The sequence below is a fragment of the Pelophylax lessonae genome, assembly GCF_965119305.1.
Source record: "Pelophylax lessonae genome assembly, chromosome: 5".
Taxonomy (NCBI): Eukaryota; Metazoa; Chordata; class Amphibia; order Anura; family Ranidae; genus Pelophylax; species Pelophylax lessonae.
The window spans coordinates 454,742,425-454,814,513 of NC_138772.1; the positions used below are offsets into that span (position 1 = coordinate 454,742,425).

General features: G+C 41.9%; 1 protein-coding gene across 2 annotated transcripts; it reads right to left on the reverse strand.

The window, feature by feature from the left end:
- Positions 1 to 26,134: 26,134 nt before the first annotated feature.
- On the reverse strand, positions 26,135 to 51,174 carry PEX2 (peroxisomal biogenesis factor 2). 2 transcript variants are annotated; one of them, XM_082259543.1, is made up of 2 exons: positions 51,155 to 51,174; positions 26,135 to 27,292 (listed from the first exon to the last, which is right to left on the reverse strand). In XM_082259543.1, exon 2 carries the CDS (start codon positions 27,285 to 27,287, stop codon positions 26,367 to 26,369), a length of 921 nt encoding a protein of 306 aa, XP_082115669.1. In that variant the 5' UTR covers positions 27,288 to 27,292; positions 51,155 to 51,174; the 3' UTR covers positions 26,135 to 26,366. The 2 variants fall into 2 exon arrangements, with proteins under 2 accessions (XP_082115669.1, XP_082115668.1); XM_082259542.1 differs by having other exon boundaries at positions 26,135 to 27,295.
- Positions 51,175 to 72,089: the final 20,915 nt, after the last annotated feature.

A 72,089-nucleotide genomic window follows, 5' to 3' on the forward strand; every position in this document is an offset into this window, starting at 1 on the left:
GGGTGTTCGCCAAATGGACGAACAGCTGATGTTCGGGGCAAACCTTTGTTTGACTCAAACCATTCGTCCATCACTAGACCTTAAGCCAGCCATACATGGCTCTGAATTGCAGTTCAGCAGGGACTGGCCAAATTTCGACCCATGTATGGGCACCCTGTAAAACCAGGGGGGGAGAAATTGGTGCAATCGGAATGTCAGAACTGCTAAAGTAGTCTTAAAAGTGGGAGGTGGGAAATGTCAGTTCCAAAATGAAAAGTCCGGTGGAGTTGCTAATTCACTTTGATGGCTGCTGGCGGTGAAGGGTGAAGTAACCCTATAATGGATCCAAGAAGAGAGAAGAGGCCTGAAGAAGGAGCGCATGTTCCGCGACGCATCGCCGTTTGTCTCTGCACCTTGTCTCCAGGAAGTGACGTCATGGCCCTTCTACCTGCGGACCCATGCCACCAAGCCACCGCCTAGTGATCAGCACATCCCCTGCCATTCCACAGGAGATCGCAGCTCATCCTCCACATCACCAGCTCCGCTAGGAAACCCAGAAGGACCCCCTGGATGACTAACACCCAAATTCTCCATTACCTTGTGATGCCTGTTTTTTATCATTCCTTTGTGAGTAATATTCTTTTATTTGCTATTAAAGAACTGTCTATTGCTACACTTAGATTGTCGCTCGGTTTCTCTTCTCTCTTCTTGGACCCTGTAAAACCAGCCTGTTTTGTTTAATCAGTCCGAGAGCTCCTACAGCTGTCATCTCTAGCTAGAGGGAGGAAGCTGCCTGAAGAAAACAGCATGTTTGGTTACACAGCTAATGCTAACATGGGAATAATCTATGAGTGCAATTTTAAATAATTTAATGAACCCCTATTGTTTTAACAATACACTATAGGCTGCTTTACTCTGTTCTTTTCCTGCTTTTGTCTAACTGGTGTAAACCTAACTTCATTAGCGGGGAATAAAGCTGCGCTTTGAGCACCCCAACAAAAAAAGGCCCTACCAACATGGAATAAAAATCAAGAAACCCCAAAATACCACTCCGGGAACAAAAGCCACCTTGTGTGCAGCAGAAAAAAAAAAAACAGTTTAACCAAAAAAAGCCCTATATTCATACAATAAACACCAATATATCCTCAAAATTAATGAAAACCCTAAAACAGACCTAAAAGATAGATAGCTTTGTTGCTAACAAAAAAAGAAGAACTTTACCCATAAATAAAGGCCCTAACAACATATAAAAAAAGCAATATACCCACAAAGTAACCCCCCCCTAAATATTGCCACCCCTGAAACAAAAAGGGAAGTCCTGCAGCAAAAAAGGTTACTATGGATGGGACAGCCTGTTTACAGTGACCACTGACCTCCAATTAAAAAAAAAAAAAGAAAAAAAATATAAAAAAGCTCCCAGTAAGAGAAGTAAAAAAAAAAAAAGTAAAAGGGCGGATTGCCCATAGAGTTCACATTTAGAATTAGTAGTTTCCTAAGGGATCCTAATCTCTCCCTACACATAACAAAGCCTCCATTATTTGTCTTTTTATTTTTTATCAAGAAAAAACTTTATTGAAATATTCAAACAAAAACATAACATAGAAACAGAGTCCAGAGCACACTCAGCACAATCCGCAATGTTCAAATGCATAAAGGAATAACATACAGCGATAGCATAGCCGCCACACAGTGAATACACTCTAACCAACAGGAGAAGTAGGTATATGTCCATCCCAGCCGCCCTCACCGCCCCCCACCCAAACATTTAGGTAGAGGCTGAACAGGAGATAGCATCCAGCATGGCCATGCCCCCTAGTACTCACACCACCCCCGCCAAGATATTATTAAGAACCAGGTCCACCGGGGCCAAGCCCGGCACGGCCAACCACGGAGCCCACAACGTGTCAAATTTACTAGGGTTGCCCCTATGTTGATAGATATATTTTTCTAATCGAAGTGTGTCCCCCATTGTAGCAATCCACTCTTTGACCAAAGGAGCCCTTGGAGATATCCAGTGCCGCAAAATCAGCTTTCTCGCCTGAAACAGCGCCCGGCCAATGGCCTGCAGAGCCGGGGCCTGGACACCGCTTAGGATGCCCAGCAAGCAAATTATTTGTCTTTCTAAGAGATGACAAACGTTCAGGGGCCCTTGCAGTGCATTATCATTACTATGTAAAATGACGTCCACAAACTGCAAGTTGACTGGGTTCACCTCAAGCCCAGTGTTGCTCCGCAATCAAATCTTATCTGTATTCATAACATGGATTTAACATGTGGTAAGACACAACCCTTTAGAGAATCGCAACTTTAGCATTATTACAGATTTGTTAGTGACACTATCCTTTACACCCAGACTCAAAGATACTATACTGGATTGAGACCTGGAAACCTGTACCTATCACATGGTACTGATTAATATCAAGTTTTTGTGAAATGGATGACCTCCTGAGATTTATCTTCTACTTCTATTGGGGCAGATCTACTACCTGGATGGCAATTTTTAAATTTTCTGCCATACTTACTTCACCACAAAAGGTCCATGCAGTTGAACTAGATTTGGGCTAGCCCAGAACATTTGATTGTGGCTGCTTCTTTCCAAGATACTACATAGAAAGATGCATTCTCCAGTTGTGATGTTTTAAAGACGAAGTGAACTGTGCCAAAGTTCTAGCACATTATGAAATACTTAACTTAGAATGAAGCCCTGCACCGCCACGCTGTCCGCTCTGACAGATGCTTCCATCTTCACCCAGTCTTCCAGGTTCTCCTCCTCCAGCAGTCTGATTGGCCGCGCCGCGATGACGCATGCGCACGGGAGTAACGGACGCCGGCACAGAGCTCTGAAAGGATGGCACGGGTATACTGTCCTTACAGAGCGCATGCGCAGGTGATATCACCGACTGAACAAAGTGCAAATATTCATAGTACCTATAATAAGGCTTACCTGTAGGTACAAGCCTGCAGAGTGGGTTTACATCCACTTTAAGGTCCTGTGGTCTCCCGCAACCTCACCAGATGGGTTATCTTATTCTGCACCAATTTTCTACTAATAAGCATTTACATTAACTTTACTATACTTTACTATACTAAAAGGGCATCTTGCCTTAACTCAGTTTTCAAATCTTTGGTTTTTCTCTCTGCAAAATCTCTCATGTACTTTTACTTTTAGGGGATAAAAAACCCACTGATCAGCAACAAAATACAGCTAAGCCTAGATATTAAGTTGATATCAAGGAGCTTTGTGTGTTCCAAAAAATATTTTTTTACATGCCAAAATAACGTGACCACCAATCTGAACAGATGGGATGCATTTTTATTTACTATTCTAATGTTTGATCGGACATCAACTAAACATTTTGGCTATTATTGATTGAGAAGCTGCCATTTGATACTGAAACAGCTTTTTTTTAAAAATATATGAGCTTTCACCCATCAACCCACCATAAGGAATGTGAATTTCTACCTTTTTTTTTTTTACCTAAGTTTTGGTAGAATGTCTATTGAAATGTTTTAGGTTTAAACACACATTTGGCTGTGAAGTTTATGCATGGATGTTCCTTTAAATATGGTTGTAATATAGAATCTCAAATGCTAGAAATCTAAATTACCATGCACCAAAGCAGAGTATGTAGATTATAAAGATACAGCAGATAAGAGTTGGAATAATTGGTTATTTGCAGTATGATGTATCAGAATCCTATGTTCCCATTTGTAACTAATATAGTGTTAATGAAAAATGGACTCATTTCTACTCTGAAAGGAATGTTATTATGACAGCTATACAGTGTTAAATATAAGTATCTGGGCTCTGATTGCAACCTGTTAAAAGCATCATTGCAGCCAAAAGGCTGCAGCTTTCTGATATCTCAAAGGATGGCAAATGGTTTCCGGATGACTGGATTTTGGGCTCATTTTGCAGATAAGAAATGTTAAGTCCTGTGACTGAGCTACAGATTTTAACCTCTATAATCCAGAAGAGATTTCCCTGGAAAGTATTCTATACAGACACCTAACCCTGTAATGGCATGTATGAATGAATAAAATATTACAATACTGAGGACTTTCTTAATAGTCATGCTGGAGTAGACATCATGCCCAATATCACCATTCAAAAAAAAACTGCCTATATTTGAATTATTTCTTGTAAGAGGCTATTCTAATTGGTTTCTCTCTGAGTAAGTAATACAGCTTTAATGGATCTTGAAACGGGAATTGCTTGCCATATTAACACATACAGACATGTGACGTCACTGAGATACAGTGCAGAGCATATATGTAGTTGTGCAGTTCTTGACATCCATCTTGGTGTGTCAGAGTCACAATGAAAGTACACAGTGCCATGCAAAAGTATTCACCCCCTTGGCATTTTTTGTGTTTTGTTGCCTCACAACCTGGAATTAACATGGATTGTTTGAGAATTTGCATCATTTATTTTACAGAACATGCCCACAACTTTGAAGAATTTTTTTTTATATTGTGAAGCAAACAACAAATAGGACAAAATAACAGAAAAAGTCAATGTGCATAACTATTCACCCCCCTGAAGTCAATACCTTTTGTGGCAATCACAGCTCCAAGTCGCTTTGGATAAGTCTCTATGAGCTTTCCACATCTTACCACTGGGATTTTTGCCCATTCCTCCTTGCAAAACTGCTCCAGCTCCTTCAAGTTGGATGGTTTGCGCTTGTGAACAGCAATCTTTAACTCCGACGACAGATTTTCTTTTGGATTTGGATTGAGGTCTGGGCTTCGACTAGGCCATTCCAACACATTTACATGTTTCCCCTTAAAACACTCAAGTGTTGCTTTAGCAGTGTGTTTGGGGTCATTGTCCTGCTGGATGGTGAACCTCCGTCCTAGCCTCAAATCACGCACAGAGTGGTACAGGTTTTGCTCAAGAATATCCCTGTATTTAGCCCCATCCAGCTTTCCCTCAACTCTGACCAGTTTCCCAGTCCTGGCTGCTGAAAAACATCCCCACAGCATGATGCTGCCATCACCATGTTTCACTGTGGGGATGGCGTTCTTTGGTTGATGTGATGTGTTGCGTTTGTGCCAGACATAGCTTTTTCTTTGATGGCCAAAAAGTTCAATTCTAGTCTCATCAGAACAGAGCACCTTCCTCCATACATTTTGGGAGTCTCCCACATGCCTTTTTGCAATCTCAAAACGTGCCTTTTTTTTTTTTTGCTGAAAGTAATGGCTTTCTTCTGGCCACTCTGCCATAAAGCCCAACTCTATGGAGCATACGGCTTATTGTCGTCCTATGTACAGATACTCCAGTCTCTGCTGTGGAACTCTGCAGCTTATCCAGGGTTACCTTAAGTCTCTGTGCTGCCTCTCTGATTAATGCCCTCCTTGCCTGGTCCTTAAGTATTGGTGGGTGGCCGTCTCTTGGCAGGTTTGCTTAGTTCCATGTTCTTTCCATTTGGTTATGATAGATTTGATGGTGCTCCTGGGGATCATCAAAGATTTGGATATTTTTTTGTTTATAACTTAACCCTGACTTGTTCTTCTCAACAACATTGTCCCTTACTTGTTTGGAGAGTTCCTTGGTCTTCATGGCAGTGTTTGGTTAGTGGTGCCTCTTGCTTAGGTGTTGCAGCCTCTGGGGCCTTTCAAAAAAGGTGTGTATATGTAATGACAGATCATGTGACACTTAGATTGCACATAGGTGGACATCATTTCACTAATTATGTGACTTTTGAAGGTAATTGGTTGCACCAGAGCTTTTTATGGGCTTCATAACAAAGGGGGTGAATACATGCGCACATGCCAATTTTCTGTTTTCTATTTCTAAAAATTAGTTTTATGTATATATTTTTCTCATTTCACTTCACCAACTTAGACTATTGTGTTCTGATCCATCACATAAAATTCAGATTAACAAAACATTGAACTTAAGGCTATAATGTAACAAAATAGGTAAAAAGTCAAGTGGGGTGAATACTTTTTCAAGGCACTGTACATAAAAGCCTGCTGGCAAGTAAACATTCCATATAGCATGGGCTGTGTCAAACACTAAGCCCAATTTATTTAAGAAGTTAGGCATCTTCACTCAAATAGTGTGTAATAGTGAGTTACAAATCTCAACTTCTTTAGAACATCAGCTCAGTTGCATGCGACCAACTACTTAGAGTCTGGCCTTAAATGAGGTGAAACTGAAGGGGGCTAAAATTGTTCTTTAAAGAAGAATTCCAATATGCAGCCATCTATATTATAATACGTTTCTTCTGTATGATGTGCAGCTTTCTTCCTTTATTTTACTGCGTATTTGTGGCTCCTTATAAAAAAATTGGTCTTTTCTTTTCATTTTGTGCTGGCCTGTGGGAGTAGTAAGGTGGAGCCAGCACATCACTACAGTAAAAGTAAGTCAAAATCATATAACCAGAATTATTTTTCTGCTCCTTCCCTGCTGTAAAAAGCAACTGTACCTTTGACAGAAGTCGTCTTACAATAAAAGCAGCCCAAATGGAGTGCAGCCTAGCTAGTTTGAAACTCAAATTTGCTCCTGCCACTGGGCATCACAAAGCCTTGCTTCTGAAAGCAAAAATGTATAGAGTTAAGGCTGCAGTTAATACAGGGGTGCTGTAAAGTGGCTCTTGCAGCTTACATATGTATTTGCAAATGTGTGCAAACTAAACCCCTATTTTTAATACACACTGTTAGACAGGAAAATTTGGTTGGTGTCAGGCTGGTTGGTAAATCGAGCTTGGAATTTTCTTTGGTTTTGTTTGATATGCATCACCCTTCCATGTGCTCCCTGCTGTTAAGGCCAGTTATAGGTGGGGGCAGTGGCCACTTGTTTGTACTGTTGGAATACTGGTGAGGGGACGCACTGGATACCTTTCCTACCATTGTGCTAGATGCTGTGTGTCAATTTTCCCCCCGTACCTTTAAGGGGGGATAGACTCCCTCCAGGTTCACCTGCATTCTATCTATCCATTAATATGCATCTACTATGGATTAAACATGTATAGAGTTAGGACACCTGTTTTTAAACTCAAACTGTTAGGATAATTCAGTTGGTTGCAGGCTGGTTGGTAAGGGAATTTTCTTTGGTTTTGACTTGCTTCTGAAAGCATCATTGAGGAGTGCCCTTTAACCTGTGCATGCATGCAAAAGCCCCATTTGTTTCTCTGGAGAATCCTATTCATAGCAGCCTCCAGTGGCTCATCAGAGTACAGTACTCCCTATAATAAATTATGGGGCTGCACAGTGAAAATTTCTGGATCAGACAAAAGTGAATATTGAACCAGCTGGGCTACATCCATTAAAGGGCAACTTGTACCAAAGGTAAAGTTCTTTACAGTAGAGAAAGAGAAGAAAAAAATATTTTGATGATCTGAATTTGATTTTCATTGGGGAAAATTATTATTTGACCCCCTGCAGATTTTGTAAGTTTGCCCACTTAAAAAGAAATGAAGGGTCTATCATTTTCATAGGGTTTTTTTAAATGATACAGAATATCAACTGAAAATCCAGAAAAAACACATGATATAAATGGTATAAACTGAGTTGCAGTTCAGTGAGTAAAATAAGTATTTGATCCCCAAGAAAAACATGACTTAGTACTTGGTGGAGAAACCCTTGTTGGCAAGCACAGAGGCAAGGTGTTTCTAGTAGTTGGTTACCAGGTTTGTACACATCTCGGGAGGGATTCTACTCTTCATTATAGATCTTCTCTAAATCCCAAAGTTTCCTGGCTGTCGTTTGGCAACTTGAAGTTTCAGCTCCCTCCACAAATTTTCTATAGGATTAAGGTCTGGAGACTGGCTAGGCCACTCCATGACTTTAATGTGCTTCTTCTGAACCACTCCTTTGGTTCCTTGGCAATATGTTTTGGGTCATTTTCTTACTGGAAGACCCATTCACAACTCATCTTCAGTGTTCCGGCTGATGGAGGAAGGTTCTCATGTAAGATTTTACAATACATGGCCCGGTCCATTGGCCCCTCAATGCGACAAAGTCAGACTGTACCTTTAGCAGAAAGCATGTTTCCACCTCTGTGCTTGACTGTAGGTATGGTGTTCTTAGGGTCATGGTCAGCATTTTTCTTCCTCCAAACGCGAGTCGAGTTATTGCCAAAGAGCTAAATTTTGGTCTCGTCTGACCACAGCACTTTCTCCCAATCCTTCTCTCAATAAATTAGATGTCCATTGGCAAACTTCAAATGGGCCTGTCCATGTGCCTTCTTGAGGAGGGGGATTTCAATCCGTGGCAGCGTATTGTGTTACCAATGGTTTGTTTGGCGACCGTGGTCCCAACTGCCTTGAGATCATTCACAGGCTCCTACTGTGTAGTTCTAGGCTGAGCCCTCACTTTTTCTTCTTTTTTAAATATCTTAAAGGAGGCTTTTTTTTCAGTATCAAGAGCATGTATAACGAGAGACCACTCAGAGTAATTAACTTCCATACAGAATACCATGAATCCCTCACTTTTTCTATGATCATCCTTAACCCATGAGGCAAAATATTGCATGGAGCTCCAGACCAAGGGCAATTGATGATTTTTTTTGTATTTCTTCCATTTGCGAATAATTGCTCAAACAGTTGTCCCCTTCTCACCAAGCTTTTTGCTGCTGATGGTCTTGTAGCCCATTCCAGCCTTGAACAGGTCTACAATCTTGTCCCTGACATCATTTGACAGCTCTTTGGTCTTTCCCATGATGGTGAGGTTTGAATGGAAGAAAGAGATTCTGTGGATAGTTGTCTTTTATACACATAACAAGTTGTCATTAGGTGCACCTTCTTAAATTGTCAGGACTTATCTGTGTACTGCATGAGTACATAATGTAGCCAGTGTGTGGGAGCCACAATTATTGTTGGTTGGTAGGTGATCAAATACTTATTTTACTCACTGAGCTGCAACTCAATTTATGACATTTATATCATGTTTTTTTTTTTTTTCTGAATTTTTGGTATTCTGTCTCTATCATTCAATATACACATGATAAAAATTATAGGTCCTTTATTTCTTTGTAAGTGGGCAAACTTACAAAATCTGCAGGGGATACAATAATTATTTTCCCCACTGTATACTATAGCCATTGCAGATTTGGAAACTGTCAAATTTGTTAAAGATAAAGAGATTTATAGATCTCAACAAGATTGTCACTACAAAATATAGAAAATATTTTGAAACATACTAAATTGGCACCATTGTATTAGTCATTCCTTATACAACTAGGGAAAGCATGCATTGTTTTAAACAAAAATGTGGAAAAAATGTCACAAAAGCATGAAGAGCAGAGCTGATGTAAAAACACATCAAATTATATAGTTAGTTATTTTTTTTTGTTCAGTTTAAAGTATGAAATGTGCCTCTCTACCGCCCTGGCTGCTGCTTTGGAGGTTTGGTGAGGTTTGTTTTGGCTCCAAACACCCAACTTTTCACATTGCTGTTCTCATACATTTATCCCTAAGTGTATCCACAATAAATTAGTGTAATTAGTATGATTACTGAAAATAAGACACAGAAACTTTCCACAAAGTCAGACGGCTGGAGCCGAATAGAACTCAAATGAATCTCCAACTGCTGACAGCTGAATAAAACAACTTCTGCAAGCCCAAGTTAATGGAGGACAAGGACATTATTAAAGTGAAACTGTCATGTTCTACATATCACTTAATAAACTTGGTAGAGCCTAATGGATCACTAATGCTGCATATTAAAAACACTTACTTATAATACAGTATAGGTATATTTACAAAAATAAATAAATAATAAAATTAACTTTACTTTTCAAAGCTTATGACAATGATGCTGCCATGCAAAAAAATAAAAGGGAAAAAGCATGCCTGATGTCACTAGCAAATAATAATTTTCATGTCTGAGGCATTAGTTCTCATTGTGGGAGAACCAATGGCTGGCCATACAATAAGCAGTTTTATTTCCTTCAACCATATTCAACCAACCCCTGTTGATGGGGGAATCTGCACACTGCACTATTGTATTCTGATGGCGGGAGGTTTCCCCACTATACGATTACTGCTGTCAAACTAAAGTTGGCGGCAGTGATTGCACAAAATAAAAATCCGACAGGCTGGCTGTACTGAAATCAATCGATGGATCGACTTCAGTACAACCAGCCTGCCAATAGATGGATTCAAATTTGTCCAGTCCCTGCTGAACCTACTGAATTTCAGTCCATCTATGGTTGGCTTTAAAACAGTCAATGTAAGGTAGTAAGATCACCAAAGCAAACTTCTCCCCAGGTGGCCTATTTGCTCTACAGGATATTTTAGTATGATAGAAGTAGAAGCAGAAGGAATTACAATTTTTTTTTTTTTTTTGCTTTATTGGGTGCTAAGGAAGGTAAGGGCCTTCCAGACTAGATATCATTTTAAAGGATTGTTTAGGTAGGCCATCACACTATATCATTTGGTAACTGCAAAAAGATTGTACAGGAATTGTACAATAAGAGTGTAATGTGAAAGGCTTGCTTGAGAGTGGCTGTGAACAAAGTTTTTTTAAACCTAACAAATGGTAAAACATGTTTTTTTCCCCAATTATACCACTGGCATGTCACAATTTTCTCCTTGATGTTACACAGGTCGTGAAAGTTTGGTCCCATTGCATGAAAATTCAAGGTGCGCTATCTCTACAGAGGTCTCCTGTAGGACCAAGGGATGTCTCTGGTACTATTGGTTCTTTCATGTTCCCTGAGCAAGGTGATGATTTGCTCTTATCCAATGACTGCCTCTTATCCATTAGTGTCCCAGCCTTACATTTGCATTATAAAGTCTTATTACAAAACATATTTATCCCTATGGTTGCATTGTGCTTTTTTTTTACATTGTGCCGCTGCTTTGGAGAATATCCTGTGCTTGGCATAGATTTTTTAGCTTCTTGCACTGGGATATTTAACATACTTTCTTTTTGATGCACTTGGGCTGATTTACTAAAGACAAAGAGGCTGTTCACTTTGCAAGGAAAGTTGCACTTTGTAAAGGACCTTTCCCCAGAGCTTTGAAAATGTGATGGAATTCCATTTTGCAAAAAATACCCAATCACATTCAAGAAAATAAAAAAAATAAATAAAAAATTGCATTGTTTGTATGTGACTGGTTGAAGAAAGTCAGCAGAGTTAAATCTCAATCACTAAATTCATGGAAGAATTCCCCTCCAAAGTACAACTTCCCTTGTAAAGTGAACAGTCTATGTGCCTTTAGTAAATCAACCCTTTTGACAGAGGGGACTGAGCAGTCTATTGCTAAAGAGTCACTGACCCATAACTGCTCTCACCTGACATCTCATATACAAGACTCTCATTTCACCTACCTTTTGTTTCTATCTCTTATACCTGTAGATTGTAAGATTATTCAGAATCGGCCCTCTCTCCTATAGTTTTATGTTGTACATGTTGAAATACTAGATGTACAAGTCTTTGGAACATATTAGATATTGTATTACCAGTACTGCCATTAATTATTATATCTATTACGTCACAGAATGCCATGTGTGGTCATGGCCTTCATAAAAGGTCAAAGATTCCCCACCTTACCTTTCTAAAAAAGAACAAAAACTTCAAACTACTTTGTCTTCTGAGCTGAAAGGAAAGATCATAGCTTTGGTAAATGATCTGTTTCATAAGAAATGGACTTTAAATTGAAAGCCAGATGGTATAAACATATTGCCCAGATCACATCACTTTAATCCTATTAAACTGTTAGACAGGTTAATCGATATTTGGCTCATTTGCCCACATTTAGGGACATTGTCCCCCTAATATAGTTGTACTAGTCAGAGATCATAGATCTTATTTGTCTGATCTGTAAATACTTTTTCCATTGGCCCTGTGGGTGTGTCTTCCACAAAACATCCTTCTCCATCTGCACATACAATCAATTCAATACTACCTCATCTTAACACTGCTAAAGGCCTCATCCCTAAATATTGGAAGATAGCTAAATCACCTCTGATTGCTGACTGGTTAACCAAAATTTATATTTGTTTGATGGCAGAACTAACACAAACAGAGATAAATATGATATAGGGTTGTGCAGCCTCACAATAAGAACAATAATAATTCAGCAGTGTTTCAGGGGAGATAGTGCCCTGATGAAGTCATATTACATGATGCAACGCGTAGGGCCCTCGTGACCGGAAGTGATGCGAGTCACCAAGCAATGCTCAGTATACAATCACTATATGTGCGGTTTGATAGTTTTAAATCTAAGAGACTTTCCAATTAAAATAAAGGGTTGTCATTTACAATTTTACACTATTGGAGGAATGTTTTGCTTTATTCTCACATGTTGTTGATCGGATAAATCAGAGGTTTAAAGGGACCACAAGCATCTTAAAAGGGACCAGTACCACATTATCCCGGATATTTATCTATTGGAAGAGGAGATTACTGGAATACCTTAGGAGCCCATTGAGCTCATTATTCAAGGGCTTTCAATAGATCTATATGGAGGGCAGAATTCTGGGAGCACGGAATTGAGGCACAAAAAAGTGCACTGTATCTATTATTTAAGAATACACGTGGATACCATCCAATAAGAAGAGGGTGGTTGACAGTTTTCATGCTTGAAGTTTAGACTTTTTTTCAGCTTGGTTTTATGAACTCACTGAATTTACTATTAATATTAGTACTCTTCTTTGTGGCAGTTATGGCATTTCTATTGCACTACTGAATTATTATAATTCTTTTGCATTTACTTTCAGATTGTTTATTTTGTTTGAATTGCATTTTGTGAGGTTGCGCAACCCCATATCACATTTATTTTCATTACATTGTGGGAACACAACAGGGGCTGGGGCAACATATACACCCAATATTTAGATTTTTTTTTTTTGACCATATCACAACATTCACATTTCATTTAATAATTTTTTTCACAATACTCATTCCATTCACAAGCACAGAGGTTCACTTCATAGATTTTACAAACAGAGATACAAATGAATTATGAAGTCTGGCTAGCGTTCATACAATCTCCCCTCTACACTCAATACAGTTATTTTTGTTCTACTGTGTGAACTGAAGTACACCAACCTAGGAGAATCAGCAGGGCCACAATGGCTCTCCCAAGACCTGGGGACACCACTCTGCCTTTCCTCCACTGCTTAATAGCACAAAGGTGTTCAAGGTGGTGTTCTATTTAATATTATTATATTGCAGTAAAGTAATTTCAGGACCACCAAAAATACATTGCAACTTCATCCTTTCCCCCATTCTACCTTACCTTTGGCCCTGACTTGTCGAGGTCTTGATCTATAAACTGTTGCATAGGTTTAAAACTATAGCGCTTGTGTATTGTACTACTGTTTGCAGACAGTACCTTCACACGTTACCCTTTTCCATTAGAACACCTCAATAAAAAGGAAATAAATAAGATTAAAAAAAGGTAGCTATGGTGAGATTAATGTCAAGTGTCAGTGATTACCAAAACATAAAAACAAGAGAACATAAGAAAGAGACCCAAGTTTGGCTGTTTTGAATGCTGTCATTTTTTTTAATCTGGCGCTAGTACCCAGAAGTGATGTCATGACATCACTTCTGGGTTTTTTCAAGGAGACCCAATCAGAGCCGAATGTGGCTTTGATCGGGTCTTCCATTACATGCACCCCCCCCCCCCCCCTTTATTGGTCAGCTGCCTCTCCACAACTCTTCCCTCACAAATGCACTTAGAAATGGCCTTGTGACAGATAGTGGAGGTTGTCACCAGCACATGCAGAGGCCAGCAGAGGACTTACATAGCATTACATGCTGATCCCTATACAGCTAGGTAGGTGATATCAGTGTCCATCACCTCCCATCTCCCCGTACACACTCCTCTCCCATCCCCGCTCACCTTCCTCTCCGTCCCGCTGTAGCATGATGATAGGTATCCCCTCCCACTCCATACCGAGTCTCCTGGTGGGACGGGAGACCCGGGCAAGCCGCAGGAAGGGGGACGCCCCCTTACACTCCTTGTAATGACAGCCGAGAGGCTTCTCAGCCGACCGTCGGCTATGGACACTGGTACCGGGGTGATGCCTCTAGCTGCAGGCATCACTTCGGTACAAGCACTTTCCGAAATATCAGTAATATGGGCCACCTTGTTGGCAGATTCCGATATATATATATAAAAATATACATAAAGTGCATATCGGCCCTCGATATATATCGGCTTTGCCAATAATCGATTGATCTCTACTCTGCAGTACACTCCAATACAATAGCAGTCAGGCTGTGTGAGCACACAGTGATTCACTATCAATAGGGGATTTATTTTGCCAGCAGCTGTGTGTGTAAAAGATGAGATTGGTAAACCAGGGAGAGCAATCCCCCATCAATGACTACTACTAGTGCTGTCCCGCAATACTAACTAAGGAGCTGCCCTCCCATCCCAGCTCACACAAAATGTCACATGGGGCAGCTAGAACAGAGGAAAGTGAAGGCACTGAAAAGACATTGTGGAACATTGCGCAGAGAGTGCGTGCGCAGAGAGTGCATGGCAACACAGCAGCCACAAAATTGGCTGCTATTGCGTTAACACCAAGAAGAGGGAGGATATTTAAACTGCAGGATCAAAAAGGTATTTATCTAGATAATGTATATAAGATAGGGAAAGATAAGGTGCACAGTAAAGATAAAGGACACCATTATAAACATGAATCCTAAGAGAAAAGTTTTGGGTTTAAAGAGGAACTGCAGTCTGCTCACATACTTTATAATAAAAACATATTTGCCATTCTAAAGCTTCCCTCCAACCACTTTACATACTATTTATACAGTGCCTTGCAAAAGTATTCACCCCCTTGACTTTTTACCTATTTTGTTACATTACAGCCTTAAGTTCAATGTTTTGTTAATCTGAATTGTATGTGATGGATCAGGACACAATAGTCGAAGTTGGTGAGGTGAAATGAGAAAAATATATACATAAAACTATTTCTTAGAAATAGAAAACTGGCATGTGCGTATGTATTCACCCCCTTTGTTATGAAGCCCATAAAAAGCTCTGGTGCAACCAATTACCTTCAGAAGTCACATAATTAGTAAAATGATGTCTACCTTTGTGCAATCTAAGTGTCACATAATCTGTCATTACATATACACACCTTTTGTGAAAGGCCCCAGAGGCTGCAACACTTAAGCAAGAGGCACCACTAACCAAACACTGCCATGAAGACCAAGGAATTCTCCAAACAAGTAAGGGATAATGTTGTTGAGAAGTAAAAGTCAAGATTAGGTTATAAAAAAAATATCCACATTTTTGATGTTCCCCAGGAGCACCATCAAATCTATCATAACCAAATGGAAAGAACATGGCAACACAGCAAACCTGCCAAGAGACGACCGCCCACCAATACTTACGGACCGGGCAAGGAGGGCATTAATCAGAGAGGCAGCACAGAGACTAAAAGGTAACCCTGGAGGGGCTGCAGTGTTCTACAGCAGAGACTGGAGTATCTGTACATAGGACGACAATAAGTCGTACGCTTCATAGAGTTGGGCTTTATGGCAGAGTGGCCAGAAGAAAGCCATTACTTTCAGCAAAAAAACAAAATGGCACGTTTTGAGATTGCGAAAAGGCATGTGGGAGACTTCCAAAATGTATGGAGGAAGGTGCTCTGGTCTGATGAGACTTAAATTTAACTTTTCGGCCATCAAAAGAAAAAGCTATGTCTGGCGCAAACCCAACACATCACATGACCCAAAGAACACCACAGTGAAACATGGTGGTGGCAGCATCATGCTGTGGGGATGTTTTTCAGCAGCCGGGACTGGGAAACTGGTCAGAGCTGAGGGGAAGATGGATGGTGCTAAATACAGGGATATTCTTGAGCAAAAACTGTACTACCCGGTGCGTGATTTGAGGCTAGGACGGAGGTTCACCTTCCAGCAGGACAATGACCCCAAACATGTATTTATAGGTATGGTTCCTGCGCTAACACAGAGAGGCAACTAATCACCCTAATGCTGCATATACTAAAACTGATACTAAGTAAACAGTTGCAGCAAAATATGTGTAGGGGGTTGTAATGCGCTTTTGGCCGCGACGCAACACGTAGGATTACCCGGAAGTGATGTATCGGAACAGGACGGAGATCCCGGAACAGAATCCGACAGACGACTGAGCGCGATTTTAAATGTGAGTTGGCTATATTTTTTGTAATAAAATCCTTGAACTACTACACTATGTTGGCCCCCATTATTTGCATGAGCCCCAAGGAGTAAAGAGAAACAATAAGGAATCGAGAGTGGAAGGAACATAGGTAACCCCCATAAGAAAGAGAAAGACACCCAGGAGAAGGTACCTAACACTGAACAGGAGGGACGGAAACCACCCCAAAGGGAGACGAACAGCGCTGAGATAAAAGGAACCAGAGGCACTGAGGGCCAAGTGATACAGGCGTATTACTTACCTCATTAAGGTGAGCATTTAGGACACCTAGAAGTGTATGCACTGAAGAAATCCAAGACACGGGAAATAAAGGTGGAGGAAGATAGAAAGCACTATGGATCACTTTGAATTTATGTTATTTCAGTTTTTTTTGGACACTTGCATATTATTTAGCACCAAAAGGAGTGATTTGTTTAGTTTTAAATAATATATATAGAAGCACTGGCTATGGTATATTTATATACTGGCGCACCTGGTCACTTTATATATTAAGCACTTTATATGTTAAATTGGATGAAAGGCACTCCATATTTATTGATTTTATTAGCACTGATTGATTTTTTTATATATTTTATGCACAAAAGCACTGTAGGTCCAACAAACCCTCGTCACCATTACTAGAAGCACATGAGCACTTTAAAGTATTTTTAATCATTTGAATGATACACGTTTACAGTATTTATATATGAATTTTTATTGGAAGAAAAGTGTATATACGTATTTAGAAGAGTTGGTTTAAAAACACCCTAAAGCGCATTACAACCCACTACACACATAATGACCCCAAACATACTGCTAAAGCAACACTTGAGTGGTTTAAGGGGAAACATGTAATGGCCTAGTCAAAGCCCAGACCTCAATCCAATAGAAAATATGTGGTCAGACTTGCTGTTCACAAGCGCAAACCATCCAACTTGAAGGAGCTGAAGCAGTTTTGCAAGAAGGAATGGGCAAAAATCCCAGTGGTAAGATGTGGCAAGCTCATAGAGACTTATCCAAAGCGACTTGGAGCTGTGATTGCCGCAAAAGGTGGCTCTACAAGGTATTGACCTTAGGGGGGTGAATAGTTATGCATATTGACTTTTCTTTTATCCCGTTTGGTTGTTTGCTTCACCAAAAAAAAAAAAAAAAAACATCTTCAAAGTTGTGGCCATGTTCTGTAAATTAAATGATGCAAATCCTCAAACAATCCATGTTAATTCCAGGTTGTGAGGCCAAAAAAACATGAAAAATGCCAAGGGCACAATACTTTTGCAAGGCACTGTATATACTGTGATTTTGTACTTGCCAAATATGCTGCAGAAATCTCCCTCCACGAAGTCTGACTGCAGCCATTTTAACTGGGGGCAATTGAAGCTGCTGCCTGTTCACTTCCTGGGTTTACACACACACACACACATACATACATACATACATACATACATACATAAACACAGTGCCTTGCAAAAGTATTCAGCCCCCTTGAACTTTGCGACCTTTTGCCACATTTCAGGCTTCAAACAAAGATATAAAACGGTAATTTTTTGTGAAGAATCAACAAGTGGGACACAATCATGAAGTGGAACGAAATTTATTGGATATTTCAAACTTTTTTAACAAATAAAAAACTGAAAAATTGGGCGTGCAAAATTATTCAGCCCCCTTAATTTAATACTTTGTAGTGCCACCTTTTGCTACGATTACAGCTGCAATTCGCTTGGGGTATGTCTCTATCGGTTTTGCACATCGAGAGACTGAAATTTGTGCCCATTCCTCCTTGCAAAACAGCTCGAGCTCAGTAAGGTTGAATGGAGAGCGTTTGTGAACAGCAGTTTTCAGTTCTTTCCACAGATTCTCGATTGGATTCAGGTCTGGACTTTGACTTGGCCATTCTAACACCTGGATATGTTTATTTGTGAACAATTCCATTGCAGATTTTGCTTTATGTTTTGGATCATTGTCTTGTTGGAAGACAAATCTCCGTCCCAGTCTCAGGTCTTTTGCAGACTCCATCAGGTTTTCTTCCAGAATGGTCCTGTATTTGGCTCCATCCATCTTTCCATCAATTTTAACCATCTTCCCTGTCCCTGCTGAAGAAAAGCAGGCCCAAACCATGATGCTTGCCTCCACCATGTTTGACAGTGGGGATGGTGTGTTCAGGGTGATGAGCTGTGTTGCTTTTACGCCAAACATAACGTTTTGCATTGTTGCCAAAAAGTTCGATTTTGGTTTCATCTGACCAGAGCACCTTCTTCCACATGTTTGGTGTGTCTCCCAGGTGGCTTGTGGCAAACTTTAAACGACACTTTTTATGGATATCTTTAAGAAATGGCTTTCTTCTTGCCACTCTTCCATAAAGGCCAGATTTGTGCAGTATAGTTTTCCTATGGACAGAGTCTTCCACCTCAGCTATAGATCTCTGCAGTTCATCCAGAGTGATCATGGGCCTCTTGGCTGCATCTCTGATCAGTCTTCTCCTTGTATGAGCTGAAAGTTTAGAGGGACGGCCAGGTCTTCGTAGATTTGCAGTGGTCTGATACTCCTTCCATTTCAATATTATCGCTTGCACAGTGCTCCTTGGGATGTTTAAAGCTTGGGAAATCTTTTTGTATCCAAATCCGGCTTTAAACTTCTCCACAACAGTATCTCGGACCTGCCTTGTGTGTTCCATGTTCTTCATGATGCCTTGCGTAAGTATTCGGCCCCCTTGAACTTTGCAACCTTTTGCCACATTTCAGGCTTCAAACATAGAGATATAAAACTGTAATTTTTGTGAAGAATCAACAACAAGTGGGACACAATCATGAAGTGGAACGAAATTTATTGGATATTTTCTCTTTAGGCAATATTCTCCTTGGTGGATGTCATATTGATACCTGCTTAGGGCTTAGGAGTTGAAGTTCAAGCTCCTAGCCCCTCCCCCTCTATTTTTGCTATATGCTACATACAGCATCCCATTTGGTGCCTTGATCCATATATATCTTATCATCTATATGAGGTTTCTGCCTATCCATATGATGTAATCAGCAATTAATATACCACCACCTATATGATCCATACATATGGGCTCCCGGCGCCTGCAGAGGAGATATTCTTTCATCCCGCTCGTCCTATTTTGAGGTTTGCACAATTATAGTTGCAAACTGATATAATATGAATGTACTAATATGAATTTTGATTATAATATTTGCATTTCTACTTCCTTATATTTCTCTAGTGCAGTACCTATTTGGTCTTTGTAATGCCCTGATGAAGCAATGAATGTGAAACGCGTTGGCTTATCCAGGGACCAATAGTCTGCAACACATACTGGGATCCGTTGGTGTGGTATTTTGGTACCTATTCATAGTTATCATACATACACGGACCTGTATTTTCAATTTTTATGCTATGTATGTCTTGTTGTCATATCTGTTTTTATTCTTTGTAATAAAATGAATATGTATTACATATATTAGTGTTGTTTTTGTATTCCTGCAACCATCAGTTATGCCAGTATAGTCCCGCTTTCTTGGGACCTCTCTTGGTCCCTACTAACCCCTTTTTATCTAGTTCGATGGGGATGATGGCATACATATCACGGAACCGTTTTTTTTGTCAACTGAAAACTACTGTTCACAAACGCTCTCCATCCAACCTCACTGAGCTTGAGCTGTTTTGCAAGGAGGAATGGGCAAAAATTTCAGTCTCTCGATGTGCAAAACTGATAGAGACATACCCCAAGTGACTTTCAGCTGTAATTGCAGCAAAAGGTGGCGCTACAAAGTATTAACTTAAGGGGACTGAATAATTTTGCATGCCCAATTTTTCTGTTTATTTGTTAAAAAAGTTTGAAATATCCAATAAATTTCGTTCCACTTCATGATTGTGTCCCACTTCTTGTTGATTCTTCACAAAAAAATTCCAGTTTTATATCTTTATGTTTGAAGCCTGAAACGTGGCAAAAGGTCAAAAAGTTCAAGGGGGCCAAATACTTTCGCAAGGCACTGTATATACACATACATACACACACATACACACTCACACCACTGCTTGCCTGTACATTGCTCCTTATGGATCTCTGCAGTCTCCCGTTATCTCCACCCTCAACCAGCTCCCTCCAGCTTTGCAGCTCTCATTGGCTCTCCTATGACTCACCCCTCGCCCCCTTGCTGGCAATCTTTCACGAGAGTGAGAGAGCTGGGTGTGATGTCATTAGCCTAGGCTAACTACCAGAGAAGAAAGAGGAAGTGGGCTGTATAAGGCCTTTACTGGCAGAAAAAAGTATTTTACTATCAAAAGTTAACAAGGGCAGAGGATTTTATAGATGGAAAGATGAAAAAATGACTGAAGGCCCGCTTTAATGAGACTTTAAATTAGAACTATGGGCAAAACTTTTTTTTAGTTTTGGATCAAGTGAAGAGGGATTAGAACACCTATCAGCTTTTTACTGCTGTCTGTACCCCTTTAGGGAGACTCATCCTCTCTATTTGTCCAGTTTACTGTTATCACAGAGAGTGAAAGTGAAATACTCAAATTTTGGTTTGTCACCAGAACAGGAGTTGAGGAGAAATCTTTCAAAGGACTAGGTCTGGAGAAAACTAGGAATTTCCTCACTGTAGAAGTATTCAGGAAGTGAAATATTACCTGTGGGACAGAGATGACACAAAAAGAAAAAAGCAATGGGTGTAAATTTGTACAATTCCCCCATCAACACAGGCAGTGCTGACAGGGGAATTCCTCCAGCCGAGCCATTGTCTGTTCCCGGCAGGGAGGCAAAGCCATCCCTGACGGAAGGAAGCAGTGATTATCGATAATGGCTGGTTTTACCAAAGTTTATCAGCTGAGAATCCCTCTAGTTAAGTAAAGCAGGGACTGGGAAAGCGGGTGTTTGTGTGTGTGTGTGGGGGGGGTTGGGGGGAGTGTAGGGCATTAGTTCATCTTTTCTGTAGAGTAGAGCTGTACTTATACAAGAAAAAAAAAAAAAAAAACTTTAAAGACCAGCTGAGTCTGTACTGCAAAGGGTTAATTGCTTGTTTTGTCTAGGGGAGAGAGGAAAACACTTTCTTACCAGTTGCTCCGCTCACCTCCAATCTGCAGTTGGACTGTCCCTCAACATCATTATGTCCACTGCAGGACTAGAAACCCAGCTTTGACCTAGGCACAGCCCCACTGCCATGGATAATCTTTTTAGTTACCTAGAGTTGGTATTAACCGGTTGCCGATCGCCGCACGACTATATACTGCGGCGGTCAGCCCCGGCCAGGCAGAGTGACGTATGGGTACGTCACTCGCCTGTCACTGACTTGAGAGCCAATTGCGGGTGGGCGCGCGCGCCGCGGCTCGTTCACTGACAAGTCAGTGCGTGTGACCGGCAGACCCGATGTCTGCCGGTCACACTACGATCGCTCCGGTGAAGGGAGAAAGGCGGAGCGGCTTATGTAAACAAGCCGCCCGTCATTCTCCCTGGTGTAAAAATGAAGATCAGACGGTTCTACTATGTAGGACCGTTGATCTTTGTTTTTACACCAATAGCCATGTCCCTATACAGTTAGAATCACGCCCCTAGGACACACTTAACCTCTCCCTCTCCAATACAGTTAACCCCTTCCCTGCCAGTGTCATTTTTGCAGTAACAGTGCATATGTATAGCACCGATTACTGCAGTAATGTCACTGGTAACCCCAAAAGTGTCAAAATGTCAGTCAAGGGTCCGATCTGTCCGCCGCAATGTCACAGTACCGGAAAAAAAATCGCAGATCGCCGTCATTACGCGTTAAAAAAAAACACCAAAAATGACAAAAATCTTTCCCTTTGTTAGTAAACGCGATAACATTTGCGCAAACCAATCAAAATACGCTTTTTGCGATTTTTTTTTACCAAACATATGTAGCATAAAACAAATTGGCTGAAAATGTTAAAAAATTTTGATTTTTACATTTTTTTGGGGGGAATTTCATATAAAAAAAAATGTGAAAAATATTGTTATTTTTGCAAAATTGACGCTCTTTTTTTGTTTATAGCGCATGATCAAAAAAATCGCACAGGTGATCAAATACCACCAAAAGAAAGCTCTGTTTGTGGGAAAAAAAGGACGTCAAATTCGTTTAGGTACAGAGTCGCACAACCGCGCAATTGTCCATTAAAGTCACGCAGTAAAAAATCGCAAAAAAAACCCTGGTCTTTTAGCAGCCAAATCCTCCGGGGCTTAAGTGGTTAAGGGTCCCCCCACCACCCTCTTAGCTACCATTACAAAAATCTTATCTCTGACGCAACACAGTTCCCCTTTACACTACCTGATTTTCCACTGTGCTTGCCAGTGTGACTACAAGTTCAAAAGAGATGAATATGAGAGCCTAACTCGGCAGGGGAACCATCATGCATCCAAAGTCTGATATTTACTATACTAGCTTGGGGGTGGGGGGGGGGGTATACTTTTTATTTTTTTTTTGCATAAAAAGGTACTATAGTATTTAAGTATATGCAAACATTTATTTAATTGCATGTTTTTGTCAGATGCAACATAAATAATTGACAGCATGGCCAGACTCTCTCCCTGTCCTGCTAGGGATATGCTGCACTGGCTGCTATGGCTACAGTTATGCCCATGCAGATAGGCAAAAGGAACTATACTTTGAGTGGGAATGTGGAAAAGAAGAAAAGAAACAATGCCTTTTAAAACCTACATTACATCACTGTGCTTGTACTGAATACGCACTTCACTGCTTTGACACATTTCAGGAAACATTAATTTTTAACCTCTGCTGTCCACAATTTTACAGCCAAAGGCAGAAGTAAATCAATGTTCCTTTGATAGTGAAAGACTTATCTGAAAGGACTTCCCAATTCCACTTTTGTGCCCGCACATATATGTAACAAAACCAGCCCCCATGTTTAAATTGATAGCCGGTGTAAGGCAGAAAGGAAGGCAGCCTGATTACTTTACGGTTCTTTTGCAAAACTGATGAGACAGCAAATGCTATTCAATCCCATTAACAAGCCTAAGCACAGCTTTTCCCCCTCTCCCTCTTTTACTCCCTCACAAAAATATCCTCACATTCCTTACATGAGGATGGTGTGATACGCTTCCACAATTCGGGGAGATTGGAAATTACAGGACATCTGCAATGAAATTGGTTTTCTGTGGAAAACAGATGAATCACTTACTGCCAATGACTGGAAGGAAAAAGTACTTGTTTATGCCCTTCCGTAATGAATTTTTATGAGGTACAGTATGAAAAACCTTACTGCACACTTAAAGCTTCTAAAGATATAAGGTAATAGAATTCTGAATTCTCCGTCGGAATTATTGAAAAATAACGCATTCAGCTGCATAAAGGCACAATGCCAGGCATGTTATTTGCTTTCCTGCAACAAAATTAAAAAATACCTTTACTGAGTTAGACAAAACAACAGGATTTACAAATACACAAAACGCAAACACAAATTCTGTAAAGTACAGAAATTCTTGACAAAATTATCCTAAAAAATAATTTGATATCATTATTAATAATGCAAAAAAGAAATAGTTTAATCATGTGTTTAGTACCAGTATTTTGTCAAAAATAACATTAATAATTATCAGAAATATCCACTGAAACAAAATCAAATAGTTTTATTATAATTAATAAATAAGGAAAAATGCAAGCTAGCTTAAAGTGAGTTTTTAAGCACACCAAAATCTGCATTTAGTATATTCTTTTAACCCTAAAGCGGTTGTATCCTGTGTAATAAAAAAAAAAAAACTGCAGGACAATGGCATATTGTGCTAGTATGCATCGCATACCAGCACATTATTAAATACTTACCTTGGAACAAAGCCCCAAAACGGTCGCCCGGACACCGCTGAGGGAGCTGACAGGTTCCCTCGGCGCCTCTTCCGGGTTTGGCGGCTCCGGGGCTGTGAGTGGCCGGATCCGTGATGACTTCACTCCCGTGCATGGGCGCAGTAGTTCACTTTCCAAGGAGGAGACGGCAAGAAGCTCTGAAGGCCCGGCAGGATATGCCGGACCTTCAGAGCACATGTGCCGCTGGTGTCAGCGGCTGCATGCAGGGTAAATATCACCTAAACCGTGCAAGTTTAGGAGATATTAATTTTACCTACAGGTAATCCTTATTATAGGCTTACCTGTAGGTAAAAATTAAACTAAACTAAATTAACCGCTTTAAATTAAAAGGGTCCTTAACACATCTTGAAATGCACTGGATTGTCTTTTGGGGTTTCTCTGAACGAAATAACCATATTTGGTGTGGTTCAACTTTTCTCCTATAGAGCAGAATCCTACACAAGGCAACCTAGGCAGAACCTGGGGTTTGGTGGCCAAGCAGGGGCCCAGCTACAAACTTCCTACTCCTGCAATAAACCAAAGAGATAGCACAACTGGCCAAAATTGTGCACCTGATATTGATTCACAAGGGAGGATGCACTTGAAGGTTGTTAGTTTCAGAGCCTATTGCAATCCATGTTAATGTCAGTTAAAGAGATTGGGGCCAAAGCTACTACTTTGCCTTCTGCCTTGTTTTTGCCCCTATACTCCCTGGAATACATCTAAAGCACCTCCTGGAGACCTCTGGTGTATTAGAGCTACCTAACAAGAGCCACTGCACTCTAATTGATATATCTCTATTCCCTACAGCAAAATCAAGGCAAAGTCACACTTTCACCTTTTAGAAAAAAAAAAAAAAAAAGCCAGGGTTGCAACAGATCCCCACTCTAACCAAGGTTAACAAAACAATTGTGGCTTTAGATATCCTTTAACCTAACCCTGAAATGTAACCCTTGATCTGACCCTTACATTTACCCTCACACTTAAAGTAGGAGTTTAGGCAAAAACTAACTCTAATACTACTCTATGCCACATTCTAAGACTATTCTATCTAGCCCTGTAAAGCAAAAATTGCTGTACTTACCTTTTCTGCAGCGGATCCAGTCAAGTCTCCAGCAGCGGATGCTGTGTGCAGCAGCGAACAGACAATGGCCGGGAAATGCCAGGGAAGTGACATCACCAATGGAGTTACTATGGGGCTTCTGTTGTCGGCTGCCTCTCCTGCACACTCCTACACACTAAAGCCATCACTGACAGCTCAGTGTGGGACCAGACTGGAGCAGCTGCAGAACAGGCAAGTACAGCGATTTTTGCTAAACAGGGCTAGATAGATTAGTCTTAGAATGTGGCATAGAGTATGAGTGGAGGTCACACAGGTCAACCATGTATCAGAAGACACCACAAGTTGGCATCACGCCACTGCCCTATCCAAAATCTTACCCAGTATGCTCCAGGAGCCCTGGAATTCAGAGTGCTCACAGTATGCAAATCCTGATACAGTTCCAAGTCAGAGTCAGGAATCCCACCTCTACCCACAACCCAACAGGGGCAACTTAAGACACACTGTAAAGAAAGGTGAGGCAAAGTGAAGGAACCCTTGGTTGTCACCAAACTAGTGTTCCCAGTGGAAGATTTCCCCTCAATTCCTGTTCTGGTGATTTGGCATTTTCTTTTATTTTCACTCTTAATGATAATGTTAAAAAAAGACAAAGAGAGATGGTAAATCTTCCTAACAGGGGCACAGACAGCAATAAAAACCTGGCAGGTGTTCTAATCCCTCTTCACTCTATCCAAAAAAAAAAATGTCTTTAGTTATACTCTAAACGGTGAGTGTGGGGCTGAGTTGTGAATTACATACTTTGCATTATCTAAATATTAGAAGTCCTTTTGCACACTGAAGGTTTTTTTTTTTTTTTGACAAGGCAGTGGTAAGTACTGACACTTTGTGATGGCTTCTATTATAACATCATTCCAGTTTGTAAAAAGTCACCTAGTTCATGATAAAAACAGTCTCTATTACATTATATCTAATTTAAAAAAAGGGCTCGAAATGAGTAATCAGGCTAGGGTAAGGATTAATGCTCAAAATGACCAATCAGGCTTTTTCTGAGGGTAAATGGAAAAATGTTATTTTTCTTCTACAGTGAGAAGAAAATACTATCAGTTAAATGTTCAAAAATAAAAAGACAACTCAAATAAAAACGCTGTTAGATTACAAGGAATTTAACAAGAGTCACAATTAAGGAATTCCACAAAAAATGGCATTTCAGATGTAAAGTGGAGACTGGTTGGCTAACTCGACCAATGTCTTCATCTATTTCTTGGAAATAGGATCCTTGGGTCTGTTAGTCTTCGTAATTGCTTTTGAAGAGTACATGAGAACTCAACACTAACGTTTTCACCACTGTAATCCAGAGAACCACTGAAAACTGGGAGACATTACCATTGAGCAGTTCAGGGTGAGTATGTTTTGCAAAGTTTACAAAGTGTGAACTTCAGAAATTTCAACTTTGAACTCGAGGGGCTGCAGACTGTGTACTTGAATGCTACACTTAGGGCATGTGAAATACATATCAGCCATGTAATTACTTTTAATACAGTAATAGCAGAAGACATGGTTGCAGCCAATGGTATGTGGCATAGTTGGCCATTCCCCACACAGGCAGCATTCCTTACAAAGGACCGCTAGAGATGGATCAGTAAATGAGAGCCCTTTGACGGGCTTCAACCAGGAAAACATCTTTGATTTCAGTTTTTGTGTGTTGATCAGAGGCAAAAGGAAGATCAGAAATTCGGCAAATCCATGCCACAAAATTTCTCTATTCGTGTACTCAAACCCAACCTGACGAATGGCTTGAGGCTTGCTGAATACGGACCGAATTCCTAAAAGGCGTTCAGCCAGTGTGGCAAACTTTCCTTGCTGCAAGAAAACCAAGAAATTAAGCAGTCCACAAATCTTCAGGAGGCCAGACACAACATTAATAAAGTACTTTGTTCTCTGAAAAGATGACCCAAAAGGGTGATTACTAAATAAATCATAGGACCTTTCTTCCAGCCATTTTCCTCCAATTGTACAAAGTGCAAACCATAATTTCTGCTGCTTATTAAGTGGCATGTATTTTTTAGTTTGAGAGAAGTCATTTTTGTACTGCATGTTCAAAATTGTCTGACCAACAGTAGCGTTTTTGGAGTATACTGTATATCTCCATAAGAACAGCCATAAAAACGCTTTAATCTCTGGTTCAAAGCGACTCAAAAGTCCGGGTTTGAAGCCTTGAAAACAACTGTTAAATTGAGACCAGATTAATTGCTCCAATGCCTTGTTTAATTCAATAGCATCCAGTTGACTTATTCTTAACACAGGATTTATGTCTTCCATATTGTTTTCCGCCACAGCCATTTCTCCTGCTGGAAAATAAATCTGGTTATTTAACATGCAGAATATTTATCTAACCAATAAAGAGAACTTCTAATTCAAAGCACTGAAGACTTGTAATAACTAACATCTATCTATTCTCATCAGGGATACCTCCTATTAAAAATAATCAGCTTATGTCTGCATTATACAGAGAACATTAAAGGTAGTCTTCATATACACTGAACCTAAAAGTTACTGTAAAGCCATTCACAAAATAGAGTCAAAAGGATACATTTTGTAAATATAAGCCCTATTAAAAACACATTGGTTTCATATGTACTTGCTAGTGAAGTGCAAGTAGGATTTACGAGTTTCGTTAAGTCCAAGGCCTAAGTCTAAATATAAGGGGTATATTAAGCAGCATATCTGACATGCAACAAACATTCACTGCAGGTGAAACTTACTAGTGCGTGTGTTTGAAATGACGGCAATTGATTCACTACTAGTACGTGTTTGTTAAGGATCATAATTACATCTTTATAATTATGACCCCACTGCTGTCAACTAACCCTTTACCTACAACTATTTAATGCATGGTCTTACAGCGCAGTTTGGGCAAAATAGAAATTCTAGGCCCCAGCATCTTTTAAAAAAAAAAAAAGAAAATCAAACAGCAGCTCCAACTGCCATACTTACCTGATCTCTGGCCCCCTTTCTCGCAGACTCACCTACTCATCGATTCAACGCCAGACCCTTTTCTGGTTGGAGTGATGCCCAGCATTATTAAACCCACTTTCTTTGAGTCAATGCTGCAATGTGGGCCTGCAGCATTTAGGATCCATTTACAGCCATGGGAAGAAGAAAGTAAAGAGGACCTGTGATGTCCATGAACCAAAGACAGTGATGAAAGAAAGGCATATATGCAGATTTTTCTTTAAAAAGAAGAATGAGAATCGCCATAACAAAAAAAAAAATCATACTCACCTAGATGACTAAAGCACCGATCCTAGCTGTAGCTACCTCTAAGACCAAGAACTGAGCGATCAAATATCTCTGATTGTTCAGTTTTTGGATCTCAGGATGCAGAGAGCAGGTGACTGTAAGTCAGCGCCTCCCTGCTCTACCCCACCAGTGTTTACTATAGCGCTGGGCTGTGGAGGGGGCAGTAGCTGGCTGGCTCAGACACTCACTGAAAGGCTGAGCCAGCTGTCGGACTGGGATTCTGGACAGATTCTGATCATATGGTGGGATTTTTCCAGAGCCTGGACCGGCACTGTAACAGGTCACAGGTGCGCATAACTAACTTCACTCTGTAACACACAGGAGAAATATAGGAAAAAAAAAAAGCTTAGATCACCCATTTTCTGAGGGTGTTCCCACTCCCTTCATCCTGTTCAAACTTTTTCGAATTGCACTTTTTCTTTCAAAAAGCTGTGCATACTGATCAGTCAGGATTCCCCTTTTGCACTTATCAGACAAACTGCTAAGCAAAAGCAGTTGCGCTGCGTGAAAATGTGACCAACTTGCACTATGAATTATGGCAAAGCCCGGAGGAGGGGATGCATTCCAATCCAGGCAGAAATGTCAGGGTTTGAATATACAGTATAGAACGTGTATAGATTTTGGGGTGCCTGGGATACAGCAAGTAAAGTTATTTGCAGGTACCATGAAATAAATGACAGCTATCCAAAGCTTTGTTGTTGTGGCAGGCTCAATTTAATACATAGATCAAAATAATTTGAGATTTTTACATTTTAAATAAGAAACCCTACTTTAACAGTAATAAAATGAAAAACTTTTCCAATTAAATTCTAAAGATGCTACAATATTTGTACAGAATGTAAGAACACACCCAGACTGCTAGCTGGCAATGAAACCAGGAAAATATTTCAGTACCAGCAAAAGTTGGGAGCATTTCTAAAAAGCTCAGCAGGTGCACAGTTTTTAAATGTCCTACTCGCATATGCTTGACTTCCGAATTTCGACATGATTTTATCATCCCCTGCTCAGAACAGCCACAGATAGCTGACCCCATGCTTGCAGGGCCCAGCAGAAACAAGTAACAAAAGACCATCTTCTGCAGGTGGGCTTAGCTATTGTACTGTGATTATCTGATAAAAGAATAAAACTGTTTGGTGGGGTAACTCAAGGACTATTTATACAATCCTCCACTCTCTGCTACCTATTGACATTCACTCGACGTCACATGAATATCATGTTGTAACAAAGAATGACCCCAGATCCACAGACAAAACCTGAGAACAAAGCGAGGTTCCCTCTCCCGAGGTCACTGCACGAACAAAAAGAAGAGTCAAACTACTGAAGCCAAATTGTACACATGCAGAAAATGGAGAGGCGATCCCAACACAGCCAAATGCCAAATTGTATTCCCCCTAGACCAATTTAAGTGAGCACCCTGCAAGAAAATTCTACGCAATAGAATGTTTGCTGGATTACATTCTCCTTTATGTCATAAAACCTTTGTTCAGAGACGTATATAAAAGAAAAGGAGATAAGATTAACTCTATTACTGTGACTTTATTTTGGTTGGGGGTTTACTGGCATGTCAGAAAAAAGTAGGCCAATGTAAAGAAAACAAATAATTAAAATGTTTTGCAGAAAGAAGAGCTTGAAATACAAAAACGCAGAAATGACACAGAAACTGATAGACACCAAAATTATAAATGAAAACTTTAAAGGCTAAGTTTACTTTTTTTTCTTCTAAATTACACTTCCCCTATGTACCAATATACCATTATGTACCTCTGCTGCAGAAATGAAAAGCTTTGTCTGTCTTCTAGGACAGGTCTAACTTTTTAGGACAGCCTCCAATCACCTGTAGAAAAATCCTTCATTACCTGCTCTGAAATTTGGTATTTGGGGCAGAAAAAAGGTTAAGGCCCCTTTCACACACACAGTCCGTTTTTCATCCATCCGTTGACGGATGAAAAACGGGCATCAATGCATCTCTATGTAAAAACAAATGACAACGGATGATCATCAGTTAACATCCGTTTTCATCCGCTTCCGTCAATGTCCGTTTTTTTGAACGGATGAATGCCCTATTTTTCATCCGTCAAAAAAACGGATCGGACGAAAAAACGGATGTAAACGGACAAACGGATGAAAAACAAATGGAAAATAGATGAAATACAAATGGAAAACAGATGGAAAACTGATTGAAAACTGATACATTTTGACGTGACTGAACGGACCGTATGTGTGAAAGGGGCCTTAAAGGAAGTACTTCACCAGCTGACCTCATTATCACAAATTCTGCACCTGCCCTCCCCCTCCAGCGAATTGATCCCGCCCACCTTTGCAGTTACATGCTTTTCCAATGTAATCATTAACAGTCTAAACTGTTCTCACCAAATACACAGCCATCTATAGTTTTGACCTTTAAGTGTTACTAAACCCAGGCCCCTGCATTCACTATATCTGGTTTTTATTGCACTATAAACAAAAAAATTGAAAATAAAACACAATATTTTTTACTTTCTGCTATAAAACAATTAAAAAAAAAAATTTCTTCATAAATTTAGGTCAATAGGATTCTGCCACATATTTTTGTTAAAAAAAAATCTCAATAAGTGTATATTGATTGGTTTGCTCAAAAGTTATAACTTCTACAAACTATGGGATATTTTCATTTATTTATTTACTAGTTTTGGCGGCGATCGGTGACTTATAGCGGGACTGCGATATTGCGGTGGACATTCTGACACCTTTTGGGGACCAGTGACGGGTGTGGGTATTTGCCAGAGACACTTCTGGTCTCCATCTTCCACTGTTGTCTGCTGGCCCTGCTTTTCACACCCACCCTTTACATCGGCTTCCTGGAAGTTTGCATGTAAGTGACTCTGGAATAAATTTGAGTTACTCTTTACTCCTGCTGATCTGGTGCCCTTTCCTTCTTGTTAACTATCATTTTTAGGCAGAGTGTTTTGCATTGTATTTGTCACATAACTCCTTTATAATACAAATATAAGGCTTGAATCAGGCTATTGTATTAGGGTACTGGTATTTTAACAGGGTCATTATTTTGTTTTCGTCTGACTGATATTGATGAAAAAGGAATAGTCGCTCTGTATGATTTGGATGTTATATGCCTGGCACAAACTTTCACAGGACGTAATGAATGATTCAAGAGGTTGCACAATGGCTGCAAACATACACAGATGCAACTGCCAGAGGTCAGGATTTGTTACTCACTATTTTAGTAAATATAAGCAGGTGTGGAGGTCATCTCAGCTCTATACATGGCTGTATTATTGGAAGTCCGACCTAACCAGCTAGAACAACTAACCTGTGTATGAGTATCTATATAAAGAAGATAGATCAACCCTTGCAACACCTATTTAGGTCTCTGGGCCTTTAAAGTGAACTGAGGGCTGGAACAGGAGGAAGGAAGAGAATTAGTGATGGTATTTTACATTCCTATATGTATATATATATATATATATATATATATATATATATATATATATATATATATATACACACACACACACACACAGGTATTCCTATTATATTGTTTTTGTAATATTCTAATCAATTATAGATTTACAGTGCCTTGCGAAAGTATTCTGCCCCCTTGAACTTTTCAACCTTTTGCCACATTTCAGGCTTCAAACATAAAGATATAAAACTGTAATTTTTTGTTAAGAATCAACAAGTGGGACACAATCATGAAGTGGAACGAAATTTATTGGATATTTCAAACTTTTTTAAACAAATAAAAAACTGAAAAATTGGGCGTGCAAAATTATTCAGCCCCCTTAAGTTAATACTTTGTAGCGCCACCTTTTGCTGCGATTAAAGCTGTAAGTCGCTTGGGGTATGTCTCTATCAGTTTTGCACATCGAGAGACTGAAATGTTTGCCCATTCCTCCTTGCAAAACAGCTCGAGCTCAGTGAGGTTGGATGGAGAGCGTTTGTGAACAGCAGTTTTCAGTTCTTTCCACAGATTCTTGATTGGTTTCAGGTCTGGACTTTGACTTGGCCATTCTAACACCTGGATATGTTTATTTGTGAACCATTCCATTGTAGGTTTTGCTTTAGGTTTTGGATCATTGTCTTGTTGGAAGACAAATCTCCATCCCAGTCTCAGGTCTTTTGCAGACTCCATCAGGTTTTCTTCCAGAATGGTCCTGTATTTGGCTCCATCCATCTTACTATCTATTTTAACCATCTTCCCTGTCCCTGCTGAAGAAAAGCAGGCCCAAACCATGATGCTGCCACCACCATGTTTGACAGTGGGGATGGTGTGTTCAGGGTGATGAGCTGTGTTGCTTTTACGCCAAACATAACGTTTTGCATTGTTGCCAAAATGTTCGATTTTGGTTTTATCTGACCAGAGCACCTTCTTCCACATGTTTGGTGTGTCTCCCAGGTGGCTTGTGGCAAACTTTAAATTACACTTTTTATGGATATCTTTAAGAAATGGCTTTCTTCTTGCCACTATACCATAAAGGCCAGATTTGTGCAGTATACGACTGATTGTTGTCCTATGGACAGAGTCTCCCACCTCAGCTGTAGATCTCTGCAATTCATCCAGAGTGATCTCTGATCAGTCTTCTCCTTGTATGAGCTGAAAGTTTAGAGGGACGGCCAGTTCTTCGTAGATTTGCAGTGGTCTGATACTCCTTCCATTTCAATATTATCGCTTGCACAGTGCTCCTTGGGATGTTTAAAGCTTGGGAAATCTTTTTGTATCCAAATCCGGCTTTAAACTTCTCCACAACAGTATCTCGGACCTGCCTGGTGTGTTCCTTGTTCTTCATGATGCTCTCTGCGCTTTAAACGCACCTCTGAGACTATCACAGTGCAGGTGCATTTATACGGAGACTTGATTACACACAGGTGGATTCTATTTATCATCATTAGTCATTTAGGTCAACATTGGATCATTCAGAGATCCTCACTGAATTTCTGGAGAGAGTTTGCTGCACTGAAAGTAAAGGGGCTGAATAATTTTGCACGCCCAATTTTTCAGTTTTTTATTTGTTAACAAATTTTGAAATATCCAATAAATTTTGTTCCACTTCATGATTGTGTCCCACTTGTTGTTGATTCTTCACAAAAAATTACAGTTTTATATCTTTATGTTTGAAGCCTGAAATGTGGCAAAAGTTAGAAAAGTTCAAGAGGGCCGAATACTTTCGCAAGGCACTGTAAATTGTTAAAGGCAACCTGAGCAGACAGATAAGGACTGTTATGGCTAAGTTGTATTTAAAGAGACACTATCACATTGCCCTTGGAGGACAAGGTGACAGTGTCTCTGCAAAGGCCCCTTTTGCAAGTTCTCCCCGCCACTACTTCCACCTCAGCTGTATAAAATAGCCAGCATTTCTGAATATGTAGGAGCAAATGACAATGCCTGGGTCTAGCAGCTAATTGCTAGGCCCAAAAACTCTTACATGACTGGGGAGCAACCACAAAGCTTCCCTGAGTCACCAATATCAGTAATTCCAGTTCCCCCTGTGAACGACAATGGAGCGATGACAGGTCACTGGTAAATGGAGTGTAAGGGCATCTGGGGGGGGCCCTTTGACCAGGACTTTGTCACTTTGCTATGAATATGCAAGATGTATCTTCAAAACTCAAACAGAGCCTTACACCAGGTGACTAGGAATTGCGACCTGGCACCTGGGCTTTTGTCAGCCCATTCCCAGGCGTGAGCAATGACTATTGCCCAACGCACTGGACATGTAGTTTGTGGGCACCGGGCACCTAGTTGCTGACCGCACAGTCGGCTTGTTCTATGAGGGTGTCTTCTTGGAACACAGCTGATCACAGATTGAGGTAAGAGGCCAATCACTGTGGCCCTTTAACCATGTGATCAGCCGTGTCCAATCACAGCTGATCACATTGTAAACAGCCTTGCCAGTTATCAGTAGTTCTTTCACAGCGCTGCTGGTAACGGGCAATTCCGACAATCAAATTTACACTGATCAGTGCCCTGATCATCAATGCAGCCCATCAGAGCCTCTTCATCGGTGCTGCCTATCAGCGCCCATCATTGCTGCCTCATCAGTGCTGCCTCACCAGTGCAGAAGGAAAATGACACAACAGAAAAATGTTTTTGTTTTTTTTCAAAATGTTAGGACTTTTTTTTCAGGAAAGAATAAAAACCCAGTGGTGATTAAATACCACCAAAAGAAAGTTCTGTCTCAAAAAAATTATATAACTTTCATATGGGTACAGTGCTGCATGACAGCTCAATTGTCATTCAAAGTGCGACAGCACTGAAAGCTGAAAATAGGCCTGGGATGGAAGGGGTGAAAGTGCCCAATAGGCAAGGTAACAGTTTTTTGTTTTTTTTTCTCCTTCACATACTGGCACCTCCATGTTTTCTTTGTGTGTAAACTGGTGTCGTGCATCTGTAAAGATACACATCAGGGCTGCATAAGAGAAGGGGTTTTGTCATTGAAAATAAAGCTTTGTTACTTAAATAAAACTGGCTTCTAACTTTTTAAGCTGGCTCCTATATTCAAAGCAAGTTTGTCAAGCCCTGCCTTACACCTTGTCTTCTGCTGACATACGTTAGGAATTTTTCAACTGATCTAAGCTTGGAATGTCCTTAAAAACCCTATTTTCTTTTACTAGAAATGCATGCCCTCCCACTGCAGTGCTCTGTGCTGGCATTGATGAGTAACATCTGCACTGCTCAACATTTGTCTTCAGACTACTGAAACACATAAGTAGTGTTTCTGCCCAGGTCTATTATCAAGTATACTAAGCGACCTTTGGTGCCTACTGTACTACACAGTTACATTTAGACATGCTGTGTAACTGCTGCAACAGAAAAATGGAGCTAAGCTGGCCATACATTACTCAAAATACATCAGATTCCTGAAAAATCTGCCACAATTCAAGCTGTGGGCGGCCCTGTCAGGAAAAACAGGATTTCAAAATCAAAGGAGCCAGGCAGAAAATTGTTGGTAGAACAGTGTATCCTACATCCTAGTAGTTCTCCCATCCACAATGTTTAGTGTGGATGGGGGCATCACGTGATTTCTCTTATTCAGTACACAGGGCTAAATTAGAGAAATCTAAGCATGTATGGCTATAGCCTATGACTATGAAACATGAGGCTATTCATACAATGCCTGTCTAAAACAATATCTGTTTCTGAGACTTCAGTTGAGCTTTATAGATGCAAGCTCCAGAGCAGTCATCCTAATTCACCACCTAGAAAGTTACAGTATGTTTAGTTGCAATGGCGGTTTTTTTTTTTTGTAACCACTTCAGAAAATTTATCTTACCTTTACTAATATAACAGGGTTAAAAAAAGGAATCTGGAGGTCAATCACTCCTTTAATAACAGACCTGAAACAGAGACATACTGATTATTTAATATGAAAAAAACATTGTGGTGGGTGGGAAAACTGGGTAAAAGAAATGTCCTTTCTAAATATTTGGTGCTAGTAAATTCCGAAAACGTTGTAACATTTATAATTGGCACCCTGAGAAGTAAAGCTTTTGGTATGATTTTTATAACACAGTTACATTGGGCCAGCTTTGTATTAATGTGCATAAAGAAGACAAGGAAAGATGGAAAAATCTCCAAAAGGCATCAAATTACAGTTTAGACATTCTTATAATATTTGTCAACATAAGTTAGATTTTATTTCCATCATTTACACTTTCAAAATAACAAAAAACAAAAAAAATGGCGTTTGCAAAAGTTTGGGCACCCTGCAGAATTTATAGCATGAACTGCCCCTTTGCAAGGCTGAGACCTGCCAGTGTCATGGATTGTTCTCAATCATCGTCTGGGAAGACCAGGTGATGTCAATCTCAAAGGTTTTAAATGCCCAGACTCATCTGATCTTGCCCTAAACAATCAGCACCATGGGATCTTCTAAGCAGTTGTCTAGAAAGCTGAAACTGAAAATAGTTGAAGCTCACAAAGCTGAAGAAGATAGCAAAGCGTTTTCAGATGTCAATATCCTCTGTTCGGAATGTAACTAAGAAATGGCAGTCATCAGGAACAGTGGAAGTTAAAGCAAGATCTGAAGACCAAGAAAAATATCACACAGAACAGCTCGCAGGATTGTGAGAAAAACAATTCAAAACCCACGTTTGACTGCACGATCCCTCCAGAAAGATCTGGCAGACACTGGAGTTGTGGTACACTATTCCACTATAAAGAGATACTTGTACAAATATGGTCTTCATGGAAGAGTCATTAGAAGAAAACCTCTTCTACGTCCTCACCACAAAAATCAGCATTTGAACTTTCCAAATGAACATATAGACAAGCCTGATGCATTTTGGAAACAAGTTCTGTGGACCGATGAGGTTAAAATTGAACTTTTTGGCTGGAATGAGCAAAGGTACGTTTGGAGAAGAAGGGGCACAGAATTTAATGAAAAGAACCTCAGTCCAACTGTTAAGCATGGGGTTGGATCAATCATGCTTTGGGGTTGTATTGCAGCCAGTGGCACAGGGAACATCTCACGAGTAGAAGGAAAAATGGATTCAATAAAATTTCAGCAAATTTTGAATGGTAACTTGATGCCATCTGTGAAAAAGCTGAAGTTAAAGAGAGAGGATGGCTTCTACAAATGGATAATGATCCTAAACACACCTCGAAATCCACGGGCGATTACATCAAGAGGCGTAAACCGAAGGTTTTGCCATGGCCTTCACAATCTCCTGACCTCAACATAATTGAAAATCTATGGATAGACCTTAAAAATGCAGTGCGTGACAGACAGCTCAGAAATCTCAAAGAACTGGAAGACTTTTGTAAGGAAGAATGGGCAAAGATACCTCAAACAAGAGTTGAAAGACTCTTGGCTGGCTACAAAAAGCATTTACAAGCTGTGATACTTGCCAAAGGGGGCAGTACAAGCTATTAACTCTGCAGGGTGCCCAAACTTTTGCAGACGCCATTTTTTGTTTTCTCTTATTTTGAAAGTGTAAATGATGGAAATAAAATCTAACTTTTGTTGACATATTATAAGAATGTCTAATCTGTAATTTGATGCCTTTTGGAGATTTTTCCATCTTTCCTTGGCTTCTTTATGCACATGAATACAAATTTTTACCTGGGGTGCCCAAACTTTCGATCTCCACTGTACATAGCATTGTATACCCCAGCACTACTACAGCGATAGCAGCAGATTTCCAGGTCCAGTGACTCAATTCACAGAATCAATTTTTTTTTTCCGGCAAATACAAGCAGCTCTCTGGTTTGAAGAGATGGGGACTATGCCATCACCACCCTACCTCTCCCCTTTGTTCAGTCACAGAATTCCCTGTACTCATTGAAAAAATAAAAGGCATTCTCAAAATGGCGGGAGTGTTGAGTGGACGATCCCTTCTGGTTACAGAAGAGAAGCAGCTCAGAACGTGACCCAGGGAATTGCTGCTATCAATGTAGTAGCAGTGGATACTACAGTGATTTGCAACCTACTCCAGCATCAGAAAGGTATAAGATATACATACAACCCCAATTAAAAAGAAAAGTTTAGACACTGTAAAATCTACATAATAGAATGCAATGATTTGCAAATTGTATGAACCCATATTTTATTCACAATAGAAAATCATATCAAATGTTTAAACTAACGCAGTGGGAGCTGATCGGTGGGTACGGCAGGCAGGGAGTCTGCCTATGTAAACAAGGCAGATTGCCGTTCTGTTAGTACAGAAGTCATGAATCCTTAAAGCACCTCCCCCACTACACTGAATCAAACATATAACCCTAGCCATACATTTAACCCTTTGATCACCCCTGATGTTAACACCCTCCCAGACAGTGTCATTAGTACAGTGACAGTGCGTATTTTTTAACACTGATCACTGTATTAGAGCCCATTCACATTAGCGCGACTTGTCAGCCTGACAAGTCGCGCTTGGTCGCGGCCCATTGATTAGCAGAGGACCCGTTCTAATAGGAGCGACACAAGTCGCTCCGACTTAGAAAAAGGGTCCTGTACTACTTTGGGGCGACCTGGAAGTGACTTGCATAGACTTCCATTATGTGAAGTCTCTGCAAGTCGCGCCGAAGTCGCGGTGCACAGTGGTGCCAGCGACTTCACAGGTCGCCCCCCAAAGTCGTGTCGCGCTAGTCTGAATGGGCTCTTAAGTGTCACTGGTTCCCAAAAAGTGTCCGATTTTTCCGCTGCAATGTTGCCACCATTACTAGTAAAAATAAATAAATAAAAATACTCTGTAGTTTGCGGATGCAATAATTTTTACGCAAACCAATAAATATAAGCTTATTGGGTTGTTTTTTGGGGGTTTTTTTTTACCAAAAATATGTAGCAGAATACATATTGGCCTAAATTGATGAAGAAATTCGATTTTTTTTTATTGGATATGTTTTATAGCAAAAAAAATAAAAATCTGCACAGGTGATCAAATACCACCAAAAGAAAGCTCTATTTCTGGGGGGGGGGGGGGGGGGGGAAGGACATAAATATTATTTGGGTTCAGTGTCGCACGACTACTCAATTGTCAGTTAAATTAACACAGTGCCTTATTTCAAATAATGGCCTGGTCATGTGGTTAAGAAAAAAAGGTTATTTAGAAATTGATGGCAGCAACATGTCTCAAAAAAGTTGAGACAGGGTCATATTTAATACGGTGTAGCATCCCCCTCTTCTTTTAACAACAGACTGTAAACATCTGGGAATTGAGACCAGTTGCTGGAGTTTTGGATAAGGAATGTTGTCCCATTCTTGCCTGATATAGGATTCTAACTGCTCAACAGTCCTAGATTCCACATTTTTTTGGAATTGGGTTTGTACATACTTACATTGGTCCAATCTGGACCAATGTAACTGTTATAAAAATAATACCTAAACTTCAGCTTTAATCCCAACTCCAAGAAAAAATGAAATATAAATAGTGTATCCCAAATACCTCTAACTAAGCCATCCTGCGATGTAATAATTGAAAGTCACAGTTTCCCCTATGACCAACGTTAATTTCCTGCCCTGGGGATAAGGTATTTGTCCCTGCTTCCTATCTTCTTGATCACTGCTCCCCAAACTGCCCCCATGAGATCTCCTGCCTCTGGAACCTATGAGGGAGGACATGGCCACTGAAAGTATTGTCTCCATCAATAGGTGTCCACATGATGTAGCCAGTGATGAGGACAAGCAGAATTTAACAGAACCGTGGCTTCAGGCAAGTAACATCAGCATCTGGATAGTTTTTTTTTTTTTCATACCAGTGGTTAATTAGCGAAGAGTTGGGTTAGTTTAAGTTTTTATTACTCTTTTATTTTGCAGTCTGCATTGCTATCATTTTAAGAGGTCATTCACACCAGCAGCTGCGTCCTATTGCAACCGCTGCTCTGTTCTCGGAAGTAAACAGTGGCAATGTGAGGATTACAACTCATCACGCTAACCTTTTTTTTTTTTGTTCCTTACAACTTTGTGCCATTTCCTTCATTTTATTCACATTAGAGCATTGAGACGAGGGTGTAGTGCATTGCAGTGAAAATAAAAAGTAGTACATGTCCTCATTTTTACAGCAATGTCAACTGAATACCCAAGACAATTTGCCTTATGTATACAAGGTGTAACGGAACAGGGCACCCCGGACTGGGTACCTCCGTTGACAGATGCTCCTAGAAAGGCTCCAAGCACTCCACCAGACACCGTAACCACTTCAGACCCCACGAACCGCCGCAGCTTGGTTAGGGTCTCGCAATCTCCTACCCACCCTGGACCTAAGACAAGGCTCCAGGTTCCTGTGGGTGAACCTCTCTTTCCCCAGAGAGTGCAGCAGAACAAGCTCTTACACAAGCTCTTACAAGAGCTCAGTGATTCTCTAAGGGAGTATGGAAGACCATAGCAATCCCTTGCAGCAGATTCCCCCAATAAGAGACAGAACTCTAGATTGAAGGTGAACTAACTGAAGAACCACTTTATTGAACAGACTTATATACAGACTTCACCCACAAGGTACCACCCAGGTGGACCTTGTTGAAGACTGTACTCAACATTCACCATCCAATCGGAACAGAGTTTTACACTTTCATACAGTGTACACAAAAATATACAATGTGGGACAATCCCCCCTCCCCCTTAGCATCCAATCCACATATCTTTATACATCCCATAATACATTTCTCTTAAGGCAGACAGAACAATTGGAGGTCATTAGCACTTAACCGGTTGCCGACCGCCGCACGACTATATACTGCGTCGGTCAGCCCCGGCCAGGCAGAGTGACGTAGGGGTACGTCACTCGTCTGTCACTGACTTGTGAGCCAATTGGGGGTGGCGCGCGCCCGCCCCGGCTCGTTCACTGACAAGTCAGTGCGTGTGACCGGCGGACCCGATCGTCCGCCGGTCACTCACGATCGCTCTGGTGAAGGGAGAAAGTCAGGCGGCTTATGTAAACAAGCCGCCTGTCATTCTCCCTGGTGTAAAAATTAAGATCAGACGGTTCTACTATGTAGGACCGTTGATCTTTGTTTTTACACCAATAGCCATGTCCCTTTACAGTTAGAATCACGCCCCTAGGACACACTTAACCCCTCCCTCTCCAATACAGTTAACCCCTTCCCTGCCAGTGTCATTTTTGCAGTAACAGTGCATATGTATAGCACTGATTACTGCAGTAATGTCACTGGTAACCCCAAAAGTGTCAAAAATGTCAGTCAAGGGTCCGATCTGTCAGCCGCAATGTCGCAGTACCGCAAAAAAAAAAAAAAAATTGCAGGTCGCCGCCATTACTCGTTAAAAAAAAAAAAAAACACCAAAAATGACAAAAATCTTTCCCTTTGTTAGTAAACGCGATAACTTTTGCGCAAACCAATCAAAATACGCTTTTTGCGATTTTTTTTAACCAAACATATGTAGCATAAAACAAATTGGCCGAAAATGTTAAAAAAATTTGATTTTTACATTTTTTTGGGGGGAATTTCATATAAAAAAATGTGAAAAATATTGTTATTTTTGCAAAATTGACGCTCTTTTTTTGTTTATAGCGCATGAAAAAAAAAAAAAAAAAAAAAAAAAATCGCACAGGTGATCAAATACCACCAAAAGAAAGCTCTGTTTGTGGGAAAAAAAAGGACGTCAAATTCGTTAAGGTACAGCGTCGCACGACCGCGCAATGGTCCGTTAAAGTCACGCAGTAAAAAAAAAAAAAAATAAATCGCAAAATACCCCCAGGTCTTTTAGCAGCCAAATCCTCCGGGGCTTAAGTGGTTAACAATGAGACAGGGCAATCCACATTCCCTCCCAATACACAACAAAAGGAAAACCTTTCTGACATTGAAAGATATGTAATATACACAGCATTTAGGAATTACAGATTTCATGGCAAATGGGAATAAATCTTTATATTCCTATATGAAGATTTTGCTGGCAAATATGACCGTCCCATCTGAAGCAATTTAAACCATTAATTATCTGTGTTGTACTCATAGTGATAGTTAGTACACAAGGCTACAAGGCTGCCCAGCTGCCCTGGTGTGAATGAACACTTGCTAAGGGTTACCTTATTATTATTATTGTAAGTTGCAGACACCACCCTTAAAGGATACAGTAAGTGTAGTTCCATAAAAATTTGCATTGCTGCCAAATGTAAGGGATGTTTGTTTTTTGTTTTTTAGAAGAAAGCTCATTTGAGTGTCTACAGGTCAAGTGCAATGTTTACATCTTTCGGCATTCTGTATACTGTTACTAGGGGTACTAACTTAGAAGAACCAGTGATCCACGTCTCTTATTCTAAGATCAGTGACAAGTTCCATCCCATCTTGCTGGTCATTTTTTTTTTTTTTAGGGAATTTACTCTTGTCAAATTCCACAAATTATCTTCTCATGTTTGATTAGCCTTCATCTATAGAAACGCAACCATTTTTTCCTTTCAGATTTGCATATCATGTGACTAATATAATTAGGGTTTTGCTACAAGGACAATCAAGTTGATGTCACACATTAAACTCTTTAATTAGTGCCGCACAGTAACAGAGACAGTGTGATTCCTGTGTCAACACAGTTCCTGCTGTCTCCAGTGTTCCCCAACAATGGCACATTATGGTAAAATCTAACAGAAAATGAATGTTATGTTATGTACACCCAGTGCAGATCTGCAGAACATTAAGGCCATGTTCACACATGCGTCCCGTCACTGCGATGACCTACGTTTAACTGCACTGAATGAACGCAGGTCACCACCGCCAGAACACACAGAAAACAATGCAGTGCAGTCCAGTAATACAGACATTCTGTATTTTATCACAGTGTACAGGAAAGCATCGCATATCACTTCAAATAAAGGTGACAGACAAAATAAAAAGACAACTTTGCAATGTGCTAAAACGCACATCACACCACCCCCTACTGCCGAAATGGACAGCTGCCCGCACGAAACCATGCGTTCAGCGTGTGGGCAATGCGAGAGGGCCCTAAAAATGTAGTTGCACATATCCAAATATGTCTTTCTTTTTATATCTAATAAAAGAGGTGGTCAAAGCTGTATGCCAAATACACACATATGGTCTACACAGCTGCTAATGTATACAATAAAGGTCCCATGCACATTAGGTGTTTAGCATCAGTTCATGGAGCTCTACCATTTTACTGCAGGCAAACTCTGTGAGAGGTTGATCACTGCCGCGGCTGTTTGGTGCACCTAGCGGTACTTACACTTAGGGCAGTATGTGCTCAGCGACAAATGCACAGAATGCAGACTTCCTGTGTTTTGGGCATTTCTCTCAGGGTGCATATTGATCTAAACCTTAGTACAGCTTGATGCATTGTCAAGCCCCATCCAGTCAGCCTCTCATATAGTTTGAAAAACTGCCTGCAGTGGGGTGTGTAATGGTTTTGCACAGAGCAGTCCCAAACCAACTTTTCTGGGGTCCCCCGCCGCATTCTATGCTCCTCCCCCTTCTGAGCGGCTTGCTATGGGGGCACTCATGCAGGCTTTCTACCGAGCCAGGCTATGTGTGTCTATTAACACACACAGTATGGCTAGGCCCCACCCACCGCTCAGAATTTTATTGACAGGAACAAGAACCAATGGCTCCTGGTTGCTGTCCCTGAGCTTGTGAGGAGAGAGAGCAGTGCTGCTGCTCTCAGGCACAGTGCTGGATCAAGATCATGCTCAGTTAAGTATTTAGGGAGGGCTGGGGGGAATTTACAAGGTGTTTTTTTATCTTAATGCAGAAAATGCTTTAGGATAAAAACACCTTTAGCACCACCTTAAGCCAGGCCTCAACAAACTCCGGGCGCCAGGTCGCATTTGCGACTAGAATTAGCGACCTGGCGCCTGGGGTGCCCTGCAGGAGGTGTCCTGTCCCTTTTGTGCCCCCACCTTCTTTCCCGAGTGCACGGACTTCCACGACGTTCAAAAATTGAGGCCCCGGCTTTTCGGCCTTCTTCTGTGAGATGAGAGGCTAGGGGAACTGGCGCCCTCTTGTCGTGGCCGGGAGTAATGCATGTTCTCACTCAATGCCTTCCCTCTCATCTGCTCTTTGGAAGGAGATGGGAAGTTTTTGCAGGCTTCATCTCTCTGTCCAGTTACCTTTGCTTAAAGGTAAGTGGACAGGGAGTGTGGTTATTATTATTAATTATTTTTTTAAATAAAAAAAAAAAAAATAATATAATAATTTTTTCTTTTTTTTTTTATTAAAAAAAATAAAAACATTTCTTTTTTTTTTTCAATTCTTATTATTAAAAAAAAAAAAATTATATAATTTTTTTTTTTTTTTCCTCATCGCCGTGCCACAGCCGAAGGCCCCTTTCACACGGGCTGTCTGATCAGGTCCGCCTGTCAGTTTTTCAGACAGACCTGATCGGACCCTTCATTCTCCTCTATGGAGAGGTAATCTGCTGCCATCTGATCCTGTCCGCCAAAAGCAGACGGATGGTGGTTCTATTTTCTATCCATCCCGTGGATCGGATCAGATGGCATCGGCTAGAAAGAGACAGACAGTCTGTTTCCATCCATTTGCACTGTAGAGGAGAGTGGGGTTCTAGTCGTATTTATGTGTAAATTTAGTATCCGTTTTATTAAATAAAGCTTGGTTGTTAGTTTAAAAAAAAAAAAGCTGGCTCCCAACTTTTTTAGCTGGCTCCTAGATTTCAGGCAAATTTGTCAAGCCCTGCCTTAAGCAATACAGTCATGTCACTTCTCTCCCCCAGCATGGCACCACATATACCTGTAGTTTAGATCTGCATTCAATGCTCACTATGCAAACAAGAATGAATTTCCAGCTAATAAATTTCACAGGTTGCAGACTTCACACCAACTGTAGCTTCAGCCTTCTGCTGTTCAAGATCACGATGAGGGCCCTTCTGACAAGAAAATACTGCACTGATGTGATGTTGAACACATGAACTTGTTTTTATTATTTGAGCAACCCTACAGGTGGCACTCAGATAATTTGGGATTCAAGATAAAGCTAAAATCATTGTGATTTCTTAAAGTGGTTCTAAAGTCAAAACTTTTTTTACCTTAATACATTCTCCGCATTACCATAAAAAATGCCCACTACCTTAAACACTTACTAGACTCCTGTCACCACTCCAGCACTGTCTCTGCTGCAGCACCACTCCCCTCACTTCCTGATTTCACAGAAGAAACTGGAGGCAGTGGCCCTCACTTCCTGATTTCACAGAAGAAACTGGAGGCAGTGGGAGCCATAGGCTTCTGCTGCTGTCAGATAAGCTTCTGTGAGGAAGAAGCGGGGGCATGGCTTACCAGCTGTGTTTGTCTATGGATGCACCCAGCTTGCTAAGGCTCCCATGGGGAGAGGAGCACTGGCAGGGGACTGCCAGAAGAGAAGGTAAGGGACCTTTATGTCCAATATTGTTGCAGGGCAGAGCAGGTAAGTATAACATGTTTTTTTTTTTTTTCTACTCAGTACTTAGTATCACTTTAATGCACTTTCCAGGCACCAGCATGGCAGTGTACATGTGCTCAAGTATGCTGCCATGGATCAGCAGCAGAAGAGAACAATTATGGGTAAGTATGATATAATTTTCTGATTTCCTGGGACCAGCATGGCAGCAAACGTGGTAGTAATCTCCCAACTTCCACCCATAGGACCAGTGCAGCGCTGATGCTCACACAACAACCCATTCGCTGTAAAACCCTACCAATCGGCTCAGCATACTGTACCTTACTACATCTGACTTTGGCAGGAAGGCTGGAGCTTCCTGCTTTTATTTCTTTTTGAAACAGAATTTGCTTGAGCTTCCTCCATCTTAGATTGTAAGCTCTAACGAGCAGGGCCCTCTGATTCCTATTGTATTAAATTGTATTGTAATTGTACTGTCTGCACTTAAAGTGTTACTAAACCCAGGACCCAGCATTCACTATATCTGGTCTCCCACAGCACACAGAACATGGAAATGCAATTATTTTAGTAAATACAAACTGCTAAATACCTTTTCTCCTCAGCAGTGTATAACGGTTTTGTGACTTCTATCAGTGTCTGGTTAAAGCTTGTTGGCCCTGACTGGCCCTGTGCTGATCACATGCACCTTCCCAAGAAAAAAAAATAGCAATACACACTAAACTGAGCATGTGCAGAGTAACTCCAAAGGCTCTGCCTTATCAGGAGATGGATTGGTGAGAATGGAAGAAGGGAGGGATCAGAAAAGACAGGATTAACCCCTTAGGTTCCATAGTGAGTATAAAAAGCATGCAAGCATATACAGACTGATATTACTGTTGTGGGTTTAGTAACACTTTAATGTTCTAAAGAGCTCCATAAACTGTTGGAGCTATATAAATCCTGTATAATAGTAACTACCCTTTGGTAGCTACCATAGTTATTGGTCTACCACATCTATATCTTACATATTGGCACCAGGAAAACAGAAAATTGCATCAAACTTACTCGTACTTTTCCTGGAGCTAATTATGGCAGAAAACACTAAGCCTACCCAGTCTGTTCCTAGCATTTTACAGAGAATGGGCTGTTGTGTGGGCATCAACAATTTTTATAATAGAGAGATGGTGCCAACATGGATATTGATCTTGTATTGCTCAAGTGCGCCCTCTCTTTTCTCTCTTTTCTACCTATACACAGCAACAATTTAGAGTTATGCAATACTCCTGTTGGCAGAAGTAGGCGGGGCTACTACCATACTATGTATGCTGCTACAGTATCTTGGTGCCTGGACAATGGAAAATTATTTATTATACTGAATCATAATTGTCCTTTCCTGGTGACAATCTACGGCAACATACTTAAGCATGTGTGCTATCATGGCTTGGCTTCAGGAATGGAAAATTGCATGTAAGTAGGATACAATTCCTCCTAACAGCACTGTGATTGGTTGTACCTATTGAATTAAATAAACTATAAATGCAAACAGCTGGGACCTTCCTTCCAACATTGCACCTTGAGAATTCAAGACTATCCACACCACATGAATTTAACAAAAGCTACTTTCCAATAGTGCCAAAGCTTGCCCACCTCTTCCAATCTCCTTCACAATTCTACTGGAAGTTGAGGCTGCTCATAATAGTAATGGGTCAAAAGGGATGGTAGGAAGGGCTTAGCACCAAGGTCCAATCTTACTGGATAGCGTCATGCCTGTCAGATCCGCCCAGCATTCATCCATGACAGCAGCACTTACAAAGTTGCTGATGGTAACGTCAGTTCTTCAGCCACTCATAACATGCACAGATGTGCTGCAAGTCACCACCAGCTAATTGGGACCAAGCAGAAACCTGCAGCATGTATGTGCACTTTTGGAAGATTCCCACACAAGCAGCCGGTTTCATGTATCTGGGACTCTGTACAGACCGGTGTCATGTGTGCAGAAATACTTCAGGTCTCTGGCTTTTCCTAAATACCTGACAGATCACGTGTGGGATCTCGCACTGGGCATATGTTCCTCAGTAAAACACTGCATTTTGGGATGTGTGCAGTGGATGTTATTCTTGCCTAGGGGCTTTTGTGCTTCAGCACCCAAAAAAAAGGTGCTAAATGTTTCCGAAAATGATGACACAATCTGTTAATAAGTTTGAGGGAGGGGAGAGGAAACTAAAAAAAAATTATTTAATGGCTGAAGGTTCGCTCCAAACAGTTTGCCTATTTTCCCCAATGTCCAGGAACACCATCAATCAACAACTTCCTATGCCAAGGTACAATAACTACTCCCCCCCCCCCCCCCCCCCAACAAAAAAAAAAAATCTTCCTGTAGCTGTAATGTGAACATTGTTCCTTTATTCTTCCAGTAATGTCTGGTTACATACCATCATTTCTCACCATGTCTAGGCACAGCTGTTTAAACTCCATTTTCCATGTTTCAGAGGAAATAGGGCTCTAGCTATGGATGGTACTGGAAATTTCATTGCTTCTATGTCACTGCCCCCTATGTAATGACAATGAGTCATATAAGCTTGGTAGTGGGGGAAGCTGGTGATGACACAGGGGGCTGGGCAGGCAGGCACAACATTTCTAAACTTAATAGCCCCACCCAAGTATAGAGTGCGCTGATGTGCGTACATCAATGTAATAGGTAGAAAAACGACATGGGGTCACAGAGGGGACCTGCCACATGTTGTACATACAGGAGCCGCGGGTGTCTGGTCCCCTGAAATGGAAATGCTGCAGTACAGGGTAGTTGTAGAGAAGTCAAATGGTATACCAACTTCTGTACAACCTCCTTGCCCATACATGGATCCAAATGTGGCTGGTACCTGCTGAACTGTGTATGACTGGTTTAAGAGTGAACTGCATTTAGAAGCGTTAAAAAAAAAAAAAACACCAGAAGCCACTAACAGTGACATTTTTTCTGCTAGTGTGCATGAAGACAAACACTGCAATCTCATTTCACATGGGACAAAATCCCCATAAAATGGTAAACACAGTGAAGTTCCTCTTTAACCATTTGTCTACTGGCCACTTTACCCCCTTCTTGTCCAGGCCAATTTTCAGCTTTCAATGCTGTCACACTTTGAAAAACAATTGCGCAGTCACGCGACACTGTACCCATATGACATTTTTATAATTTTTTTTCACACAAATAGAGCTTTCTTTTGGTAGGTTTTTTATTTTCCAAACAAACAAAAAAAGATGGAAAATTTTGAAAAAAAAACATTTTTCTTAGTTTCTGTTATACAATTTTGCAAACAGGTAATTTTTCTCCTTCACTGATGTGCGGTGGTGAGGCTGCACTGATAGGGCTGCACTGACCATCAGGACACTGATAATCAGTGCATATGTCCCCTTTCCCACTAGCTGGTTACTGGCTCTCTCCTCTCCTCACGCTGTGACAGTGTGAGGAAAGGAACGCTGATAACCCCAGGTGTGATTGGACACAGCTGATCACGTGGTAAAAAAGCCGCTGATTGGCTCTTTACCCTGATCTGTGATTAGCTGTGTCCATAGGACACAATGATCACTGAGTGTGCCACAGTGGGTGTGCGGCAGGTGCAATCATGGGAGGACACATGACACCTTCCAAGAATTGCCCAACTGTGCTGTAGTCGTCATTTTGCTATAGCCCCATCAGCTATTAGTTAAAGATGACTGGTGATGACTGATTGCTTAGAGCTTGTATGGTCAGATTGTAACTAGGGATGAGCTCAGGCTGGTTTGAATCCACCTGAGCAAGCCCCACAATTAAGCTGTCACTGTACTGGGCCAATCATCTGTGGCTGGGGCATTCCCCGCCACATATTTACCAGAGTCATAACTATGTGAGATTGCAGGGTGGGGAATGCCTCAGCCGCTTATGATTGGCCCAGTACAGTGACAGCATCCTGGAAGAATAAGTCAGGAGGGTTAGAACAAGAGTCCAAACACACCTGAGCTCATCCCTATTTGTAACATGTATGGTGAGCCATAGTTTCTAATTGAGAACATGGATGTTGTTGCAGAATAGGGAAGTTTATGTTAGGTATATGCAAAAATCATAGCACATACAAATACTTCCCCAAACAAAATACATCCTGGCCACTTTCTAGTACACACGTATGTTCCGTAGGATCGCTAAATGGGCGGCTGTGGGACTAGAAACCAAAGCAACGCCTGAGCTCCTGCGACTGCAGTGACAGCCAACTCAGGACTAGGCATGGGCTCCGGTGTGTTCAGATCGTAGTCCCAACCCACCTGAGCCAGACAATCGTCACTGCACACTGCCAATCATAGGCACTGAGGCATTTCCTGGCCGGCAGCTGCACATACACATGCCCTGACTACGCTGCTTGTGATTGGTTGTGTGCAGTGAGGGCTTCCTGGTGGAACTGCTCAGGTGGGTTGGGACTATGATCCAAACACGCCTGAACCCATCCCTACTCAGGACCCATATACTGATATAAACAGCCCCTCCCCCACTGCTGTAGCCTCTCCTATATCTTCATTAGGGAGTCATTTACACCCCAATCTCTGCGTTCTCTGTGCATTTCTGCATGAGCCATTGCAGTGCATTTATTTGGAATTTTATTGATTTCATATTATTTTCTTTATTAACCGCTTGCCGACCGCCGCGCGACTATTTACTGCGGCGGTCAGCCCCTCACAGGCAAATCGACGTAGTACTACGTCGCTAGCCTGTGAGGGTCTAGGGAGCGAGCGCGCGCCCCCGGAGGCGCGCTCACGCTCCCGCGTGGCCGCGTACCCCCCCACGCGTGTGACCGGCGGACTCGATGTCTGCCAGTCACTCGGCGATCGTCGGTGCAGAGGGAGAAAGGCAGGCGGCTGATGTAAACAAGCCGCCTGTCCTTCCCCCCTGTGTAGAAACAATGATCATACGGTTCTACTATGTAGGACCGTTGATCACTGTTCCTACACCTCAAGCCCCAGCCAATCACAGTTAGAATCACGCCCCTAGGGACACACATAACCCCTCCCTCTCAAAAAAAGTTAACCCCTTCACTGCCAGTGTAATTTTACAGTAACAGTGCATATGTATAGCACTGATTACTGTAGTAATGTCACTGGTAACCCCAAAAGTGTCAAAAATGTCAGTCAAGGGTCCGATCTGTCCGCCGCAATGTCGCAGTAACGCAAAAAAAAAAAAAAAAAAAAAAAAATCGCAGATCACCGCCATTACGCGTTAAAAAAAAAATTACAAAAATCTTTCCCTTAGTTAGTAAACGCGATAACTTTTGCGCAAACCAATCAAAATAGGCTTTTTGCGATTTTTTTTACCAAACATATGTAGCATAAAACAAATTGGCCGAAAATGTTAAAAAAATTTTGATTTTTACATTTTGTTTTTGGGGGGAATTTCATATAAAAAAAATGTGAAAAATATTGTTATTTTTGCAAAATTGACGCTCTTTTTTTGTTTGTAGCGCATGATCAAAAAAAAAAAAATCGCACAGGTGATCGAATACCACCAAAAGAAAGCTCTGTTTGTGGGAAAAAAGGACGTCAAATTCATTTAGGTACAGCGTCGCACGACCGCGCAATTGTCCGTTAAAGTCACGCAGTGCCGAATCGCAAAATAGGCCCTGGTCAGGAAGGGGGTAAAATCTTCCGGGGCTTAAGTGGTTAAGTTGCATTTACATGCCTCTGTGCACATTCAGACACATCTGCGGTGCATTCCGGAGCACAAATATGCTGCATGCTGTTTTTTTTTCATGCACGAAAGCACTGCAATGGTGTAAACTAAGCTCGCTGGAATACATTCTTCTTGCAGACGCGTTTGTATTGCGTTTTGCTGTTTTTAAAAACTCATCTGACTGCATCGGACGCAAACAAACCCTAAGGAAAGCAAAAATTACCAAAAATGTATTCATTGTATATAAAAAATAAAAAAATGTTTTCCCTTTACTATTGCACAATAAGTAAAAGACAGAATAGATATACAAGATTATTATTATAATGGTGGTTCTCTCCCTCCCATGTGTCAGAGCTCTGCCTTAAACAGCAGGTGCACAGGGAAGGTTGCAGCCCGCCCCCCTCCTTCTACCATACGGGGCACACAGCGGACACAACACATACATATACATACCACAGTAAACAGGAACAGCACTCTACCAACAAGGAAGTCCAGCATACTTCCCCTCAGACAAGCTGCGTTCAAAGTCCAATCACCAGCCTGGACGGAAGTGAGGCGTGGAACACAGCCATACGCAGAGAGTGTAATGTGAGAGAGAGGCTTGGAACGCAACCACATCAAAACGGGAGGTGAAGCAAGATAACATGCATTGCGCATGCGCAATACTAGCCAATAAAAGCTGGTCATGCTTGCTCAGAGCGCAGAAGCGTGCTGACATGTACACACAGATGACGGCTATGTCGGACAGTGGAAGGCGGATGACTACACATCATGCCGTGTTTTATTTTACTTTGAATCTAATGGTTCTGGCAATTAGCAGTTGTATCTAATCATATTCCTCACCTTGGAATAAACATTTTTCTTTCTGATCTTTTGTTATTTCCACAATGGTTAAATTTCCATACTGCCCATTTTTTTGAGATGGGAACGAGGGACGCATAGTAGTGAAAGTGTTTCGACATAGGACACCCCCCTCCGCCACACTTCCTTAACCACCTCTGGATCAGAAGATTTACCCCCCTTCCTGACTAGGCCATTTTTTTGCGATAGATCACCGTGTTACTTTACCTGATAATTGCGCTGTCATGCGACGCTGTACCCAAATAAAAATGATGTCCTTTTTTCACAAATAGAGCTTACTTTTGGTGGTTGGTCTTTTGCTCTGCAGTTTTTTTTTTTTTTTGCGCTATAAACAAAAAAAAGGATAATTCTGAAAAAAAAAATAATCATTTTAGGCCAATATGTATTATACATATTTTTGGTAAAAAAAAAATCCCAATAAGTGTATATTGATTGGTTTGCACAAAAGTTATCACATCTGCAAACCAGGGGATAAATTTATGGCATTTTTATTATTTTTTTTATTTTTTTCTTACTAGTAATAGCGATAATCAGCAATTTTTAGTGGGACTGCAACATTACGGCGGACAGATCAGACACCTAACTGACACTTTTGAGGGGACTAGTGACACTACAGTAATCAGTGCGAAAAATATGAACTAATGACACTGGCAGGGGAGGGGTTAACACCAGGGGCGATCAAAGGGTTAAATGTGTGCCTAGGGGGCGCTTTCTAACTGTGTGGAGGATGGACATACTAGATGAACACAGAGACCTGTGTTCCTAAATAGGAAGAACCCAGGATCCCTGTGTTCATCTCTGACAGGACAGCGGTCTGCCTTCATTACATTGGCAGACCGCTGTTCTGTTCCCATGGGTAGCGATCGCGGGTGCCTGGCGGAGATCGCGTGTCTGCGCCCCCACTATCTGTTACACGAAGCGATGTGCAGGTACGACGTTTCGCTTAACAGAGCCGACCAGCCGCAGTAAAACGATGGCGGCTGGTCGGTAAGTGTGTAAAGGAGTTGTAAAGTCAGAAGGTTTTTTTTTATCCTAATGCAGTCTATGCATTAAGATAAAAAAAAAACCTTCTGGGTTTATCAACCTCCCTAATACACACCTGAGCCCCCTCTCTGTCCAGCGATGTCCATGAGTTCCTCAGCTGTCCGGGACTCTCCCTCCTGATTGGCTGGGACACAGCCGCATGCGCCATTGGCTCCCGCGGCTGTCAATCAAAGTCAGTTAGCCAATCAGGAATGAGAGGGGGTGGGGCCAAATGGCAGCTCCGTGTCTGAATGGACACACAGAGCTGCAGCTCGGCTCGGGTGCCCCCATAGCAAGCTGCTTGCTGTGGGGGCACTCAATAGGAGGGAGGGGCCAGGAGCAGTAAGAAGGGACCTGAGAAGAGGAGGATCCAGGCTGCTCTGTGCAAAATCAACTGCCCAGAGTAGGTAAGTGTGACATGTTTGTTATTTTTTTAAAGACTTACAATCACTTTAACCACTTGCCAACCAGGCCATAGCCGAATGACTGCTACAGCGCCGTTGGCTGGTTCTTGGAGGGTGTACAGGGACGTCCTCCCAGAATCCCGCTTCCCATGTGCCCCCTGAGGTGCGCACACGGAAGTATCTGTGCTAGCCGGGTTCATGGGACCTGGAGCATCACAGATTGTGGTAAAGGCCCAATAACAGCGGCTCTTTACCATGGGATCGTGCCGTTCGATGATGGAGCGATCACTTGTTAACAAACTGGCGCATGTCCGGTTCAGTTCTCTCCTCTCCTCGCACGCTGTACGCACCGATTAGTACAGCGCATGAGGATAGAGACTGCAGCACTGCTCACCCCTGCCTCATCTATGCCTCATTCATGCCTCGATCGTGCCTCAATCATATCTCAATCATGCCCATCCATGGCTCAGTCATGCCAATCTGTGCCTCAATCATGCCCATCTGTGCCTCATTCATGCCCATGTGAGCCACATCCAAGCCTCATCTGTGCCCACCCATGCCACATCAGTGCTCATCCATGCCACATCAGTGCTCATTCATGCCACATCCATGCCACATCAATGCTCATCCGTGCCACATCAATGCCACATCAGTGCTCATTCGTGCCACATCAGTGCTCACTCGTGCCACATCCATGCCACATTGGTGCTCAACCGTACCAGATCTATGTCACATCAGTGCTCATCCATGCCACATCAGTGCTCATCTGTGCCACATCCATGCCACATCACTGCTCATCCGTGCCACATCCATGCCACATCAGTGCTCATCCATGCCACATCCATGCCAGTTCAGTGCTCATCCGTGCCACATCCATGCCATATCAGTGCTCATCTGTGCCACATCAATGCCACATCAGTGCTCATTCGTGCCACATCAGTGCTCATTTGTGCCACATCCATGCCACATCAGTGCTAATCTGTGCCACATCCTTGCCACTGCAGTGCTTATCAGTGTCCTACATTGCTTCACAAAAGTGTAATGGGTTGTCAGGAAATTAGATTTGTAATTGTATGTCCCTTTAGCACCTGACGGGTTGGGCCTCTGTATGTGGCCAGGCTGTGTGAAAGCCTCACACATGTGGTATCGCCATACTCAGGAGAAGTAGCAGAATGTATTTTGGGGGCTCATTTTTGCTATGTACATATTATGTGCTGGAAAATGGTATAAATTGACAAAAAAAAAAATGCGTTTTCATTTTCTTTTCACATTTTTCAAAAACTTGTGGAAAAAATTACATGTTCAAAAGACTTGTAATGTCTCCTAGATTATGTGTTGGGCGTTTACTTTCCAAAATGGGGTCATTTTGTGGGGGTTTCCATTGTCCTGGTGCTCCAGGGCCTTCAAAAGTGTGATAGGTCGTCAGGAAATTATATGAGTAATTTATTCTCCTAGAACGCCTGGAGGTGCTACTTGGATGTTAGGCCTCTGTATGTGGCCAGGCGGGTGTAGTTGCAAGTATGCCTATACAGTGTGTGAGAAATAACTTTTGTGAAAAAAAAATAATCTTAATTTTGCAAAGAATTGTGGGAAAAAATTACAACTTGAAAAAACTCACTTGCCTCTTACTAAACACCTTGGAATGTCTACTTTCCAAAGGGGGTTCATTTGGGGGATATTTGTACTTTCCTGGCTTGTTAGTGTCTCAATAAATAAGATAGGCCATCAGTACATCAGGTGTGATCAATTTTCAATGATTGCCACTATAGCTTGTAGATTCTATAGTCTATAAACTTCACAAATACCAAATAATATATACTTATTTAGGTTTGTTTTACCAAAGATATGTGGCAATACAACTTTTGACCAAAATTTATGAAAAAAATGACTAAATTTGCAAAATTGTAAAACTGAAATGAAGAAAAATGCATTTTTTTAAACCAAATCTTCTGTCTTTTTTAATTTATAGCGCAAAAATTAAAAAACCCAGTGATGAATAAATGCCAACAAAAGAAAGCTCTATTTGTGTGAAAAAAAGGATGAAAATTTCATATGGGTACAGCGTTGCATGACTGAGTAATTGTCATTCAAAATGTGAGAGCACTGAAAGCTGAAAATTGGTCTGGTTAGAAAGGAGGTTTAAGTAGAAGTAAACTTTCATTGATTTTCTCTATAGCCTATAGGCTTACCTATAGGTACTGTAACTAAATGTGCACCGTTTAGAAGATCAGCAATTTTTAGCAGGACTGCGACATTGTGGCAGACAAATCTGACACTTTTGTGGGGACCAGTGACACCAATTTAGTGATCAGTGTTAATAAAAATGCACTGTCACTGTACTAATGACACTGGCAGGGAAGGGGTTATCTGTGCAGATGTCCCCACTGAGAAAAGCTACTTATTGGCTGATAACTAGTACACATTTACACTGTGATCATCTGTGATTAGACAGGTGTTGGAAAAAAAAATGACACTGTATCTTTAATTCAATGTTTTTCATGGCCGGTCATGGCCTATTTACATAAGACAGAAACTGGAAATGATTAAATCCTCGTTGCTTCCAGTTTCTGATGTCACACAATGAAAGGAACAACTTAAGTTCTTCTCACTGTGTCTCAGGAACCGAAAGTGGCCAGTTACATCCTTGCCGGGCTCCCTAATCGCACAGGAGAGCCTGGTAAAGGCAGCAGGGGGGGGGGGGGGTGAGACCCCCTTTTGCCACCTGTAAAAATATTCTAGCAGCTTCTTAGTCATTATTATTACTTTTATGTTGAAGGGAATCGTCGGTGCTAAAAAATGATATCCCGATAATTGGTGCAGCGATGATCGACATATTACCCTTCCAATCAGGCGCCATACCAGTATGTCGCTGAATGGCGGTTAATGTCATTTCTGTTTGTTTTTGTTTTTTTGGTCAAGATGTCATTTAGTGACAGTGTGTGAAGTTTAGTGAAATATTTTTCTTTTTTAATTCAGCACTGGGGACAGTACTTAGAGTGAGTGAAAAATGTCTTATGCTGGTGGCTTGTTTGTTTAGTGAAATCTTCCATCCTCTGCCCTACAGATACCCCGGCAGCTGTGATCTTCTGGTGCCGCAGGGGTTAAAATGAGTGGCTGGACCTGTCACAAGCACTCATCAAGACTATGCCTGCCCTTTTGGCCCTCCTCATTTATTCTTTGATGCCAAGAATGCAGTTGAATGTAAGGTCTGTCCCATCCAATCATAGAGCGCTTTCCATTGCAAGAACCAATAGTACATCTTCTATAAATGGTGGAGGGAAGCTCAAAGGGCGGCCATTATCGGCACTTTTGACATGTGCCTATAAGAGATCCAGCCTCTCCTGTTAGCCCCCAAAGCATCTGAAGATCTGGGCATATCATAGGCAAGGGAATTAAGATTTCATCAAACAGAGAAGCCACCAAGCACAGCGAACTCTTTTTATTCATTATAAGTACCATTCCTGGTGCTGATATAAAAATAAAGTGCTGATTTACAAAAACAAAAATTGCCCTTTTTTCCAGTTTTTGCTATTTAGTACTGCACTACTTTAACTGGCAATTGTGCAGTCATGCAACGCTGTACCCAAACAAACATTTCTTTTTCCACCCCAATAGAGGTTTCTTTTGATGGTATTTGATCACCACTGGGCTTCTTTTTTTCTTTTTTTTTTATTTAAACGAAAAAGACTGAACATTTTAAAGAAAAAAATATTTTTTAACTTTCTCCTATAAAACATATCCAATAAAAAGTAAATGTATATTGACTGGTTTGTGTGAAAGTTATAGAGTATACAAACTTTGGTACAGTATTAATATTGGAATTTTCTATTTATTTATTTTTTATACTAGTAATGGCGGTGATCAGTGACTCATACTGGGACTGTGATAGTGAGGTGACACCGAGTGGGAACTGACTAACTGACACTGACATCATCAGTGACACTATTACAGTGATCAGTGCTAATACTATAGACCAGTGATGGCGAACCTTGGCACCCCAGATGTTTTGGAACTACATTTCCCATGATGCTCACCTACACTGCAGAGTGCATGAGCATCCTGGGAAATGTAGTTCCAAAACATCTGGGGTGCCAAGTTTCGCCATCACTGCTATAGACTGTCACTGTACTAATGACTGCTCTAATAAAACTGGCTGGGAAGAGGTTAACATTGAGGGGCAATGAAAGAGTTGCCTGTGTGCTATGCAGGGAGAAAAAAACAGCGACGTTACTGCTCCGTGTACAGGGCCCTGTGTTGCTAGTAGACACAAGGCTCTGTACTGGGATTCACTAAACCGATTAGCAGGTCCTGACCATAAACCATTGGTTGGGACCTGCTGACTGACTGGTGCTGTACCGAATCACAGCACAGATGGGGCCCAGAAATGCCGGACTACATACATGATTCTCCGAATCTTCAAAAGGAAAGGTATTATTGTTAAGTTATTATGTTTTAGTGTATCTGCATAAACATGCACAAGCGCATATGGTGTCATATGTGTGTAGCAGCCTCTAGTTAGGTGCTAGTGTAAATAGATTTTTTTTTCCTGATAGTGTAGGTAAATTTGGCTTGGTAGGCAGCCAAGCCCGTGTTGAATCTGGGTGAGGGTTGAGTGACTCGGGTGCTGGATGGCTCATCGAGCAGCACCTCTAGTACCTCCCCTATTTTCTGGAACCTTGGAGAAGCTTCCAGAACAATGGGTGGGAGGTTAGGAGGAGCTGCTTGGAGTATTGAGGGCTCCAGCGAAACCCCAGCAAGTAGGTTGGCAGGGGGCAGGCACCTCTTAAATACTCTGCATCATGCCAGCAGGGGCACTCGGGTAGAACATAGAGATGAAGTGCTGAGGAGGCTGTCAGTGGCCCTTGAGGGTGCCTCCTTGTCTGGGGGGGGGGGGTGACTTCGGGCCTGGGGCTTGCGTGTTGGAGGGATCTTCTATAACACACGGAAGAATCCTGCCCTGGATGTATGGGAGAAAGGAAAGGACAGCGGGACCTATGCATTACCTATACAAGTAGGTACAGTAGGGGCTAGGGGAGTTTGTATAGTGTTAGTTCTGATTTTTATTTTTTCTGAAAAGGTGAACTTACAGTTTAAAGCACTTTTGTTTGTTTCTATAGTCAATAGGAATAAAGATGCACCTTGAAACAGGTCACATGCAGGTTACATTCACCTGTCAACGAATTATAAATGAAACTGATGTCAAAAGCAAGTTCATTGACAAAACCCAAAACTTATCAACACTGGCCCTAATACCTACCTAAAACAGCATTTAGTTTTGTAGGTATCTGTATACAGCAGTAAAAAAAAAAAAAAAAAATCTATGGGCCCCATTCAGGCAGCCACGCCTGGCAGCATTATGTGGTATATTTATTTAAGAAAAAAAACTGTGCTTAGTGCTAAAATTAAATTCAATAAACGAAACTCGTGTGAACTAAACAAATAAATGAGCAAAAGTTTGTGCTAAATTAATGTGTAACAGCTGTACTCAGAACAACATAAATATCCTTTACAAATATCCTTTACAAATACTTTTGTGTATATGTTTTAGTGTAAACCAATCCTTAGGCAAATAAAACTTCCTACAAATTAGATCATCAGTTCCATCTATTCAATCAAAATATCACCTGAAAAAAAAAAAATAGAAATAAAATTAACACCATATGGGAACTTTTTATAAAAAGTCCATCCTTGCATTGTGTCAACCAAAATGTCTCCGGTGCATCCTTGCACCTTATCACAGCCTCGTAGAAAAATTCAAGTCCCCAAATCATAGGTGATCTAAAATAGGTGTGTAGACCTCGTTGATAAGTCTTCACAGAGGAACCACAAGGAGCGCCAGCAGGAATGGAACTATTTACTCAGTATCACAGCCACCGAAAAAAAAAGTAGATGACAGCTTCCATAGTGTAAAGCTGCCACATTTATTTGAATAAAAAAGCTGTAAATCTACTAATAAATTATCAGAATAATGCGCACATCAATTCAAATAACCAGCGTCATTGTTTCTAGCTTCAGTGCACGCAATGACATCAGCAAAGGCCCTGCTTTAATTACCCAGGAGCTGTACTCCATCCCAGTGCCCTCCCTTATACAGGCAACCTACTCCTAACCCTGCAGAACCCATTAGAAATTCACTGCTACTATACTTTGGGGTTTTCCTACATTAAGCGAGATTCATTGTGACAAAGTCACCTGGAGTCAAATGTGTTCTGTACTCTGCTCCACTTTTCCCACTGAGGACCTACACTTGGCAAGGGAGAGGACTAGCTCCCTTGAAGGGTAAGCTATATGCGCCTGTGGGCCTCACATGTGTACTCCTGCCCTATATATATATATATTGCATCTGTGCCAAATAGGCCACCAAATCTCATGAGAATTTGAATGTTGTTAATCGGCACAGGACCTCCCCAAGATGGTCATGAGCAGCCCACTGCAGAGGAAAAGTCAGTATACAGAAGGGTTCTCTCTAGTGCCTAGAGAACAGCAGAAGTCATGTAACCGCTCTGTTCTCTGTATATTACATGTGTACCTGGGAAAGGCGGGCTATGACAAAAAGTGCCGTAACCTTCCTCCCCATAATACCAATGAGCATGCATGTTTGAGGTAGCACAGCAAATTAAATATATACTTTAATGAGTGCTGATATTTCATAAATGCAGCTAAATAAGGATGGGCCGAACACCCCCCTGTTCGGTTTGCAGCAGAACTCCCTAACAGGGGAAATATTCTAACTCGAACAGCGAAACCAGGGGGGGGGGGGGTCTTTACAGTAAGGGCTACAAGACTGTGGAATTCTCTACCACAAATGGTAGTAACTGCGGGAAGTATGGCTAATTTTAACCACCTCCCACCCGGGCCATAGTACATATACGGCCGGGTGGGAGTCTCGTCCTTCTGAATGGACGTTGCGGAACGTCCTTCAGAAGGAGAGAGATTGCGCCGCCGCGGGCACGCGCAGCGGCGCGATCTCGATGTGCCTGTGTCCCTAGGACACAGAGCAACAAGACTCGGCAGGAGGGCCCTGTGATTGGCCCTCCTGATCACATGACGGCTGTGACCAATCACAGCCGTCATGTAATGTCAATACAGCCATTGTAACGGCTTTGATCTCTTCTCCTCCTGACAGATCCTGTCAGTGTGAGGAGAAGGAGAGGATCGATTCTGCAGCCGGGGTGATCAGTGAGTATTTCTAATTACTCACTGATCACAGGGGGGGTCTGTGCTGGTAATCAGAACATTGATTACCAGTGCAGCACTGGGGGGAGGGGATGCCACTAGAGCCACCAGGGATGCCCACCCATGACCACCAGGGATGCCCACCATGGCCACCAGGGATGGCAAACAGGGCTCAGAGAGCCTGCCAGTGGTGCCCCCCTATCAGTGCTGCCCACCAATGTCATCTATCAGTGCTGCCCACCAGTGCCCATTATTGCCATCTATCAGTGCCGCCCACCAGTGCCCATTATTGTCCACCATTGCTGCCTATCAGTGCCCATCAGTGCCCCCCATCAGTGCCGATCAGTGCCGCCCATCAGTGCCGCCTATCAGTGCACATCAGTGCCCATCAGTGCCGCCGATCAGTGCCCATCAGTGCTGCCTATCAGTGCCCATCAGCGCTGCCTATCAGTGCCCACCAATGCTGCATATCAGTGCTATCAGTGCCACATATCAGTGCCCATCAGTGCTGCATATCAGTGCTACCTATCAGTGCCCATCAGTGCTGCATATCAGTGCCACCCCATCAGTGCCACCCCATCAGTGCCACCCCATCAGTGCCACCCCATCAGTGTCTCCTCATCAGTGCCTGTCAGTGCGGCGTCATCAGTGCTCATCAGTGCAGGAAAAAACGTATCTATTTACAAAATGTTATAACCTAAACAAAAAAACTTTTTTTTTTTTTCAAACTTTTCGGTCTTTTTTTATTTGTGCACCAAAAAAGAAAAAACCTGGCGGTGATCAAATACCACCAAAAGAAAGCTCTATTTGTGGGGAAGAAATGACATAAATTTGGTTTAGGTACAGTTTTGCATGACCGCGCAATTGTCATTCAAAATGCAACAGCGCTAAAAGCTGAAAATTGGTCTGGGAAGGAAGGGGGTTTAAGTGCCCAGTATTGAGGTGGTTAAAAGACACTTGGACGTACATCTCAAGGATAAAAACATTCAGGGGTATGGGAAATGATTCACACCGACACAGGTTGAACTGGATGGACTATTGTCTTTATCAGAGGCGTAACTAGAACTTTCAGGGCCCAGGTGCAAGAAATCATGAAGGGCCCCCCCCCCCCCCCCCCAAAAAAACATGATTTTTACACTTTTTATTTTCACATTCTGCTATATAACATCCCCCCCAAAAAAAAAAAATTAAAAATCTAATTTTTCATCATTTTATGCCAATTTCTATTCTGCTACATATTTGTGTTTGAAAAAAAAAAAATCGCACTAAGCGTATTTTAATTGGTTTGTGCAAAAGTTATTGCATCTACAAACTAGGGGAAAGATTTATGTATTTTTTTTTTTTACTAGTAATGGCGGCGATCTGCACTTTTTAGCGAGACTGTGACATTGCGGCGGACAGATCGGACCCTTGACTGACATTTTTGACACTTTTTGGGGGGACCAGTGTCATTACTACAGTAATCAGTGCTGAAAGTATGCACTGTTACTGTAATAATGACACTGGCAGGGAAGGGGATAACAGAGGGGTGATCAAGGGGTTAAATGTAAGCCTAGGGGAGTGTTTCTATCTGTGGGGGAGGGGCTTGTGAAATGATCATAGAGACCTGTGATTCTATATAGAAGGATCACAGGCGCTCTGTGATCATTTCAGGGAGAAGAACGGTCAGCTGTGTTTACAACATCCGACGTCCTTCTCTCTCAGCGGGGACCTATCACGGGTGGTCAGCGGCAATCACGGCTGCAGGCCCCCGTGAATTGGCATCCCCGCTCGCCCCTAGCACCAGGCGAGTGACTGGCGTAGTATTACGTCGGTTTGCGCAGGAGGGGCTGCCTGCCACAGTAAAACTGCGGTGGGCGGTCCTTAAGTGGTTAATGTTATGTTATGTTTGATTTTCCACCTCAGGATCGGTAAAATATGACCTGGGGAATGGGACCAGTAATAGTGGCGGCGATGGTGGGGAGGGGGTGGGATCAGTGGTGGCAATGGTGGGGAGGGGGGGGGTGAGATCAGTGGCAGCGATGGGGAGGGGGGGATCAGTGATGGTGGTGAGAGGGGGGATCAGTGATGGTGGTGAGAGGGGGGATCAGTGATGGTGGTGAAAGGGGGGATCAGTGATGGTGGTGAAAGGGGGGATCAGTGATGGTGCTGAGGGGATCAGTGATGGTGCTGAGGGGATCAGTGATGGTGGTGAGGGGGGGATCAGTGATGGTGCTGAGGGGATCAGTGATGGTGCTGAGGGGATCAGTGATGGTGGTGAGGGGGGGATCAGTGATGGTGGTGAGGGGATCAGTGATGGTGCTGAGGGGATCAGTGATGGTGGTGAGGGGGGGATCAGTGATGGTGCTGAGGGGATCAGTGATGGTGGTGAGGGGGGGATCAGTGATGGTGGTGAGGGGATCAGTGATGGTGCTGAGGGGATCAGTGATGGTGGTGAGGGGATCAGTGATGGTGGTGAGAGGGGGGATCAGTGATGGTGCTGAGGGGATCAGTGATGGTGCTGAGGGGATCAGTGATGGTGGTGAGGGGGGGATCAGTGATGGTGGTGAGGGGATCAGTGATGGTGCTGAGGGGATCAGTGATGGTGGTGAGGGGGGGATCAGTGATGGTGCTGAGGGGATCAGTGATGGTGCTGAGGGGATCAGTGATGGTGGTGAGGGGGGGATCAGTGATGGTGGTGAGGGGATCAGTGATGGTGCTGAGGGGATCAGTGATGGTGGTGAGGGGATCAGTGATGGTGGTGAGAGGGGGGATCAGTGATGGTGCTGAGGGGATCAGTGATGGTGGTGAGAGGGGGGATCAGTGATGGTGCTGAGGGGATCAGTGATGGTGCTGAGGGGATCAGTGATGGTGGTGAGGGGGGGGATCAGTGATGGTGGTGAGGGGGGGATCAGTGATGGTGGGATCAGTGATGGTGGTGAGGGGGGGATCAGTGATGGTGGGATCAGTGATGGTGGTGAGGGGGGGATCAGTGATGGTGGGATCAGTGATGGTGGTGAGGGGGGGATCAGTGATGGTGGGATCAGTGATGGTGGTGAGGGGGGGATCAGTGATGGTGGGATCAGTGATGGTGGTGAGGGGGGATCAGTGATGGTGGGATCAGTGATGGTGGTGAGGGGGGGATCAGTGATGGTGGGATCAGTGATGGTGGGGGGATCAGTGATGGTGGGATCAGTGATGGTGGGGGGATCAGTGATGGTGGGATCAGTGATGGTGGTGAGGGGGGGATCAGTGATGGTGGTGAGGGGGGGATCAGTGGTTAAGGAGGGGTGGGATTAGTGGTGGTGCCAACCTCCCCCACCTCTGCCTCTTACTGATCCCATCTCCACCCATCCCCTCCCCACACCAAGTATCTCTGTTGTAGAAGTGATGGGGGGGAATGGGATAGGGATGAAATCTGTAGTGTGGGATCAGTAAGAGGCAGCAATGGTGGTGGTTGAGATCAGTGGTGGAGGTTAGAAATTTGTCACTGACACTTACATGTCCTTCAGTCGATTCAACTCATTCACTGGTCACGAAAAGGGCCTCCACAGTCCAGGGATCAGGGATGCATGTTGTGAATCACATGTGGAGGAGAGATCCACCCCCTTCTGGACGGCTGACTCTCCAGTGCCTGTGAAACTCCGCCTCTCTACTCCCTGCTCTCTACATGGATTGGCTGGCTGGCTCTCTCATTCATCACAGTAAGAGCTCAGCTCAGCCTCCTCCTGACAGCCCGGCCACAGCATTCCTACCCCCCCCCCCCCGCGCGGCACAACTATATGACAGACTGATTCTGAGGAGGGAGGGAGGCTCTCACTCGCACATCCAGAACTGGCAGGTGCCGGCGGGCCCCCCACGGTAAAAGAGCGGAGGCCGGCGGGCCCCCCCACAGTGGCGGAACTCCAGGGCCCAGTCGCAAGCGCGACCGCTGCGACTCTGATAGTTCCGCTACTGGTCTTTATTCAACCTCAACTACTATGTAACTATCGTAACTATGTAACCATGAACCCCATTGAAGTCTACAGAAGCCAAACAGGAAAAATCAAAAGGTCTCATTTTGAAGACTTAATTTCAAGCAATTGGACATAAAATTGGTATGGGAGTCTGGGTACTTCCGTGGGGGACATGTATCAATAAAAAAGAAAATTGTAAAAACAATTGTTTTTTTCAGAAGCAGTGATTTTATTGATGCCTAAAGTGCAACAATAAAAATAAAAAATTCCATTATATATAGTGCCGGAGAGGGGTGGGGTTCCCTTAATGTGCCTGTAAAGTGGTGCATTTGTACGATGTGTAGGTCTTGCTACAGCAAACATGACATTTCTAAAGAAAAAAAAATGAGTAAAATCCCATTTAAAATGACTCGTGGTTACAATTGCCTGATTACAGCTATTAAAAAATTAAAGAAAAAAACGGTGTAAGGTCACGGATTGATGCATGCTGGGTAGGTAATATTACAAGGGGCGGAACCTCCAGGTGGCCCTGCCCTTTCCCTATATAAGAGATGTCAAAATGTACAGCTGGCAGACCGCGGGAAGTGGTAAACAAGAACTGAGCTTTTTTTTTTTTTTCAGGTTGGCGGGTGGCATGATTGATGATGGATTTACATGGGGGAGGCACTTTATTTTTATTTTTTAATACAGGACTTGTCAAAAACTGTTTTGTGTGTTTATTTTTTTGTACACTTTGTTGGTGAATGGATAGGGGTACGATGTACCCGAGACCCATTCACATGGATGGGGGGGGGGGGGTGGGATCTGGGGGCCACCTTGTTAAAGGGGGCTTCCAGTTTTTGATAAGCCTCCCACCCGCAGACCCTGACAACCACAGCCCAGGGTTGTCGGGAACAGGCCCTTGTCCCCATCAACAGATACACCCCTCATGTTAAGGGCATGTGGTCTGTTATGGTTCAGGAGGAGGGGGGCACTCGCCCCCCCCTTTCCTGACCTGCCAGGCTGTGTGCCCGGATGAGGGTCTGGTAGGGATTTTGGGGTGAACTCATGCCGTTTTTTCCCTAAATTTTTTTAATAGCCGGGAGCTGGCAATTGTAACCATAAGTCATTTTAAATGGGATTCGACAGCTTTTTTTTTTTCTTTAGAAATGTATTTTTTGCTAAAGCAAGTTCTATACAGATGTGCCACTTTACAGACCCCCCGCCTCCCCCTCCCCAAGCACTACATTTAAAGGATTTTTTTTTTAACCAGCACTTTTTTTTTTTTTAGTTGTCAGCAGGGAAACCCATTGACAGCTGATGACTCATTGGTTGGTAAGGTTGCAGTGGCCAGCTTCCCGGCCCTGCTCCTTAACCAGCCTATACTGCACCCTGATAATTTTTTTTTTTTAAACAAATTTTATTGAAATTTTGAATGCATACAAAGCGAAAAAGCAAACAATATAGGTAAAACACTTAATGAATCCTTACTGAGCATATAGTGCTTACAACAGTAAAGCCCAAAGGCACTGAGAGGGGGGATCCATTATACATACCAACTTGAGGGGGGGGGGAATACCATGGTCGGGGTAGTTTAAATCAGGTGAAGTATCTGGAGACATTCACAAAGGGGGATACAGCTAACATGAGATCTTGTAGCACATCAGGTAGGGTTGAGGATGGCCTGAGGGAATGCCGTCAGGAAGGGGGACCATTTAGAAAGGACGCGTTCAGTGGGGCCTGATAGGAGCTTGGCGTCCAAAAGTTCTCTGTTGTGGAGTCTAACAAGTTCTTCCATTACACCCTGATAATTAAAATTCCTAAAAAATCTAATTTCTTCAAAAATGTAGGCCAATATGTATTCTGTTACATACTTTCGGTAAAAAAAAAAAAAAAAATTCCAATAAGCGTATATTGATAGGTTTACACAAATGTTATAGTGTCTATAAATTATGGTATATATCCTGGAATTTGTATTAATATTTTTTAATATACTAGTAATGGCGGCGATCAGCAACGTAAAGCGGGACTGTGATAGTATGGTGGTCTGACACTAACTGACACTTTATGGGAACGAGTGACAATAATAAAGTGATCAGTGCTAAAAATGTGCACTGTCATTGTACTAATGACACTGCCTGGGAAAGGGTTAAAATCCAGGGTGATCAAAGTTCATCAGTTAAATGTGTTCCTAACTGTGCTTGGTGTGTTTACTGTGTTTTACCACGGGATGTGCCGGTTTTTATATCCTGCTTTGCAGGGAAACAAAAACCGGCACATCCCTGCTGATATAGTTCTCTATTGTTTACATTGACAGAACTCTGTCCTGTCTTCATCTTCGCTAATCAGCGGGTGCCAGCGATCAATCATTGCCCGGCACCTGCTGATCTGCTTGTGCTGTGACTAATGACAGCACAGCCGGCGCGCCTTACCCAAAAGTGCTGAATCACGTACAACATTCTTGATCCAGCACAGGAAAGCTGCTCTGCTGCAATACTAATACGTGAGGCAGTCGGTTAAAAATGCTACAAGTAGAGAAAAACACCCCTTGATCTGCCAAATATCCAGTGTACTCCAACTTCCTGTTTGGACTGACAAGAAGACAGTGTGTTCGCCGTAAAGAGATTGCTAACTAATGTTGTCAGCCTTGCCTAATGGACAACATCCATATCTCCACCTATACCAAACCCCTCTCTGCTCCACTCCACATGCATACATTGATTTCTTTCTAAGCAATGCAACAATGCTGGTTTGAAACCTTGGCTCTGAGGGCATACCTACGTTAGTAGGAGTTGTCCTACCTGCAACTGTCCACTGCAAGAACTTTACAAGCCTGGTAATATTACAGGGAATAATAGAAGTTGTGTCTTGCTACAGGAATAAGGCCAAAAAAAATATTGCAGAGATATGCTGAATCAACGTTTTGTGGGTAAATTTGGGTAATGTCTGGACATACACTTTAGCAGCCTTAGAGTACTCCAATGTGATCTTCTGTACCCTGCTCATCTTTAGGTAGTCCATATTGTTTGCCACTAAAGCCAATGCATACTTTGCCCTTTTTTTTGTCAGTGGTGCCAGTGCATGACCACTGACCCTCTTTTTTTTTGGCATAGAAATCTATATTATGTTTAAAAACCTATACCAATTAGGGTTAGCGTACTTTTTTAATCATGTTCTATTGTTGTGTAACAAATTCAAATGTATACTGTTAGGGAACACCTTAGATGTCTACAGAGAGTACAGTAGTATCTGAAATAGAGACATACAGGGATAGAGAAGACTTCTTTCATGGCTGCTTATTTGAACATCAGAGGAGGATCTGGGATCCTCTGAACATTTTTGCTGTCACAAATGTTCTAAAGACCCAATGTTAAATAAGGGTCACTTATACCTTTTTTTATGTATAACATGTTAAAAGGCTCCTGTTCTTCAAATGGAATGACTTTACAACAGTGCATGGAATTTTGGGAGCAAAACTATTCTTATGATGTAGAATTATATATTTTGCCTTTATCGGGCCCACAAATAATAATTTTCCACATATTTAATACACAAAATCATATATTTAACACATTTCATATTCTGCACCAAATTTCAGTCTACTGTGTTTATTTGAAATAGTTTCCATGTTCTTCGCTGATTAATCTCAGAAATGATTTGACAACATTTTTAATTTTAGATGGATTATGGGCCTTACCTGTCTTCCCATAAACTGATTTGTTTCTCTTTCGAATGTAATAAGCAGAAGAAAATCCAAATTTGACCACATTAGGCAGAGAACGAGTAATAGCTGTTCATAGCTACATAAAGCAAATGATAAATGTTTGACAAGATCTTGGATGAGGAACGGCAGCGAGGACGTTGATCAAGGCTAAAAGCCAGATATTGTCACATATTTCTCTTAAATTGTCAATTAAATTGGATAAACCTATGTACGAGAGTCATGAAAGATTTAGTCTAATCGTTGCAGTCATGCATTTTTGCCATTACTTGCTTCATTTACGATCTCTAAGATATTTTTATAACTTGGTATTTAACTTGTGGTATCGAGGTATGCATTATGTGGAACGGACACATTCATATCTGGCCTAACTGGCCTCTGGTGTTTACTGCCCACAAACCCACCTTAGATTACCATATTTTTCCCCTCAACTTTGTAATTATTTAGCACAAAAATAATCAAGTGGAAGACTACTGTGAAATGCTGCAGTCATTTTAGTGTAACCCGGACGTTGCTGATTACTTAGGTTGTGTTTTAATTTGCTGCTCTGTCATTTTTTTTTTTTCGGTAGCAGCTTTAATACACTGCACTTGGCCTTCAGAGAGAAATGGTGTAGACTGGATCTTTTGTCACGTTATTTAAGAGGCATAAAGAAATGAGGCCTATAGAAAAGGTAAATAAACCAGTTCTCTCCAGGGAGCTTGCAGTTGAAAGCATTCATTTGAAATTTTGTATCCTGAAATATGAACATTCTATTCAAAAATGCCTAGATTGCAAATAGGGAATGGGGGGGTATAAAATATATCAAATTATATATATTTTTGCAATAACTGCTGATTTTAAAGATAGTGCTTTGTTAAATATAAACTAAATAACTTGTGAAAATGTAGCTGGAGTACAGGTTATACTATATGATATATATATACAGTATCTCACATAAGTGAGTACACCCCTCACATTTTTGTAAATATTTTATTATATCTTTTCATGTGACAGCACTGAAGAAATGACACTTTGCTACAATGTAAAGTAGTGAGTGTACAGCTTGTATAACAGTGTAAATTTTTACTGTCCCCTCAAAATAACTCAACACACAGTCACTAATGTCTGAACCGCTGGCAACAAAAGCGAGTACACCCCTAAGTGAAAATGTCCAAATTTGGTCCGATTAGCCATTTTCCTTCCCCGGTGTCGTGTGACTTGTTAGTATTTCAAGGTCTCAGGTGTGAAAGGGGAGCAGGTGTGTTAAATTTGGTGTTATCGCTCTCACTTTCTCCTACTGGTCACTGGAAGTTCAACATGGCACCTCATGGCAAAGAACTCTCAGAGGATCTGAAAAAAAGAATTGTTGCTCTATATAAAGATATCCTAGTCTATAATAAAATTGCCAAGACCCCCTAAACTGAGCTTCAGCACGGCAGCCAAAACCCTACAGCGGTTTAACAGGACAGGTTCCACTCAGAACAGGCCTCATCATGGTCGACCAAAGAAGTTGAGTGCATGTGCTCAGCGTCATATCCAGAGGTTGTCTTTGGGGAAAAAGACGTATGAGTGCTGCCAGCATTGCTGCAGAGGTTGAAGGGGTAGGGGGTCAGCCTGTCAGTGTTCAGACCATACGCCGCACACTGCATCAAATTGGTCTGCATGGCTGTCGCCGCAGAAGGAAGTCTCTTCTAAAGATGATGCACAAGAAAGCCGTAAACAATTTTTTGATCACAAGCAGACTAAGGACATGGATTACTGGAACCATGTCCTGTGGTCTGATGAGACCAAGATAAACTTATTTGATTCAGATGGTGTCAAGGTGTGTGGCGGCAACCAGGTGAGGAGTACAAAGACAAGTATGTCCTGCCTACAGTCAAGCATGGTGGTGGAATTGTCATATTCTGGGGCTGCATGAGTGCTGCCACCACTGGGGAGCTACAGTTAATTGAGGGAACCATGAATGCCAGCATGTACTGTGACATACTGAAGCAGAGCATGATCCCTTCCGAGACTGGGCCGCAGGGCAGTATTCCAACATGATAATGAGCCCAAACACACCTCTAAGATGACCACTGCCTTGCTAAAGAAGTTGAGGGTAAAGGTGATGGACCAGCCAAGCATGTCTCCAGATCTAAACCCTATTAAGCATCTGTGGGGCATCCTCAAACGGAAGGTGGAGAAGGTCTCTAACATCCACCAGCTCTGTGATGTCGTCATGAAGGAGTGGAAGAGGACTCCAGTGGCAACCTGTGAAGCTATGGTGAACTCCATGCCCAAGAGGGTTAAAGCGGTTGTAAACCCGAAAATGAAAAAAAAAAAAAAAAACCTGCAAGACAAAGTCATAATGAGCTAGTATGCATCACATACTAGCTCATTATGCATTACTTACCTTAGAACGAAGCCCCGACACGGACCCCCGGACATCGCTGCGGGTGCCACCATGATCCCTCGGTGTCTCTTCCGGGTTCGGCGGCTTCGGCGCTGTGATTGGCCGGAGCCGCGATGACGTCACTCCCGCGCGTGCGCGCGGGAGTAATTTTCCGGCAAGCTGCCAGCTAGGAAAACTGAAGGTCCCCCCGGACCTTCAGAGGGCATGCGCCGCTCACATGAGCGGCTGCATGCACTGCAAATATCTCCTAAACCGTGCCTGTTTAGGAGATATTAATTATACCTACAGGTAAGCCTTATTGTAGGCTTACCTGTAGGTAAAAGTGTCAAAAAGCGGGATACTACCGCTTTAAGGCAGTGCTGGAAAATAATTGTGGCCAGACAAAATATTGACACTTTTGGCCCAATTTAGACATTTTTACTTAGGGGTGTACTCACTTTTGTTGCCAGCGGTTTAGACATTAATGGCTGTCTGTTGAGTCATTTTGAGGGGACAGCAAATTTACACTGTTATACAAGCTGTACACTCACTAATATAAAATATTTACAAAAATTTGAGGGGTGTACTTACTTTTGTGAGTTACTGTATACATATATACATATTATATACATATATGATGTATATAATATACATAATTTATAATCTATTGTTCATGAAACGTCATTCATGTAAGCACAGCACGCTCATTCTAAGCACTAAGTGGACACAAGCACAATTAGTCCGTCTTTTCAACTTGTCACCTGTAGTGCAATAATTAAATAGCATTTTTACGGCACTGGCCCTCAGCACTTTAATACTGATTACGTTTTTAGCATTGGTTAATATGATTCGCAGTATGTTTTGACTCTTAAAAGCATCTTAGCAGGTTGGCACATTCTTTTGTTGGAGCACAGTGCACCTAATATACTGAACAAGTGATACATATGTGGAGACCTAGGTATGCAGTTGTATATACAAGGTGATTTCATGATTTATGAATAAGCCACATTTGTATAGCCTATTGAAATATTGGTGAACATTCGTTATACACACATCCCCTCCCAATTGGTAGCGCCATACACCACCACCACACCGCATACCCTGTATTTGTACTCCAACCCCAAGGCTTAAGTTGGGGGCAGCTTACACCTCCACAAAACATATAGGTTCTCCATAGCGCTGGTTACACCCATTTTTTTGAAACAGGGACTGATTGTCCGGGACATAGGTGAACCTCCATATGTTTTATGGTGCGCATATACTGTAACTCATTGTCTTTATTAGTTTCATCTAAATGACATATGATGACTCCTTTTTCTGTTGTTATTTTATTCATTTTACTTATGATTTGTACTGTCTAAAATATTAAATATAGATTATATAAAAAAAAAATGAATTACCTCCAGTTAGTAGATAACAAAACTGGAGGTCATTTGAATCAACTGTATATTGGCTTACAGAGACAGACCAGAGTTCCAGTCTCTGTACCTCGTGTAGTGGAGCTGCATGTTTGCGGTCTCTTCCCCCTCCCCACCTTCCACTGGTTGTCAAGGATGCTCTCTGCTTCACAGCTGTCAGCTTCCTATCATCAGTAATGATGGTAGTGGGTAGAGCCTCATGGGGAAGAGGAGATACTAGTTCCCATCAGCTCTTCTCTCTTATGATTGACAACCCAGCAAGCGGAATCTATAACCAATAGCAGGATGACTGCCGTCGATCACAAGGCAAACAGACCTGATGGAAAATTGGTGCCTCTGAAACCCCATTAAGCTCTGCTCACCTAGCGTCCAAGAGTGTTTTGAAAGTAACCATACTTCCCGCAGAAACCACCTCTTGTGGTAGAGCATTCCACAATCCTGTAGCCCTAACAGTAAAGAACCCCCTGCATTGCCTGAGGTTAAAACACTTCTCCTATAATCGCATTGTATGCCCTCGA

Bases quoted from the DNA above. Each gene is read 5' to 3' on its own strand.
- PEX2 (XM_082259543.1), bottom strand. From the start codon at position 27,287: ATGGCTGTGGCGGAAAACAATATGGAAGACATAAATCCTGTGTTAAGA.